General features: G+C 34.2%; 6 protein-coding genes and 1 long non-coding RNA gene across 12 annotated transcripts in view; 2 read left to right on the top strand and 5 right to left on the bottom strand.

Moving 5' to 3' along the window:
- Positions 1 to 1293, bottom strand: part of LOC145101076 (disease resistance protein RUN1-like) — a 12705-nt gene extending 11412 nt beyond the window's left edge. Inside the window, exons 1-2 of the mRNA XM_079038243.1 lie at positions 1103 to 1293; positions 1 to 199 (exon numbers count right to left, since the gene is read on the bottom strand). The exon at positions 1 to 199 is cut by the window's left edge and continues 421 nt beyond it. Coding sequence (XP_078894369.1) covers positions 1 to 112 — 112 coding nt within the window. The 5' untranslated portion in view covers positions 113 to 199; positions 1103 to 1293. The remainder of the gene's footprint in view (positions 200 to 1102) is intronic.
- Positions 1294 to 17872: 16579 nt separating this feature from the next.
- Positions 17873 to 23702, bottom strand: LOC145101118 (disease resistance protein RUN1-like). Of its 2 annotated transcripts, none has more exons than XM_079038283.1 (6): positions 23475 to 23702; positions 21780 to 22435; positions 19878 to 21006; positions 19462 to 19785; positions 18471 to 19385; positions 17873 to 18393 (listed from the first exon to the last, which is right to left on the bottom strand). In XM_079038283.1, exons 2-6 carry the CDS (start codon positions 22316 to 22318, stop codon positions 18121 to 18123), a joined length of 3180 nt encoding a protein of 1059 aa, XP_078894409.1. In that variant the 5' UTR covers positions 22319 to 22435; positions 23475 to 23702; the 3' UTR covers positions 17873 to 18120. The 2 variants fall into 2 exon arrangements, with proteins under 2 accessions (XP_078894409.1, XP_078894416.1); XM_079038290.1 differs by having other exon boundaries at positions 18471 to 19382.
- A 4057-nt stretch (positions 23703 to 27759) lies between these two features.
- Positions 27760 to 29117, top strand: LOC145063870 (uncharacterized). Its single transcript, XM_079011442.1, has 2 exons — positions 27760 to 28341; positions 28419 to 29117. Exons 1-2 carry the CDS (start codon positions 27760 to 27762, stop codon positions 29115 to 29117), a joined length of 1281 nt encoding a protein of 426 aa, XP_078867568.1.
- A 236-nt stretch (positions 29118 to 29353) lies between these two features.
- LOC145072152 (uncharacterized) lies at positions 29354 to 31315 on the top strand. Its single transcript, XR_013690938.1, has 4 exons — positions 29354 to 29441; positions 30371 to 30483; positions 30800 to 30850; positions 31068 to 31315. It is a non-coding gene; the product is annotated as an uncharacterized LOC145072152 (long non-coding RNA).
- Positions 31316 to 36763: 5448 nt separating this feature from the next.
- On the bottom strand, positions 36764 to 37881 carry LOC145063860 (cytochrome b5 domain-containing protein RLF-like). The gene is made up of 4 exons (XM_079011436.1): positions 37874 to 37881; positions 37589 to 37722; positions 37232 to 37282; positions 36764 to 37038 (listed from the first exon to the last, which is right to left on the bottom strand). The coding sequence occupies exons 1-4, from the start codon at positions 37879 to 37881 to the stop codon at positions 36959 to 36961; spliced, it is 273 nt and encodes a 90-aa protein (XP_078867562.1). The 3' UTR covers positions 36764 to 36958.
- Positions 37590 to 44505, bottom strand: LOC145101103 (disease resistance protein RUN1-like). 2 transcript variants are annotated; one of them, XM_079038269.1, is made up of 9 exons: positions 44305 to 44505; positions 42940 to 43534; positions 41124 to 42252; positions 40706 to 41029; positions 39715 to 40629; positions 39046 to 39637; positions 38853 to 38903; positions 38688 to 38754; positions 37590 to 37722 (listed from the first exon to the last, which is right to left on the bottom strand). In XM_079038269.1, the coding sequence occupies exons 2-8, from the start codon at positions 43470 to 43472 to the stop codon at positions 38738 to 38740; spliced, it is 3561 nt and encodes a 1186-aa protein (XP_078894395.1). In that variant the 5' UTR covers positions 43473 to 43534; positions 44305 to 44505; the 3' UTR covers positions 37590 to 37722; positions 38688 to 38737. The 2 variants fall into 2 exon arrangements, with proteins under 2 accessions (XP_078894395.1, XP_078894402.1); XM_079038276.1 differs by having other exon boundaries at positions 39715 to 40626.
- Positions 44506 to 49600: 5095 nt separating this feature from the next.
- Positions 49601 to 56247, bottom strand: RLF (reduced lateral root formation). Of its 4 annotated transcripts, none has more exons than XM_079038309.1 (6): positions 56109 to 56247; positions 55323 to 55406; positions 53807 to 54167; positions 50838 to 50972; positions 50112 to 50162; positions 49601 to 49861 (listed from the first exon to the last, which is right to left on the bottom strand). In XM_079038309.1, the coding sequence occupies exons 2-6, from the start codon at positions 55362 to 55364 to the stop codon at positions 49782 to 49784; spliced, it is 669 nt and encodes a 222-aa protein (XP_078894435.1). In that variant the 5' UTR covers positions 55365 to 55406; positions 56109 to 56247; the 3' UTR covers positions 49601 to 49781. The 4 variants fall into 4 exon arrangements, with proteins under 4 accessions (XP_078894435.1, XP_078894427.1, XP_078894447.1 ...); XM_079038301.1 differs by having other exon boundaries at positions 55323 to 55392; positions 56109 to 56241; XM_079038321.1 differs by having other exon boundaries at positions 55323 to 55392; positions 56100 to 56224.
- Between the last annotated feature and the right edge of the window lie 15842 nt (positions 56248 to 72089).

The raw sequence follows: 72089 nt of genomic DNA, 5'->3' as shown, positions 1-72089 counted from the left end.
TGAAACTATGACGAGTGTCAACACCTCTAAAACTCAAAAATACATCGTATCCACGACAATGAGTTGATGAAGAAGATGAAGCTTCTTCAGAAATTTCATGGAGCTCAACCATTATGAGTTATGGATTGATTCTTGTTTCTCCCAATAAAGTAGTATTGCCTTTTGAAGCTTTTGAATTCAACCTCTTCCTCACTTGTGCCTACAGAAAATCAATAGTTATATTCTACAAAATTAGATAAAAAAAAAATGAAGTGTTTAAATAACATTACATATGCACCTCCGAATGTTAGCATGTGAATTTAATCTGCTTCAAAATTAAGTATTGATATAAAATCACCACAACATTTAGATGTGAATTAATTATAAATTGAATTGAATACTCAGTTAATTAGATTGGTTAACCTGTTTTTCTACCCCTAGAACAGGACTTGAAGTTAACCAAATCCTACGTGTAATTAACACACCCATGCAGAACGAATGTCAATGAAATGAACCCAAACACACAAATGAGAAAGTGGCTAAAAGTAATCGCATGCCAATGAAGGTTTGATTATGTGAAAAAGGTGAGTTTAGTGATGAGTACATAAACTTTGTTGACCAATGTTTGTCGTTGTGATATCTACAAAGAAATCCCTTATCAAATTGCAGCTCAAAGAAAACCTAATTCAGCTTATCTGTGAAAAAGCAGAGCATTACTTGATTGATGATGATGATGATATAGGATCTCTGAACTAGCAAAATCCTAATTTCGATTCAAGGAATCTAACACCCGAAAGTACTTCACAAAAACCGAGATTTTTTTTTTTTTTTTTTTTTGAAAGAAGGGGAACATAAACATCACCAGAAAATTAAACATTATCGTTCAGGTTCAAAAGGATTCAAATGTAAAAAAATCGTGTTTGTGAATTGGAAAATTAGAGGAATTAAAGAAATACATGTTGGACTCTGTACAATCCTGATTGAAAAAAAAAAAAGTAATTTAGATTATCGAATCAGCAATCACCTGAACAAACTGATTATTATAATTTGATTTATGATTGATGAGATAAAATTGTGTAACAACATGTGAAAGTAAATGGTAAAAATCTGCTTTCATAGTTACCTGTCTACAGAGCAACAACAAGACCTGAAACGGCGAGAATAGCGGATGAAGAACGACGACGCGACACAGAAGGATAACGACAGAAAACTACAGAGCGAATGGCGAGAAGTCGGCCGGTAAACGGCGAGTCAACGAGGAAGGAAGGGAGACGTGAGAGAGATCGAGACAGAATGTTGGGTTGGAGGACTTAGATAATAGTAAATGGTGGAAAAGTTATAATAATAATAATAATAATAATAATAATAATAATAGTTGGGTTGGAGGACTTAAATAATAGTAAATGGTAGAAAAGTTATAATAATAATAATAATAATAATAATAATAATAATAGTAAGTCCTTTTCTTTCCTTAGGCATTAAGAGTGTGTTTGGTTCGTCCGAATTGAATGGAATTTGAGAGAAAATGAATCCAATTCCTTTGGAATCCGGTGTTTGGTTCAACATTAAGGAAAGGAGGAAAAGGATTCTAAATGAGCAAACATTCTATCAAATGGAGGAAAATACTTTCCTTCAAAGAAAGAAAGGAATTAATTTCATACCATTTTAATTTCACAAAACCATTTATTTTGTATTAACAGCAACATTTGTCAAAATTGATTGTGATGTTTTAGATTTACTTGCTGGAAAGAGATGCACCATAACATACACAACCTTTTTCTTTTGAACTTTTTTTTGACATATATGTTTTTGTTTTTAAATTTTCTGGTAAGTCAATATGTCGATCCTCACCATCATTTATGATTTGCAATTATAGCTTTAAGTATGATTTGCAGATTTGAACCTACGTAAACTAGAAAAACAATTGTTACCTATGAAAATTATTGATTTTCAAAAGATATATTTATGAGAAATATGGTTTCCGTGATTTTTTTTTTTTTTTAGATATTCACTGGTCAACACCAATGAAAAGAATGGTTTTCTTATTAATTTTCGTAGGTAAGCACCTGCGAAAATCTAGGTGTCATGTGAATTTTTTTATTATTTTTTTTATTTTTTATTTTTACATGTTATATTTGTAATTAGTAGAACTAAAATGATATGATGAGTTTTAAAGGTCACCTTTATGATTTGTAGAGCCTATGTGGCATTCTATTTTTTACTTTTTATTTTATGGATTTGGTCTTTATCACATATAAAAAAAAAAACTATATTACCGCTATTTTTTTGGGTCTATTTACTTATAAAATAGATTATTTAATAACTTTAACATGAGGGTTATTCCTAAACACTACCCATTCATCCATAGTCTCTTTCCTGTTACCATCACCATCATCTCATCTACAAATAACCTTACAACATCGTTGTCATCCATTTCTTGCATATCTGCATTGCCAGCATCACCTCGCCTCTTCTTTCCATTCCAAATAAACCTGCTACTAGAATCATTTATGTTCATCCTTGTTAGCTTCCAAAAACGAAGACCTATATGCAACTTGACAATAAAAAATGAGTAGCCATATTCAAAGACGGATGAAGTGTCGATGATTTTAGTGTCATTGGACATTTTGTGTAATTGAATCTAACATGTGAGCTAAAAGAATTATTATTTGTACTCTATATTACATGTTTGGTGAATGTGGAGTGCGTGCATATATAAGATTGAATTATAAGTCAGTACGACAGAATGGCGGGGGTCAAGCCCCCCCCCCCCCTCTCCCGCAAGGTCGTAGGGTTAGCGCCCCTAGCGAGGTCCATGGAGCAGAGCCCCTAGCGGTAAGATTGACAAATCTTGTTAGTTTTGAAAACGATTGATTATGTCATTAGTTTCGAGATTCTCCTAACTAATTTAAAAGATAACAACCCTAATCTGTCATTGTCAGGTATATATACGACTCCTTCTCTGAGCCGTAGAGAACCCACTTAACTCTTATTTCTTTTGAACGGACTTAGAATTCTTTGGGGATTTGGTTTGTGTTTCTATGACTAGATACACAAGTCCTTTTGGACTATCTTGGACTAGATTTCTTGTAACCCAAACATATGGTGGAAATATCAATTCAGAAAGTGAACTTACATGATCCACAAGAAATCTGGTTCTCCGCCATCACCTACTTATATTACTCCCCAACATGAAGTTCACTAGAGCCACCATCACCATTTATAACCATTTCAGCTTAAGAGATTACCACTTTTAGAACATTAGATCGCATTATTGTTTTTGTTTTTTTGTAACATCCAAGATTTCAGGTATTATTCTTATCATTTATTTTGGGAGTCTAAGAGGGAGAGACTCGACGAGTTGATGCCTAGACTCGTCGAGTAGGGTCGCGTGGTGATGACTGGATTAATGAGTGGACTCGACGAGTCGGTGAGGGGACTCGATGAGTCCGTACTAACGACTAAAACCCTAATTTCCCGGGTCTGAGCCCTATTTAAAGGACCTTATAACCCTTCATTGCGGCTACCTTCATCCTTGAGAGCACCAGAGCATCTGAGAGTCCTTGTGAGTGAGAAAAGAGGCCATTGTTCATCATCCTTGTGTGTTTTACACAAGAAGGGAAGGGGAAGGTCAAGCTAGGAGAGTTGGAGAGCTTGGATCTACTTTCATTTGGGCAGAGGAAGCTATTTGAGGTATTATTCAGAGCTTATTCTCGTGTTTTTGTTGATATAGTCAAATCTAGGGTTTCTTCATGCCTTGTTTAGCTTGGTTTTGGGGTGTGAGAGGTCCCATGGGGAATTGGTACCTAGATCTAGACTTTAGAAGGTCCAGAGAGTCCCAAATGCTTTGCTTTATGCTTTTCCTTTTGAGTTGTGGACTTAGGTTACCATTTTAGAGGTCATTTCACCAAAAGAAGCCTTGTAAGCGTTGCATGGGTGCCAAGATGTAACCTTTACGTGATTATCATGCTTGGGAAGGTCAGATCTATAGATTAGAGAAGCAGATGTGACCTCAAAAGGCCATTTGAGTTCGAGCATGGAATGAACTCGCCGAGTCCATGAGCAAACTCGATGAGTCGGACCGGGTTGCCCCTGGGTCTGACTCCAGTTGTGACCCGGTGAGTTGAGGGATGACTCAATGAGTCGAGTAAGGCTTAGATAGGAAAGAGTCTGTGGGGGACGATGGAACTCGCCGAGTCATCGTATGCACTCGGCGAGTCTGGTCAATATGGTCAGTTGGCTTTCATTGACTTTTAGGGTTTCAGTCAACATTTGGACTCTTGGAACAAGGAGGGTTAAAATGGTCTTTTACCCTTCTGAGGGATCATATAAGGGGATTTAATCTAGCCTTTGAGAGCCATTATTAATTAGAGTAATTATTTACGTGATTAGGCGAAAGCTAGTGCAGTATTTCAAAGTTCGAGAGTTGCCGAGTTACCTGAGGTGAGTCTTCTCACTATACTTTACCTAGAGTGGTAATTAGAGTTATGTGACAAAGTATTTTGTATGCTTTTGCATGATGTGATTTCTATGTGATTTATGCTATGTATGTTCAGAGTTAGGACCGGAAGGTCCACAGAGTTAGGGTCTGAGGGCTCGCAGAGTGATGGGACTAGAGGGTCCCACTGAGACACATTGACCTAAGGGTCAAACAGAGTTATAGCCTCGAATGGCTAATATGTGTTGTGTGTGGTATTTTGGGGAACTCACTAAGCATTTATGTTTATAGTGTTGTGTTATGTGTTTCAGGTACCAGTGAGGATCGCGGGAAGACGCTGGCTTGATCAGTACACACATGAGGAGCTTTTACATATTATGGTCTTGGGATGTCATGTTATGAATTTTTTATGTGATACAATCATATTTTATAACCATTATTAATGGAAGTATGTTTTTAAAAAAGTGAAAAATTATTTGAAAATTTGGGTGTTACAAGTTGGTATCAGAGCCTTGGTTTGAGGGATTCGGGTGCACTTTCGGGCGTATCTAAACTCAAACTGAGGATTTGAGAGGTTTTCAAAATAAAAATTCACAAAATTTTTCTCAAGAGTAAAAAGTTTTGAAAGAACAGAGCAGTGCGGTGTGTACGATCAGCCAGCGCCCAAACGGTGATTTCCTAAAATACCCTTTCATTATGAGTTAAGAGATATGTTATGATATGATATGCATGCTAGAGTAGGCTAGGTACTCTTATTAGGACTAGAGTGGCCTGATTTGTAATGCCTTAGCCTAGGGATTTTGCTGCTAGGAAATGCTTAAGAGTGAACGGGTAGCAGCGAGGAGCTTATGAGGGATCTGCTAGAGAGTAGACTATGTATAGAGAGAGTAGAGTACTTGGGACTTGGGATCCAGGAGGAGGACTTGGGGTGAATACTGATGCGGTGAGGACGGTAGTATTGGGCCCGTACTACCGAAGGCACCGTATCAGTGTGCAGCTCAAGTAAGAATCCTTGGGGTACCACGAATCAAGTAGGAGTGGGATATCGAGTGTGTGTACACTCGAGCGAGTCTTTTATATCTTGTGTTGTATTTCAGAGGGACGTCATGGTTGGGACACGCTAGAGGCTAGGGACTAGCGAGGGTGGTGATAGCGATGAGGAGATTCACAGGTTGATTCACAAGGAGGTGGTTGCTGCCATCCGCGCTGAGATTCCAGAGATGTTCGGGTCTATCAAGACCACACTGATTGAGACTTTCGATGAGCGGTATGCTGCTCTTACTGATGTTGCTATTGTTGTAGCCACTGCAGCCGTTGCTGCTGCCAGGCCACAAGGGGTGAATCGTTGCTGTATCGGGAGTTTAGCAACACGAAGCCACCAGAGTTTGATGGGACGCAGGATCCGATTGCTGCAATGAGATGGATATCTGATATTGAGGGATGCTTCTACACATGTCCGTGTCTAGAGCATCTGAGGGTTCGGTTTGCACTGAACTAGCTTCGCTTGGGAGCGAAGGATTGGTGGAAATTTGTGACGGTGCATCTTACTCCTGCAGATATCTCAGCAGTGACTTGGGAGAGGTTCACCACTATGTTCAGAGATGAGTACGTTCCTCCGGTGGAAAGGGAACGATTGGCCCATGAGTTCTTGACCCTCAAGCAGGGTACTGAGTCAGTTACTATCATCACCAGGAAGTTTCATGAGAGGGCGATGTTCTGCCCTGAGCACGTGTCGTCTGAGCAGGCGCGCATGAGTCGGTATTTAAGCATTCTGAGGAAGGACATTTGGGAGTTCGTATCGAACTCGACATACCGGACATTTGCTGAGCTTCAGGCAAATGCCCGGAAGAAGGAGATTGAGCTAGAGACTCTACCAAGGAGGAGGCGGAGTCTCAAGGGAGGGATCGGCGACCGACACAGTCCCAGCCGGCTGCCAAGCGGGCTAAGCCCGCCGATTTGAGATTAGGGAACCAGAAGGGTCGCACTTGTGGCAAGTGCGGCAAGAGTGATGAGGGGGTGTGCCAAGCAGGGTCTTGCGACAAGTGTGGCAAGGAGGGGCACATGGACAAGGATTACCCCAAGGGGTTTGCAGTTTGTTTCCACTGCAACCAGACCGGACACCGGAAGGCCGAGTGTCGGCAATTATGAGGATCAGTTCAAGGAGTTTCTCAGGGACATGTCCCTGCTACTGTCCGAGCTACGGAGAGTCGGCCGATGAAGGCAGAGGCGCCAAAGGCTCGCGGGAGAGCCTTCCAGTTGACAGCGGAGGAGGTCCGCGCAGCGCCTGATGTCGTGGCTGGTATGTATTCTATCATTTATTTATGTTGGGTTTAATATATTGTGCTTATTTAATGTTATGCGTAGGTACTTTTCTTGTGAGTTCTGTACCTGCTTTGGTATTATTTGCCTCGGGTGCGAGTCGGTCTTTTGTGTCGCTAGCGTTTTGTCAGCACATCAGTGTCCAGCGGGAGGCGTTGAGTCGACCTCTACGAGTTTCCATAGCTGACGAGCGAGCGGTATATGCTACGGAGGTGATTCGAGGATGTGTACTCGAGATCTTCGGGGTTGAGTTTCCGATTGATCTAGTTCCGATTGCGATGGGGGATGTGTGTGTGTGTTATAGTGGGTATGGATTGGTTGAGCCGTTTTGGGGCAGTTATAGACTGTGAGTGACAATTGGTGACGATACAAGACCCTAGTGGGGGAGTTCTTAAGGTGTACGGTGAGGGTACCCGTCCAGGGTCAGCATTTTGTTCGGCTGCTAGAGCGAGGCAGAGTCTACAGTAGGGTTGTAGCGGGTTTGTGGCTTATGTGGTGGATACAAGAATAGGTGCAGAGAGTCCAAGGTCAGTCGAGGAGGTCCCGATAGTGCGTGAGTTCCCGGATGTTTTCCCCGAGGAGTTGTCGGGCGTGCCTCCCGAGAGGCAGGTGGAGTTCCGTATCGATTTGATTCCGGGAGCAGCACCTATCGCCAAGGCGCCCTATCGCCTTGCGCCTCCAAAGATGCAAGAGTTATCCTCGTAGCTTCAGGAGCTGTTGGGAAAGGGGTTTATTGATGGGTTATGAGCAAAACATCATTCCTATGGTGTACATGCAAACCCTAATAACTTTTGGATCTAGTTTGTCTAATGAACATGCAATTGAATATCCAAATCTATAAACCCTAGATCTAGCATACAATTAATCATATTAACATAAGATTGAGGTTTAGATTTTACCTTGATTGTTATGTAGCAATAACAATCTCAAATCCTCCTTTGTAATGGCTTTAGAAAGCTTAGAGTCATAAGTGTCACTCCTCTAATGGCTCACAAACACCAAGAGTAAGAGGATGAAGAATGATAAGAGAGGAGGCACCCAAAAACGTGTAGAAACCCTAAGGAATTAGTTGGCCACGTTTTTGGTCCCCTAGGGGTCCTTAAATAGTGAGGCTATTAGGGTTATCTAACAAGGAAACCCTAATTTGACTGCTTAGGCCCTAAGCAACCCATGGACTCCCTCCTTAGAGGCCTTGGACGATTTCTAATGAGTTTCCCCATAGAATTCGTCCACTCCATCCTCTATGGAGTCCATTAGCCCAATATTCAACTATCACACAATTGACAGTTCTAGTCCCCATTATTTAATTAATGTCTTTTAGCCACAAAATTAATTCTTATTAATTCTTGACTAATATTAATTAAACAATATGATTTCTCCTTTAATATATTATTCTCATAATATATTAATAAATCATAATTACTCATCTCTCTTCATAATTACTCATCTCTCTTCATAATTCATCCTATCAAGTTGCTTTGGTGAAGGCAACCCAAAAGGACCATGCACAATCGAGTCAAGTAAATACCAAAATAGTTATGGACTTAGACACTAATCCAACAGTTTCCCACTTGGATAAGCCTAATAACTATTCTGCGTATGACTTCAGATCCTGATCTGCAATCATAGCTTTCAAAAGTCGTTGTTAACTCTGATCTTATCAGATATGCGTGTCCTTTAGATGAGGGATCATATATTCCTCCATTCTAGACATCGTATAGACATAAGACATGGATTTTAATCATTCTCTCTATATTGTTTCCCGATTTCCGATTTATGATGACTAACAACAAACTACAATTGAACGCATCAAATTGGTCCCGGCTTGGCCAAGCGCTTAGGTGTCATCACTAAATCATCGAGGGGCCCACAAATATCGCTTTCATCCCACTTTGGATAAAAGGAGCGGATAAAATTTGATTCAATGCTTGCTTGCACTCACTCACCAAATCACACACAATAATATGTTTTATGACATCAACTTACTAGTGCGTTTACATATTATCAATGTGTAACTGACTCGCAAGATACAACTCACACATCTCGGTTTCAAGAATATAAGATATTATCGTCTCACCAATCACTCGTGATAAAATCCATGAAGTGATCCAAGTGAGCGTGGGTTTAATCCAATGCTCAAATCATATTCATAAGCACTCATGAACGTTGCAGCAAATATTTGCTTATGTCTAATACACTTTAGACAATCCACATACCAATTCACGACAATCTTCATTCATACCTACTTCCAACATATGAACGAATGTGGTCTGTTCGAATAATTTGATTGTTCTGAACCAATTTAATTATTCAGGAAGTCAAAACATGCAAAGTGAAACACAAGAATAATACTAATCCCATATGGCCCCAAACTCTGGGTATAAATAAAACAGTTTATTTAATCACCATATTGATTACCCATTATTTGTTGTTTCGGGTCTCAACTTCTTACTTGAATTATTACTACACTTGTCCCATGCTCTCAGCATGCACACAATGTTTACCTACGGTCCTTACTTTGTGAAATAAATCAAATGAACACATTTCCAATCATACTCATTTCACAACTCCCAATCCTTATCATAAGTATAATAATATCAAATTCTTGTTACTTATGCTAGATTCTAACATTTTATGTAATGATTCTTTCGTAAAGTCATAGCTCAAAATCATCAAGACTTGGCCAATCTCTACTAGAAACAATTCTATAGATATGATGTCTCTCACTCAAAGTACAATCCTTTGAACATCCTTCTTGCATAAAAGTTTCTAATCTAGACATAGATTCTCAATATCCAACTCCCAATATGGAAACATTTCCATACTTGTCATATGACAACTCATTCTTAATAGAATCTTATCTATTCATAATAATGTCGATATGATCCATCCAATACCATACTTCCAACTACTCACAAGCGACCAATCCTTGGCGAGCTTTGGATCGTCCTTTAATAGTTGTTTAATTATTTTAGTCAAAACCGATTCTAGTCCTTTTTCCCTCTAAATGCGTTGGACATTTGGAAAATTTTATAATGGTCAAATATAATAGCACTGGCAATCAATCCTATACCCGAAGCGTATGGGACACGATGCATAATGTCTTACATAAAGATCTGATACTTTATCAATCTTCTTCCATAATATTTTATGTGCAACGTTCTCACAATTCGAACTATGAAGAGGGATGCCATAATCATAATCGAAATTTGAGAACATACTATGTATCATTGACTAAATTTATTAACATCCCACAACCTAAGCCTTTAGATTTGAAATGAAGCATAATATTCTCTCCCTTAATTATAGCAAAACAACTATTCAACCCTTACGACTTTGCAAAGTATAACTCTTGTTTTCTATAATTAATATTGCTAACTTGCAATACTTTCCTTAATAATCATACAAGCACAACATTTATGCTTCCACTATCATGATGATTATTATCATATAAGCATAACACTTATGCTCCCACTAGCTTTGACATGTATTCAGAAAACAACTTAACTTCCAGAAAACAATACCTATTGAATTTCTTAAGTTCATATTTCTAATACCTAATGCTTTGATAATCATTTATCTAATCTTCTTAAACTTATACACCTTTGCCTTAGATAGCTCATATGTGTGTCTACACAATTCAGACTAATTGCCAAATCTCACAATTCGAATTATGGGAAGGGATACCGTAACCATAATCGAATTCGAGAATACAATTTTCACAATCACTATCTTCTTAAAATCTCTCTTAGTGAAAGCATTTCCTCACAGTCATTTTCATAAAGGAGGGAATCTTATGACACTTAGATTTTAATGGTGTATGTGTTCCTCTCCATGCGAATTTGTCAAAACCAAAGTTTGCGACAAATCCAAACTCATATGGACCGAACTTTCTGAATCTTGATTTCTTGCCTTATGGTAACACAAGTGACCACCATGTCTTCCAAGTAGTTAATCAGCTCACCTTCAATGTACTTTTCATTGATCAAGGTGCTTGCCTTTTATGTGTTCAAATGAGAACTCATAGAACTCACATGCATAATTAACTCAATTGGAACGGCACAGAAACAAGATAATGTCAACACGATAGGTTGTAAACCTCAAGTCGTGTGCTAGTGATGATCGATAAGGTTTATTCTTGATTAGTTCTTGAAACTTTTCAAGACCATTAAGACTCCCACTGAATCCTTGACATATAAGATTCTTTTGTCAATAACCATTTCTCGACAAACAAATATTCAAGAGTTAGTGTAGCTTTTATCAAGACAAAACACTTCACAAAATTGGTCCTAGTTGGTCTTTGTCTTATCCAAGACATCCCAACTTTCCAATTTCAAATGTACAAGAATAATAAAACCTTTTCCAAATTCCACATTTGATGAATGTTATAAACCTTCTAGAGACTTGTCACTCAATTCACAATCTTAACTCTAAGACTTGTTTTGGAACGAAGTATGATTGACTTCTTGATTTAACCATTTCTTCAATTCTTGATTCCTCTTCTCAAACATACAATTGCACTAAGACTCACTTAGAGGATCAATTGAGATATGGCTCTTAATCATTAAGACTATCATAAAACATAATAAAAGGTACTCTCCATTCTTCTTAGAATAGATAAACTTTTATCTTTCTGCCTACTTGATTCTTCTTATTTGTTCTGCTATTAATTGAAACTCTTTCAATCAACTCAGAATTACACTTAATCTTATAAGTATAATCATATTTACTAAACCTTTAGTAAATCATAACGAATATCTTTGTCACTCTTGCAGTGGACTTGATCAACACACAACTTTGTGTACTCGATCTCTTAGTCCTTCGCTTGACATTTTGTCAACGAATTAGTCTAATTTCCAAATATGAAATTTCTCATTCATCATGCAATTTATTCTAACTCCAAGTAGTAGCTCAAAATCAATCTTCAAGCAATGCAATCGAAATCCATTTCTTCACGATTAGATTCAGCCCACTTCTTCCCTTAAGCTTCCTTTCTTTTCTTCGATCCTACAAAACATCGAAATGTAATCTTATCACATCATGTATTAAGAATCTAGAATAGGAACTTAAAAGACTTAGTTAATGAATTTTACCTAAATTAGAGCCATACGTTTTGACTCTCCCATCTCTTAGATCTCTTAGGTAAATAGGGCAGCTTCGTCTCCAATGCCCCTTCTCTTGGCAATAAAAGCAAATTGACTCTTTTGGAACAGCACACAGAACTACTTCTGACTTTGCCTTTCTCTTATGATCAAACTTTTCGATCATCGAATGCCTTTCGTTGCCATTGCCTATATCCATAGAGGTCTGGAAGGCAGATCCACCAATCAACTTTGCTTTTCCAGTGCGCCAAATCATTGCTGATTCAGCAGCAATAAGCATATAGGTGAGATCGATGAGGGTTACGTCGTGGTTCATCATATAGTACTCTCTTACGAACTCACTATATGAGTCAGGAAGTGACTGAAGAACCTAGTTAACAGCCAGCTCCTCACAGACAACAGATCCCAACATTCTTAACCTATCAATGTGTGACTTCATCTCTAGGACGTGTGCACACACTGACTTTCCTTCTTCATGTTTACTTGCCAAAAGGGCTTGAGTGAGTTTCAACTTTTCAATCTTTTGAACTTGCGGGTTAGGGAGAACAATAGGAGGAGGTGGAGGAAGTGAAGCATGATCTCGTGTTCCTCGATCGAATCGTGGAATATCATCTTCATGTGAAAAGCTTGTTCCACGGGATTTGGGAAGACCATAGTTGTCATACTTTGACATCTACAAAACGGGAGAAAAATTCAAGTTAGTTGATTAATTGAGTCCTTAATAAATCACCCAAATGAGATATTAAGGCTAGGACCCAACACAATACTATACAACTTGGGAGAGGGATGCCGTAACCCAAATTGCAGAACATTTGAAGGTAAGTGAATGACGATTCACTAATTTCCACCATGAAAAACGAAAAAGAAATTTAAGTTTTAAATCTATTGAAAATTCCTAGATCTTTAGAGATTCATTGAACTTTTCAATGGCATGTTTAAATCTCAATATGCCCCTCGGTTTGTGACTGGGATGTCGAGGATCACAAAACAGGGTGTGAATAACCATGCAAACTTACATGGTGCCCTCAATGTTACAATCACCTATTCGATGTGCCGGTTAACCACACACGCTCCACCAAACTATGACAAACAATGAGTCACCCTTTGCTACCTTTGCTTAGAACCATTTAGTGTGTCGGTTAACCACACACGCTCCACTAACGTCTTCGCAAGGGCACAAAGTGTAATTTCATGGAATTGCATCAATTCACTTTTGCCTAAAGTAACTAAGATTGGGAATTTTGTAAAGGCATTTAGTTACTTTTGTACTTCATTATACTTATAATGGAAGGTTTCTGTCCTATCCTACCCGTTCGGCTAATGACCCTCCACTAGTCAAGAGTGCGGTGGGTAAGAGTGGATACCCATTCAATTGCCATTTTATAGGCAATTTCCTTAAACACCCCTTATAGACCAGCTTTGTGAATGAGGCCTACTAACGGTAAGACTGACTGTTTACTCATACATATATAATACTAGACTGTTAATGTTATATATAGTATAGGATGTATTTTACACTTTTAAAATACTAGGTGTCTAATTTAATAAATTATACTTTTTAATTTAATTAAATGTAAACCAAAACTTTATGGGTTTATTAAATCTCCTTTAATTATACACCTTAATTAATTAATAAAACCATAAGGGTGTGATTTGAACTTTTCAAAACAATACTAGGGTTTTAGAATTTAACATTTCTAAATTAAACTTTTAATCAACTTTTAAATTCCAAAACTTGAGGGCAAGTTTTTGAAACATTTCAAAACATTAGGGTTTAACTATTTAAATTTCAAAAACAAAACTTTTAAGTTCAAATTTAAACTATAAAACCTAAAGGGATTAATTTGAAACTTTTCCAAACTTTATCAAGAATATTCTAGATCACAAAATTCAAATAAGGCAATTAACAATTAATTGGTGGTTATTTAATCTGACCTAGTCCAAACTCTTGCAAGATAATTCACCAAATAATTCAAATAATTAAATCTAATCATATAAGGAAATAATTATTTAACTAATATGAAGTTATCTTTAATTTTGGCAAAGATAATCACCCAATATCATAAAAATCTTATTTATATCAATAAAAAAACGTTTTGGTAACTATCCCACAGCCAAAAGAGCACAAAATCCCGACTTTCCCTCTTTCTGACCAGCTAACTCGTCGAGTCAGATATGAACTCGGCGAGTTCATCTATGGACTCGGTGAGTTCATCTATGGACTCGGCGAGTTCAGCCCCCAGAAACCCTAAATTTCGAAGCAAGGATAATTCACAATAGCATTAAATACATCAAACAAATAGCCATGTCTCTGATACCACTGATGGGTTATGAGCAAAACATCATTCCTATGGTGTACATGCAAACCCTAATAGCTTTTGGATCTAGTTTGTCAAATGAACATGCAATTGAATATCCAAAGCTATAAACCCTAGATCTAGCATACAATTAATCATATTAAAATAAGATTGGGGTTTAGATCTTACCTTGATTGTTATGTAGCAATAACAATCTCAAATCCTCCTTTGTAATGGCTTTAGAAAGCTTAGAGTCACAAGTGTCACTCCTCTAATGGCTCACAAACACCAAGAGCAAGAGGATGAAGAATGATAAGAGAGGAGGCACCCAAAAACGTGTAAAAACCCTAAGGAATTAGTTGGCCACGTTTTTGGTGCCCTCGGGGTCCTTAAATAATGAGGCTATTAGGGTTATCTAACAAGGAAACCCTAATTTGACTGCATAGACCCTAAGCAACCCATGGACTCCCTCCTTAGAGGCCTTGGACGATTTCTAATGAGTTTCCCCATAGAATTCGTCCATTCCATCCTCTATGGAGTCCATTAGCCCAATATTCAACTATCACACAATTGACAGTTCTAGTCCCCTTTATTTAATTAATGTCTTTTAGCCACAAAATTAATTCTTATTAATTCTTGACTAATATTAATTAAACAATATGATTTCTCCTTTAGTATATTATTCTCATAATATATTAATAAATCATAATTACTCATCTCTCTTCATAATTCATCCTATCAAGTTGCTTTGGTGAAGGCAACCCAAAAGGACCATGCAACAATCGGGTCAAGTACATACCAAAATAGTTATGGACTTAGACACTAATCCAACATTTATACGGCCGAGTAGCTCGCCGTGGGGAGCACCGATCCTTTTTGTCAAGAAAAAGGATGGTTCACACCGGATGTGCATTGATTACCAGGAGTTGAACAAGTTAACGGTCAAGAACCGTTACCCACTGCCAAGGATTGATGATCTGTTTGATCGGTTACATGGAGCGTCTTGGTTCTCCAAGATTGATCTGAGGACTGGATATCATCAGATGAGGGTGCGAGATGAGGATATCCAGAAGACATCGTTCAGGACTCGTTATGGGCATTACGAGTTCGTGGTGATGCCTTTCGGGCTCACCAATGCACCAGCAGCGTTCATGGATCTCATGAACAGGGTGTGTAGACTGATGTTGGATCGATGGGTGATAGTGTTCATCGATGACATATTGGTGTATTCTAGATCCAGAGAGCAACATGAAGAGCATTTGAGGGAGATCCTTGAAGTCCCGAGATCGGAGAAGCTTCACGCCACATTCTCCAAGTGTGAATCCTGGGACATCTCGTTAATCAGAATGAGATATTGTTCGATTCGGCCAAGATCGAGGCGGTGATGATTTGGGCAGTGCCGAGAACCCCCACCGAGATTAGGAGTTTTCTGGGATTGGCCGGCTACTATCGAAGAATTATCAGAGATTTCTCCAAGATCGTCGTGCCTCTCACCAGGTTGACCCGAAAGGGTGTTTCTTTTACGTGGGGTCCAGAGCAGCAGACCTCGTTTGAGACACTTTGCCAGAGATTATGCGAAGCCCCTATATTAGCCCTCCCAGATGGAATGGAGAAATTTGTGGTGTATTGTGACGCATCGATATCAGGGTGGGGTGCGGTGCTTATGCAGAGATGGCATGTGATAGCATATGCATCGAGGCAGCTGAGGCCTCATGAGACGAGGTATCCCACCCACGATCTGCAATTAGGGGCAGTGGTGTTTTCCGGAACGTCAAGCGAAGGCCGGAGTTCACTTGGGAGTGCGAGGACCAACCGAATAGGAAGTACCCTCATCTCTCTACCCGATTGTTCATGCCTACTTCCTTGCCTAAACCCTAATTTCGGGAAGAAATTCCCTCTAACGGGGGGATGATGTGACAACCCGAATATTTCATATATATATATATATATATATATATATATATATATATATATAATTTCTACAGTCAAACACTTCATTTGGAAGTCAAATTCATTTCCGCCATCTTCTAACAAATTTAAAATTCGTTTTAGTATTCCGAGCTTTTCATGCTTAATGATCAAGTCTTAGAATGTAACCACTAAAGCCCTAACACCAAAAATCATGCCATAAACCTCATAAGATGGAGTTTTCGGGCGATAAACCCGGGCGGTAAACTCTGGGGTAGTAAACTAACCCTATATAAGGGTGAGTGAACCTCATTTACACTCTTTCCACTCTCTCTCTCTACCCTCTCTCTTCAAGACCCGATTTCTCCCAAGAATCTTCAAGTTTTCGTCCCCAAACTTTAAGTTCTCTTACCCTAGGCTGTGTTAAGGCTTATTACATGTCCATATACCATTGAAATCATCCAAAAATAGCATGAACAAGGTGTTTACGGCCCAAGAACTTCTTAGGCATTAAACCCTTAAAAAGGGTGCCAAAATGCCCCTAACTCCTTCCTTGTGCTTAGAGGCTAGCTTAGATCATAACCTTGAAGTGTTGTGGACCTTAAACATTAGGTTTTGGAGGGTTGAATGAGAGTTTACGGCCCTGGATCTTCTTAGGCCGTAAACTCCCTCAAATGTTGCAAAATGTGCCCTAATCACCTCACCTAGCCTTGGACATTAACCTAGAATTATACCTCAATGAGTTAGGGACTTGAATCAACGATTTGGCACTTCATGCCATGAGTTTACGACCGTAAACTCATGGGGAAGTGGTCCCCAGGCCGTAAACTCCACACAAGACCATTTTTGGACCTTAAACTCACCCAATCTTTTGTTTAGGCCTTGAGGCACTTAACCACTTAAGTTATAGTAGTTTTAAGACTTGTTTGGAGACCCAACTGAGAGTTTACGGCTAGGAGTAAACTCCCCTGGGCCGTAAACTCCAACAAGCATGGTCATTTGACCATACACTTCCGTATAAAGCCATACACTCCTTTTATTGCAACCCAATAGCCTCCTAGCACTTGACTAAAGTGTTTTCTTCGCATTAGGATGTTTATACGTGTTTAATTAGTGTTATAATCACTAATTATATGTAAACATATGTCTTCATATGTTACTAGGGTCATTAAGTGCGTTCAAGTCTTCACTTGACACCGAGCACTCAACCGACACTTCCATCCGATCCACTCGCTGCAGGTGAGTTCATACCCCTGAATTAACCTTTTAAATGTTTATAAATGCTTTTATGGGGGGGGGGGGGGGGGGAATACAAGTTGAAACATGCTAGTTATCATATCAATCATATGTGATTAATAACCCGCATGCAAAAGGATTTACCATACTTTCATCTGTTTTACCAAGTATATTACTTCATATGGTTTTCCAAGACGTTGTTACTTGTTTAGATCCTTCTCAAACTATCTTTCGTGCTGTATGTTTTCCTTTAAAACCTGTTACAGCAGTGTTTCAAACAAGGGTTTTCTTCACTTAAACTGTTTTATCAAATCATTTTCAAAGCTTGTTTTACAAAATGATATCAAGTCGTAAATTCTTATTTGTAAAGATTTTCCAAAGGTTTTACCAAAGTTTTCTTCTATGCTTTTATTTCGTTAAAATGCATGCCTATATTTGTATAGTTATATAAATAATGTTTAAAGGACTTAGAACGGCTAGTTCGCCCAATTTCCTTTTCCTCGTTGGGATGTGGTCTGGCGGGTATCGGTTATCCGTCCGAAGGTCGTTTAAATATTAGTTATATATCATGTATACCTATATAGACATAAAGGTTTCCAACAACCATTTCATTTCCCTTGGGTAGTAAGGGCATCCTTCCATTCATCATTCATATAACTGAAACATTAGTAACTATTATAGGAATAGTTAGGAGATTCTATTTTCTCTCTCTCTCTCTCTCTCTCTCACTATCTCTCTCTCTACTATGAAGATTTACTCAGGAGTCAGTGCACTTGCGAGTCTATACTAATATTATAATACTTTAGATAGAATGTGACACACTATTTCCCTCTATGACGCCTCATAGCGTCATCGCCGTGTAACCAGAGTCTCCGGGAAGGAGAGAGAACATCATATGTATAGATCTATACGTGATCGACACTCCCACACCCTGACTGCTAGCTACAGTCCGCGCCGGTAAGGTCCATGGGTGACAAAAATTCAATCCTCTAAGCTTGTTAGGAGATGATGGGATGGTAAATGATATTGATGGCCCCTTGTTTCTATCCGTAATCCAATTCGGTATCTCTTCACCACTATAAAATGTGCTGAATATTCCAAATTCATAATACATCTGCCAAATACAACCACCTTCATTAATCACCACATTAATTACATATACATAAACACATATAGTTAACCAGAGCAAACCTGGATTTCAGATTCCTCTAATTCTCTAGAATATAATCCCTTTTCCATGAGCTTTTCCTTGGGAAAGTCTATCTTACTCCATCCCAAACTGCGTAATACCTTTTCCTCAACACCTACCATTGGTTGGATTTTGAACAAGCCTTCAACTTCAAACGACGAAGGTGCAAATGTAGTCCAATTTAAAAAGAGCTCAAGTGGGAACATTTGTGGATCAAACACAAGTTTTTGTAGCAAAGGCTTATTAGAATACAGGTTCAAATATGTAAGTGTATGTGGAGCATGCTCGACTGACGTTAGCATATTACAATTTTCCATACTAAGTGTCTCAAGCCTATGAAGGCTTCTAACACAAGTGGGCATGGAAACGATAGGATTTCCATCTAAATATAAACGCTTTAACATGGTTAGGCAACTGAAATCAAAGGGAAAGGATTCAGTGGACAAATTAGTATTCACAAGTGACAAGGTTACTAAAGATCTCGGTAACGAAATCTCAAAGAACTTTGAAGACCTTGGTACAACCTCCAGAACGGTAGACAAAGATGTTATTGTGTTTATGCGAATGTTGTTACCCTTAATCATTTCGAGTGAATCCATATCCCTAGATTTGATTCGAGATTCACCAAGATAACAACCGTTTAGCAATAGTGTTTCAACTTTCTTTAACTTGCCTATGATTCGCCGAAGTTTTTGAAGCTTGCTGCAGGAGCTCAAATCAACAAGAACAAGTTTTACACATTGCTCTATCGATTCACAAACCTCAAGCAAACCAATGCAACCTTCAAGTATCAACATCTCAAGTTTAGGGAAGTGGTCAAACCCACCAAGGCTACGAAGTTGTTCACAAAAACTTAAATTAAGAATTTTCAATGATCCAAGCAAGCTTTTGCCTTTTGAATAAGATCCCATCAACTGCTGAAAAGGAGATAAGTTAAAATACTAGTGATTCTATCAGCTTGAACAGGAAGAAGGATAAATATAGATAAGTTACCATTAGCCTGCTTTCACATCGTTGTGGATTATTATAACAAATGGAAAATGATTCAATGTTGCTATATGACATGTCAAGAGCAACCAAATTCTCCATCGGTAAGTCTGAAGGTATAGACTTCATAGGAAACCCATGCATACACAACCATCTTAATTCTTCTGGAAACTTCTCGTAAGAGCCATTGATCTGCACATAATTGAGTTGAAGCAGCATTAGATTATCCATCTTACTCAATGCGTCTGTTTTCAACTCAAGTGGTCCATGTAACTTCTCTTTCTCAATTATCTTCATGTCAAGGGTGAGGCCTAAAACATTTTCTGTACCCTGAGAAGAAAAGCATGCAAAAATACATTAAAATGTATAAACAGGCATATAGAAATACAAAATGCTTTAAACAAGTATACAAGAGCTCTTACCTTTTTCTGTTTCAACACTCTAAATGAGTCATGACCCCATAATCGACTTCGTTCCCATGGTTTGTGAAATGATTCTTCACGTACCACAAATCTTCCCATCTCTTGAACCAATTGATGCACTACCAATTCGTTACTCCATCCTATACTAAGAAAGCATCTGTCGATGAGATTCGTAATTCCAGTTCTTGTTTCTATATCACATGCTTCTAATATTGTTGTAGCAACATCTTTATCCATTCCAACAAATATACAAGCAATATGCTTAAACAACTCCTTATCATTTTCAGATGGCAAAGAGTCAAAGCTCATTCTCAAGACATTGTTTATAGGGGAATCATTTTCTTTCTTTAGTCTGTCTATGTATCCATCCCAATAAGTTACATCTCGATTGTGTAGATTCCTACCCAAAACTTTAAGAGCCAATGGATGTCCTTCACAATACTTCACTAGCTTTTTTGACACCTCTTCATAACCTGCCTTAGGATCATTGCACGTGAATGCATGAAAACACAAAAGCTTTTGTGATTCAATCTCAATTAAGCCTTTAAGAAAGTGCTTTTCATGCGTGAGTAATTTACCCTTCAATTTGAACAGTTCACAACTCTCTGTCAACCACACGTCCTTTGTTGTTACTATTATTTTGCTTTCTGGATGAAAACCTTTCCTTCCAAGTAAGGCATCTAATTGGTCAAGACTACCAATGTCATCAAGAACAAGAAACACCTTTTCATGGGCTACTGCATTCTCTATCATTGAAGTGTATGTAGAAACATCATGAACTTGAACTGAAGTTGGTTTTGAAATATCCTCATAGAGTTTCTTTTGTACATCAAGCATCCCATTATATTTTTCATCGCATCTCCTGTTGATATCTTCAATGAAGCTGCTTGTGTCGAATTCATGAGAATGTAACGTGTAGACATATTTGGCTAAAGACGTCTTCCCTATCCCACCCATACCCAAAATAGTAAGTATATCTATCTTATGTGAGGATGTATCTTTCAACCACGAACTGACAAATTTAATGGAATTGTCCATCCCAATAAGTTGTGGTAGTGGAAACCTTGAAGATGTGCGTAATCTACGAAAGATGTCCTTAACTATTCCATCAATAAGCTCCACCTCTAGCCTGCAATTTAATTTTTATAAGAACCACAAAACACAATCTAAAAAATAACATGCCATATTAGAGATTTAATTTTTCCAAAAATCCAAATCAAAATCACATCACAAACATTATTGTATTCGCACTTGTAACCATACAAGCATCTAATGTGAAAGGTCATAATTATTATTATCTATAATAAGACTAGAGCCCCAATGTAATACAAGATTTCATTAACCGGCAACAATGTTTCATTGTGTTTCTACAAAACCATCAAAGTTAAATATCACCTCAGTCTTTCTTGAACCTGGACAAAATATTAGTGAATAGTTTCAAGTTAACCTTTATGACTTACATGTGAGCATTAGAATATCATAACAAAAGATGATGTGATTTGAAGGTAAAATGATATAAAAACTTAGTAGCTGATTATAAACACTCAAAATTTGGTTTATTAGTAAAAAGCATAAAAAAAATCATTAATAGCATTTATCTAAATGAATTTACTTATCTTAAAATAAGAAATACATAGAAAATGTTTTAAAACTAGCATGATGGTTTAACCTGCCTATATGAATTAACTTATGAGATCACATAATTGTAAAAATTAGATTCAACTTTAAGCGTATTTGTATCCAAATTTAAATGCATCATAAATATGCCTATTTTTTTATTATAGAGAAACGTATTGAAATGCATACGCCATACAGAAAAGATGATATTTGACTGTTTGACTTCTCAAGCACTAATGAAACAATACTAAAGAAATATGGTAACATGAGTTATAAAGTGGTTACCTGCCATTTGCATCCATCCCTTTCAAATCTGCAACTTCTGTAAGCGCTTTAATCCATTGGTTCATCTTTTGAGCCCATTTGTTTCTTTTATTTGAATTTGTCTCTGCCTCCATCTTCAGTCTATGCTTAGCCATTGCATCTCCGAAGCTACTTTGTTGCTTCCTGACATCAGTGGGCTCAACATGATAAAATACAGGGAAAACAATATGTTTGGATGTCTTACGTTGCTCAAGGATCAACATCAATTCATCAAGACACCATGTTGAAGTAGCATAATTTGTAGACAACACGATAACAGAAGCTCTAGATGCTTTAATGGCACTCTCCAATTCTGGTTTCAGATCTTCTCCTGTTTCGATCTCTTCATCATCTAAGAATGTAGTGATATTGGCATGCATGAGGGCATTATAAAGGTGATTAGTGAAACTATGACGAGTGTCAACACCTCTGAAACTTAAAAATACATCATATTCATATCCATGATAATGACTTGATGAAGAAGATGAAGCTTCTTCAGAAATTTCTTGGAGCTCAACCATTATGAGTTATAGATTGATTCTTGTTTCTCCCGATAAGGAATTATTGTCTTCTGAAGCTTTTGAATCCCACGCTTTCCTCACTTGTGCCTCAATATCAAGATCCCATACATAATGTCTCTACAGAAAATCAAAATTATTAATAACTATACAACTTAAGTTTAATCAAACAATTTAAACCTGAATAGTCAGCCTTATATTCTAAAAAATAAAAAAAATAAAAATTGAAGTGTTTAAATAACAATACATATGCACCTCCCAATGTTACCATGTGAACTTAATATGCTTCAGAATTACGTATTGACATAGAATCACCATAACATTGAGATGGGAATTATTTAAAAGTTGATTACTCATTTATTTAGATTGGTTAACCTGTTTTTCTTCCGCTAGAAAACGACTTCAAGTTAACCAAATACTACTTGTAATTACCACAAAGTCCACACCCACACAGAAGGATTGTCAAAAAAAATGAACCCAAACACTCAAATGAGAAAGTGGCTAAAGTAATCGCATGTCAATGTAGATATTATCCTTCATCCATGTAAAACAACTAAAAGTAAAACTTGAACAAGGAGTTTTCCCTTCTGGAAGCAAATATAAGCATGCCAAAGAAGGCTTGATTATGTGACAAAGGTGAGTTTAGTGACAAGTGACATAAACTTTGTTGACCAATGTTTTTCGTTGTTATATCTACAAAGAAATCCCTTATCAAATTGCAGCTCAAAAAAAACTAATTCAGCTTATCTGTGAAAAAACAGAGCGATATTTGATTGATGATGATATAGGATCTCTGAACTAGCAAAATCCTAATATAAAGAATCTAACACCCTAAAGTACTTCACAAAAACCGAGATGTTTTTTTTTTTTTTTTTTGAAACAAGAGGAACATGAACATCATCATGAAATTTAACATTATCGTTCAGGTTCAAAAAGATTCACATGTAAAAAATCGTGTTTGTGAATTGGAAAATTTAGAGGAAGTAAAGAAGTTCAGGTCTCTGTAAGATGATCCTAATTGAAAAAAAAAAGTAATTTAGATTAGCGAATCGGCAATCACCTGAAGAAACTTATTATTATAATTTGATTTATGATTAATGAGATAAAATTGTGTAACAACATGAGAAACTAAATGGTAAAAATCTGCCTTCACAGTTACCTGTCTACAAAGCAACAAAGAGATCTGAAGCGGCGAGAATAGCGGATGAACTAACGACGACGCGACACAGAAGGATAACGAGTGAAAACTACAGAGCAAGTAGCAAACGGCAGGAAGTCAGCCGGTAAACGGCGGGTCAACGAAGGAAGGGACACGCGAGAGAGACGAGACAGAAAGTTGGGTTGGAGGACTTACACCTGTTCCGAGTGAAAGGAAAGGAAACGGTGGAAGAAAATAGAAAGAAAACCGTGTTCGGAAAAAGAAGAAAAATTAATACAAAATAGATATTTGACAAAATTGCAAAAATGGTCCTTTTAGTGTGTCAATTTCTTTTAATATGGTCCAAAAAAAGTTTTTTAGAAAAAAATGTTCTTAATAGTTTAGCTGTGGTTTTGGTCTCTATTTTGTTAACTTTAACATTTGGTTGTTAACTTTTTTAAAATGACAATTTTACCCTCAGGTTTTACAGTTATCTCTTTTTACCAAATTACAAGGACCATTTCTGTAATTCTTTTTTTTAATTTATTGAATTATTATATATTAATTCTTTTTTATTTTTAAATTTATTGAACTATTATACATTAATTCTTTTTTTAATTTTATTTTTATTGGATTAATTTTTTATCTGGTTATTATATATCAGTTAATTATATTTTTAATATATAGTATTTATATATTAATAAATATTATATTATTATATTATTAATTTCTTTTAACTACTTTTTTTAATTTTTTTATTGGATTATTACATTTAATTTATTATATTCTATATATAATAAATAATATTTTAGTGGATCATTAATTTTTTTAAATGTATATTATTAATTCTTTTTAATTTATTGGTTCTACACAAAGTTTTCGGAATACGCAAATGCACCGCATCCCATTGTCGAAAATCGCCAGGACCACCGCTAATCACCTTCATCGATGGTCTGATGGAAACACTACCAACTTGTTTCACCTAACGCCGCTATCAGTAGCCACCTGCGACAACCTCTTCACAATCCATCAGAATCCTTTATATTTGTCACTAAGTCGATCGTTTTCCACTAGAACCATCACTATTTGAACCACCAAGAAGTCCAATCCAAACACCCCTGTCAGTTCCTCCATTTGTTGCATTTTCCCAGCTTACGCCACAAAATCATACTACCTGGTCAATTCCTAAATTCGTTGCCTTCCACAAACCCATGCGCAGTCTTATAACCTCAAAGCTTTAAGCCTACACTACTTGAAAAGATTTAGCGGTGGATCTGGTGGTTTGAAAAACCTAATATCTAACATTGTCGCCATTGACGACAGTGTAGGTAGTCAATCGGTGTATTTTTGGTTAAGAATGACGGATTGTAGGGAAGGATCGACAATTTCCAACAAGATGATGTGGCGGCGCAAGTTAGTAGAAAGCAACGAATGAAGGAACTAGCCTGGGGTGTTTGGATCGGACCTCCTTAACACAGTATTGATTGTAACACAAAAACGACCAACTTAGTGGCAACCAATAATGTGTTAAGTCGGATGTTTTCTGTTACAACCAATACTGTGTTAACCACCAGGAGTTCTGATCCAAACACTCGTGGTCAGTTCCTCCATTCGTTGCTTTCTACCACCTTGCGCCGCCACATCATCTTGTCGGAAATCGTCTATCGTTGCCTACAATCCGTCATTCTCAGCCAAAACTACACCAATTAACTACCCACACTGTCATCAATGGCGACAATGTTAGATATAGGGTTTTTAAACCACCAGATCCACCGCTAGATCTTTTCAGGTAGTGCAGGCTTGAAGCTTCGATGTTATAAGGTTGTGCATGAGTTCTGGAAGGCAACGAATGGAGGAATGGACCAGGTAGTTCTGGCGTAAGCTGGTAAAACGAAACAAATGGAGGAACTGACAAGGGTGTTTGTGTAACACCCAAAGTTTGGAAGGCCAAGAAAGGAAAGAAAACTCTAATTTTAAGGGGCAACTCGGCGAGTCCAAGCGGGATCCGGGTCAAGGAGTAAGTGACCGACTCAGCGAGTCGGCCAAAGGGACTCGGCGAGTCTGGTCTGTGCGAGGAAAACCCTAAATTCGGGACTTGGAGCCTATTTAAGCGCCTCATTCTCTTCCCTAGGGTTCCTTTACTGCCTCTTTCACCCAGAACATCAAACCCTAAGCCCCATTGTTTCCCATTCAAGCTTCCAAGCCATTTTTGAGTGATTTGAAGGAAGAAGAAGAAGGGGGAATCATTAAAGCTTCAAGGATTGGCCTTGGATCTGAAGATTGGGGAAACTTTTTGAGTTATTGAAGGTATTAAGTCGTTTTCCTCCTTTAGATCTATTTTGGTTACGAGTTTTGGGGGCTTTTTAGCCATGATTAGCTACCCCTTTTGAGTTAGAAGCCAGATCTGAAGTTGCTACTTCGGATCTAAGCATATTATGGTCTTGAGAAGCATAAAGTATCTGCCCTTGAGTTGATTATGGAGCCTCTTTGCCTTAAACCCTAGTTTATGGTGTATTTTGCCTAGATCTCCTTCTCTACACGTAAAGTTTGCAACTTTACGTGAGGAATAGGCTTGGGAAGGGTAGATCTACAGTTTGAAGTCCATGCATGACTCAAAAGTCCTCTGCATGTATGGCGATCTGAATGGACTCGGCGAGTCCTTTGAGTGGACTCGGTGAGTAGCATGAAGATTTGGAGGAACTCGACGAGTGGGATGAACAGCTCGTCGAGTCAGATGAAGTTGGGCAGGAACTTAGCGAGTTGGAAGAACAACTCGGCGAGTCTGTTGAAGATTGTCTTGGACTCGGCGAGTGTGTTCTTGGACTCAGTGAGTCAGGTCGCGAAACCCCCAAACCCATCGAGTTAAGACTCGAATCAGTGAGTTGGATGGAGACTCGGTGAGTTGGACAGGTCAGGACTCGGAAATCGGTAGACTCGGCGAGTCGAGTCGCGAATGGAAGGACTCTGAACATATGAACTCGGCGAGTAGGGTTGACCTGGAAGGTTGACTTTGACCAGGACTTTGACTTTGACCAGAGTCGACTTGGTTGTCTTTCGGGGGTCAGTTAGACTCAGTGTTGCTTTGATATTGGTAGCTCGGGGAGCGAGTGGAGCAGGAGTTCAGAGAGTTTTCGGGCAGCAGCTAGTGGGTTCATCAGCAAGTTCAGCCAGTGCAGGTGAGTTTCCCTTTGTGTGAATGGGTCTACGACCATAATGTCGGCCCATGTAGTTATGAGTAGAAGACTCGGGGGTTAGCCCTAGGCACAATATGCTAGTATGATATTCAGGACGAGGTCCAATGATAGCGGGCGGGTGCCCAAGAAATGGTTTATGTAATTGTTTATACTTGTTGTCTGTGTGATACTTGTATGTGCCTGATAGGGAGGTGAGTGTGGGCGAGGTCATGTAACTCACTAATAGCAGAGTGTGGATGATGTTCCACATCTCATTAGCAACAGATCAGGGGCGAGGCCCGAGATTAGAAAGAGAGTGAGTGTGGGTCGGGCCCGTATCTCACAATCAGTAGGAGCATGAACGGGGTCCATGACTCATCAGTAGCAGGACAAGGGCGAGGCCTTAGGACAAGATTCGTTAGTATGTGTTTAGCTTATGTGATGTGATATGTTTATGTGCTATTATATGTTAGCGGGCGAGGCCCTGTGACGGGCGAGGCCTAAGTGAAACAGATATGTATCCGAGCGGGGCTCGAAGCCAGGCGGGGCCTGGAGCGGCGGGGCCGTTGTAGCGGGCGAGGCCCGATGTAGGGGGCGAGGCCCAGGATAGCGGGCATGGCCCAGTATGTGCAGTATGTGGTTATGCATGGTATGTGGTAGGGTGGGGAACTCACTAAGCTTCGTGCTTATGTTTTTCAGTTTTGGTTTCAAGTACTTCCGGTAGCGGAGGAAAGAGCTTGGGGTGATCGCATGGCACACACCATAGATTAGACAGCCTGGGAATGTTTTACTCTGATAATGAACACGTGTTTTGGAAATTAATACTCTGATTATGTTTGGATTGATGATTTTGATTTAAGTAATGTTTTATTAAAATAAAATTTTTAGTCTTGAATTTTGGGACGTTACAGTTTGGGTTGGACTTCTTGGTGGTTCAAATAGTAATGGTTCTAGTGGAAAACAATCGGCTTAGTGGCAAATATAAAGGATTATGACGGATTGTGAAGAGGTTTTCTCAGGTGGCTATTGGATAGCGAATCATAGGCAAGTTAAAGAAAGTTGAAACACTATTGCTAAACGGTTGTTATCTCGGTGAATCTCGAATCGAAATTAGGGATATGGATTCAGCCGAAATGGTGAAGGGTAACAACATTTCCATAAACACAATAACCTCTTTCTCTGCCATTCCGGAGGCTGTACCAAGTTCTTCAAAGTTCTTTGGGATTTCGTTACCGAGATCTTTAGTAAGCTTGTCCCTTGTGAATAATAATTTGTCCACTGAATCCTTTCCCGTTGATTTCAGTTGCCTAACCATGTTAAAGCATTTATATTTAAATGAAAATCCTATCGTTTCCATGCCCAGTTGTGTTAGAAGCCTTCATAGGCTTGAGACACTTAGTATGGGAAATTGTAATATGCTAACGTCAGTTGAGCATGCTCCACATACACTCAAATATTTGAGCCTGTATTCTCGTAAGCCTTCGCTACAAAAAGTTGTGTTTGATCCACAAATGTTCCCACTTAAGTTGATTATACTTTGGACTACATTAGCACCTTCATTGTTTGAATTTGAAGGCTTGATCAAAATCCAACCAATGGTAGGTGTTGAGGAAAAGGTATTACGCAGTTTGGGATGGAGTAAGATAGACTTTCTCAAGGAAAAGCTCATGGAAAAGGGATTATATTCTAGAGAATTAGAGGAATCTGAAATCCAGGTTTGCTCTGGTTAACTATATGTGTTTATGTATATGTAATTAATGTGGTGATTAATGAAGGTGGTTGTATTTGGCAGATGTATTATGAATTTGGAATATTCAGCACATTTTATAGTGGTGAAGAGATACCGAATTGGATTACGGATAGAAACAAGGGGCCATCAATATCATTTACCATCCCATCATCTCCTAACAAGCTTAGAGGATTGAATTTTTGTTGGGTAGTTTCATCTCCAGTTTTTAATGGGAGACAACGATCTAGCTCTGAATTTCTGCTTGATTTGCGAATGAATATTTTCCATTATTTGCCAGTGATCATAATTAGAAATATAACAAAGAACCTCATCTGGATATACCACCACTACCTTGAAACTCTCAATCTCAGTAGAAGTGGTTTGATGTTGTTAAGTCATTGGATGTTTGGGATGAATGAGATGGAATGTGGTGACCACGTTATTGTTACTGTGAGGTGGGCAACAGATGATATTGGTGATGCAGTTAGCAAGGAGTGTGGGGTGAGTTTTGTGTATGATGATGGAGAAAAAGAAGAAGAAGATGTGTTGGGTTATTACAAGTCATGGAATCACATCATTGGTGGAGATCTCGCTAGTTTTCAGTCAACAACAGGAGAATACATCCTAAGCGAAGATCTGTGTGGTGATCGAATTCTGCTGTCTCCCTTTGATATTGATGAACTAGGTTATGGTGATCTGTGTGGAGAAAGCGCACGCTTTAAAGGTAGAAGTCATTCTTATGCATATATAATTTTTATCTAAAGCTGCATGATAATAACTAAATGATAGCCTTTTAAGTATTAAATAATTCATGTTTTGATTTTATGCAATCATTGTCAAATCTTTAATCTATTTCTTTTTATTAGATAAATTGAAGTTTAGAGCTTTATCTCAAAGGAAGACCGGTAATACTGGAGGTAGGCACCCAAGCTACTTTTTTTTATATCACAAAAACCTTTTTTTTCATCACATAAGCTTTTTTCTAATATGTTTTTCTACATAAATAAATATCTTTCCAGGTGGATCTCAAGGCTAAGCTTTGTCACTCAACAAACTTAAACTTGTGACTTTTGTTCATCTCCACAGGTCTGCAATTCTTATAATCGGTCCATGAAATTTTCATCCTCACTTTCAAGAAATTATTTATGAATATACAAAACTAAATTAAAAAAGTAAATACCACGCAATCTCGAAATCGATGTATAATAATTCTTTTACTTGTTTTTAGAATTAAAAAAGAATATTATAATTAATGTTTTGATAGTTTGATAAGGTCAAATTCCATGAAACTACTTTAGTTTGGATTTTTATGTCTCTTAAACCAGCAGAAGAATATTTTTCTGATTTAATCACTAAGACTTTGATTTTGTGTTCATAAAATCCACTTCATAAAACTTTGAATTTTATAAAATCCGCTGTAGTTAAGAGTATTTTTTTATAGAAACAACTCTAACCAAAAAAAATAATCTTCCTATGGTGTTTTGCAATTCATTACCAAGAAACCCTTATAGTGGTTTGTATAGAAAAAAACAAACTTTCAGTGGTAAAATTGAATCAGAAAAAAAAAATGGTGGTTAAACCATAAAGACCAAACTATCGTGGTTTTTATGGATTTTTTTCCTTTTATTAATAGTTTTGATGTTAATGAAGATTGAATAAATATAAGTAAAGTCTGTAAATTTATTGTATCATTCCATTCCATCATGGAATTGAAAACAGAAACATCCAAGGAATCACATTCTTAGGAATCTTCCATTCCATTCCAATGTATTAAACAAAAATGAACTTTTTTTTTTTTTTTTTTTCCATTTCAACTATTTTAATTTGCACATTATATTCAAATTTACACATCATGTCTCTCTATAATAGAAAGAAATGAAAGTAAGATTTTATATTAAACAAATCAATGAAAGTATATTGCTATTTCTTGCATTTACTCTTGTTATTTTTTCATCAACATTTTAAATGTATATGATTTATTTCTGAAATTGTTGAAATTTATGATTTTTTTTCAGGATTAAAGGGGCAGTCAAACAAGAGAGTTATATCTTTAATTGAAGTCAAACAACATCAAACAGAAGACTCCATGTTTACAACATCACTCCATACATGAAATTTCATCTTGGAGGTACAGTTTTTTTTTTTTTTTTTTTTTTGAAATGCAAATTATTAATTTTCATAGACTGTTTTTTTTTTAATCTCATTAAGTGGTGTTCGGATAAAGTAGGGTATGGATATATGATGTTTAAAAAATATTTGAGAAATTCTGAAAGAGCGAATATTTGTAAAAAAGTTATTTAACCATGTTTTAACCAGTTAAACGGGTTACAGGTAGGTAAAATGTTGCATAAAGTTTCTCATAAAACTATTTTTTTTCTTATTTTTTAAATATTTTTATTTTGAAAAATTGGATTTGTACAAATTGCTTGCTATTTCTTTTGCAGGTGTTGATATGTTGATGAAGGCGGTTGGAAAAGATTGTACAGCTTTATTTAGTATCCTTTTATTATTTTTCAGACCATCAAACATATTTTATTTTTTATTATATTAAAATAATATTTTGACATGACAAAACAAGTTTTACTGTGCGTTTGACAGACACAGAACCAAAACCTCAGAACTATGATATCAGGGAGACAAAAAAACATATCTATTTTCTTGTCTGTAAAAAAAGACGTAAATGCCGTTCTTCTCCTTAATATGTTTATTCAGATAAATACCATGCTTGGGTGAATGCGGAGTTTATGTTGGGGAAATGTCTTAGTATTTTGGAAGAAAGCCGGCAATGATTTAATATTATAAATATTTATGAGGACCGAAAGAAGTGAAATTTTTATAGAAGGTATACAAAAACATTGTAATATTTGACATGTGAAAGAACAATAGTATTTGAGTTAAAAGCTGTAGCGAAATTGGATGTAAATTTATGATTATCATGTCGTATACTGCTATTACATATATTCTTCCAAATAGAATTTAAATTCAAAACCTGAGCATAAAATTACCCAGAAAAATTTACCTTGGGGTGATAACATATGACTTATGCCTAACCTGAGCATTAAAGTTACCTTGAGGTGGCATATGACTTGCGTCTAACTTGAGCATAGTCGTTATAAATCTTGGATGATATATTCTAGTAAATGATGGAGAAATGATAATAATATAGTAATCTCTTTTTTTCCCTAACATTTTTTTATAAAATAGTACAAAGGAATATAAAATGTTTAAAATACTTAAATTAATTATTTTTCACAATATAAGTATGTGAGAAATATGGTGGCCGTGATTTATTAGTAGAAAAAAAGTGTTTTAAGGAAAACCTAAATGATATGATGACTCTTGTGATTCAGAGAGCTCATATAATATTCCATTTTTTTTAAATTTTTTATGGTTTTGATCTCTATCAAAAAAAGAAAAATAATAATAATATATAAAAAAACTATATTACCATTAATTATTATTTTTTTGGTTTATTTATTTATAAAATAAAGACAAAATTGTAAAAATGGTCCTTGTGGTATGCATTTTTTGGGGGTTTTAGTCCAAACCACGACTTTTTGGCTTGATGGTCCTTTTGAGCTAGTTTCGTTGCATTTTTGGTCTCTCGAAAAACTGAAAATACTAAAATGCCCTTCTGATACATTTTTTTTATGGTTTTTGCTATTTAATTTAAAATTTTATTAATAAAAATTATGAGGCCCACCTCTCTCTCTCTCTCTCTCTCTCTCTCTCTCTCTCTCTCTCTCTCTCAAACCCCACCTGCAATCGAAGAACAAATTTATATCGATTTTTTCTGTATAACTTCGGTTGTGAAATCGAACATAGAACACACACATGCAAATCTGATAACTCTAACTCTAATCATCATCCCTAATCATCCTGGTGACTCTACCTCTGATCCCCCCTCCCCCTGTGAATTTCTTCTTTATCATAATACTCATAAGAACCCAATGTGTGGAGACCAAAAGGACCCACAAAATACAAGTAGAATTACAAAGAGAATGTATCACATTCTGGATCGAAATGCACATGTGTATGATCTGCTCAGTGTTGTTGCCTGTAGATCACCATCTCTCATCAGAAATCGCTAACATAGTTAGGGTTTATACTCAAAATAAGTGTGTGTGTGTGTGTGTGTGTTTATCTACTAAACTCTTCCTCTACGTCTTCTTTATGGTTTCCAGTCAACCACATGAACTCATATCATCTATCATAATCATTTATCGCATAAGAAATCTGATTTCTCCCTTTTCAAACAGTTGATTCCTGCGCCTTAGATTAACCCAAACACTTCAAAATCATGTCATTATGATGACTCACCGGGTGAATAGATACACCATCAAAAATTAAAATCAAATTTCTCAAACTTAAAGGGTACACCCAAAACCTACGACTCATGGTGCAGCTGCAATCACCATTACTGCAACACTTTCACTGGCAATGGAAACATATAAGATGGAAGAATTAGTGATACACAGGAGGAGACGAGATCGGCTGGGGAACTCACCGAGTTTGCAACATGAACGACAACGGCTGGTGGAGCTGTCGTAGGCTTGTAGTCGGAGCTATCGAGGCGGCGACGATTGACAAATGTGAGCGGCATTCCAGATCTGTGAGAAAGTGGCGGTGAGGAGCTGATGGTCAGCTTTTGATATATATTTGATTTGAGAATCAGCAAGGATAATTGCACAAACCTTGATTTCTGATCGTGGTGTTGGTGGTTGATTTTTGGTGGCTAGAAGGAGAGATGGTGGTGAGGAGTTGGGGTTTGAAGAAGACGAGGGTCGTGAAGAAGATGGTGGATTGTATCTTTGGGTATTGAGAGAGAGAAAGAGAGAGAGTGTGTCACAACTAGGAAATTTTGATGCCTTGTAACTACAACAATTATGTTAACTATCTTAAACCTAGAACACTCAAATGGGCCCTAATTGGACCCATATGCATGAAACTTAATACGTTGGACCATATTAGGCCTATAATGAAATAAAATACCCTAATGGACCTTATTGGGCCATAACTAACCTAATTAGCTCTAATGGACTATGAACCCATCATTCTTGACAAATTGGGTTGTAAACCTTCATAGGAGCCCAATGGGCCGGAAATCATCAAAATGGGCCCATGATATGGAATTAAGCACCAAAGGCCCAAAACTCTTTTCTTTCTTTCCTTTTTCTTGGCCCAAATAAGTAAATAAATAAATAAATAAATAAATAAATAAAAAGAGAATGGAAGAAAGAGGGATTAAAGCATGACAACTCATGATTATCTAACATGTATTTAGGCAATCTCATGCATCTAGAACACTATTATCCATCATGCAAAATTCTTTGATCTTTTCCCCTCTCTCTTGACTTATGGCCAAGAGCCATTTCCCCACCACCACACTCCATCATTTTTCAACACCTTATACTCTCAAATATTGTTCTTCTTCTTCCTCCAAACTCTCGAAAATATTCTTGGTTTCAAAAGGATTCTCATAAGAAAATCATCATTCTTTGGTAAGTTTTTACATGTCTAAGTTATATAACTCTATTCTCTTGCAAGATCACTTCTTCTAAACAAGCTTTTGGTGATCATACTCCTAGAAAACTCCTTAAGCTCGAAATTTACAACAAGGTGTTGCTAGGGCCGAAAATAGCATCAAATTTCTTTCCTTTCTTCTTCAAATCGAAATCATCAAGCAAAGGTGAGTTTCATACCCCTCTATTTTCGGTTTTCATATGTTTTATGGGGGATAATACAAGAAAATGTGTAGATCTATGTGTATGTGTATGCTATGTGTGATTTTATGCATGTATGTGTGTGATGTTATGTGTTTTTGTGATAAATATGTCACAAAAGGGGTGATAATTCTATATCTATGGCATGAGGAAGGAAACAAACATAATCTAAGTTATTTTACACTAATCAAGTCAAGAAAAATAGCTTACAAGGTTATAAGGAACAAACTTTAACATAAAACTCATTTAGGGCTTAAAATGTTAAAAATACAAAACTTGGGGTAAAAACTGCCAAGTTTGAAGGTCAAATGAGTCAAAAAAAAGTTTTTATAGTCCCTTTCCTGAATATTAAAATTTTCAAAGGACTTAAAATGCAAAAATTTGAGTTATTGGGCTAAGTATGGGCTTTTCGGCCCAACAAGCCCAAAATTGCGAAAATTGGAGTTTTTAAGGGGCTGAATTGTAATATTCTGTAAAACAGGGGACATGAAGTGAAATAAAACTATTTCTAAGGTCAAAAATGCTTTTAAACTCCAAAAATGATCAAAAATGTAAACTTTTTGTATTTTGGGCCAAAACTGTAAAAATTGCGAAATATGGGGTTCTAACCGAGAAACACCATTCTGGAAGGGTAAAATTGTTTACTAAATATAATTTGGGTTAAAAATGTCTTTTCAACAAGTTTATGATACAAAAGTGTCAAGAAAATGTTTTAAAGGACTAAAAATGAAATTATTTTATATAAAGGACTAAAAGTGTTATTTTTATAAAAGAAAGGTAGTGAAAAAGGTTAAAGTCATACTTCTAAACAAATTAATTCATTAAGACAAAATATAAGATATCCGGCTAGCGACAAAACGAAAAACAAATACACCTTCAATACCAAATATCGTTATAAACGAATTGATTCGGTCTCGAATCAATACAAAACAACAAACGTTAATTCAAAACACTTCAATAGATACGTGATGACTACAATGAGTAAATCTACAAACTTTGGGCTTATGAGTTTCAAATTATGCTTGTTGGGCCTTGCAAGCCCACCAACATGATCTTTGGGCCCGAAGGGATAACGCTTATATATTATTGGGCCTTCAATGACCCAATATTTTATAAAAGGATTTTCAATAGTTTTATGTGCTAGTGGGCCAAAGTGTCCCGTTAGAAAAGCTAGTAAGGTCACAGTAATCAAGTGCGAGTTGGACCATCGTGTCTTTCGCATCCACGACAGCCTAAGGTACTTACGATAGTAGTGGGACATATTACTCCCCTTCTCTTCGTTTGTTAAGGCTTACGAGAAATCAAAGTAGACAAGATTAGGACTATATATAATATGGATTAATCAATATTCATTCGTTAAGACAATACAAAAATCAGTAATCACGAATACATTTCAATATTGGAAAACATCGGGTTTTCCGGGGGAGTTCAATACTACTCGTTCGAAATCTTATAACTATAATACAAAATGCCCTTCATATATATATATATATATATATATATATATATATATATATATATATATATGTGTGTGTGTGTGTGTGTGTGTGTGTGTGTGTTTTTAAAATCATTTATGCATCAACTTATGGATCTCACACTTTGATAAACAAAAGTCTTTTTAGAAAATATCGGATTTTTTGGGTTTTACAAAAATACACAAATCATTTTATCACAACATTGCTTATGAACTCACCAACATTTCATATGTTGACGTTTTTCCAAAATAACTTGTATTCTCAGGTAACAGGTAAGCGGAAGAGTTATAAGAAGTAATGTTAGATGTTATGTTGATAAATGTACTCAAACTATTTAGGTTATGAATGTGTAGTGTTAAAACAATGTACTTGATATGAACAATTCCAGTTGTAATATATTGATGCATGGTGACGTTTATGTTATGATTCATGTATATTCATTGTGACGATATTCAATTTAAGTCACGCGAGCCCTCGGACGTTTCCGCCGTCTGGTTCGGGGGTGTGACAGAGAGAGGTGGGCACCTTCTTATTTTTTTAATTATTAAAATAAATAAATTAATATTAGATTTAAAAAAAATAAAGAAAAATGGAAAATAAATACCCCAAGGGTATTACAGTCATTTCACTATTCGGAAGAACCAAAAACCCAACGAAACTAACTCAAAAGGACCATCAATCCAAAAAAGTTGTGGTTTGGACTAAAACCCAAAAAATTTACATACCACAAGAACCATTTTTGCAATTTTGTCTAAAATAAATTATTTAATAATTTTAGCACGAGTGATTATTAAAAAATAAATATTTAATAATTTTGTCATTAAAAGTGTATGTTTTTGCTTTAATGATTATGTAATCGGACCAAGGGTTACTCACTCTCAACCTGGACAGCCCTTGACACAAGTGGCCCGCGGTCCCCCTCTATTTGGCTTAATGGGCTTGGGCTTGCTCTTGGGCCTAATGATTATGCAAAAATACTGTATGCATACAATTTGTTTTATAGCACGAAATTTTTATAATAAAGATAAAATATATAAAAAAATCACTCTAAATTTAAGTAATCCCATGACACCATCCAAGATGTATAACGACTATGCTCAAGTTAGACGCAAGTCATATGCCACCCCAAGGTAAATTTATTGCTCAGATTAGACATAAGTCATATGTCGTCACCCCAAGGTAAATTTTTCTGGGTAATTTTATGCTCAAGTTTTGAATTTAAATCCTATTAGGAAGAATAATAATATGTAGCAGATATGACAATGATCATAAATTTACATCCAGTTTCGCTACAGCTTTTAACTCAAACATTATTGTTCTTTCACATGTCAAATATTACAATGTTTTTGTGTTCCTTCTATAAAAATTTCACTTCTTTCGGTCCTCATAGAATTATAATATTAAATCATTGCCAGCTTTCTTCCAAAATACCAACAAGACATTTCTCCAACATAAACTCTGCATTCACCCAAGCATGGTATTTATCTGAATAAACACATTAAGGAGAAGAAGGGCATTTACGTCTTTTTTTACAGACAAGAAAATAGATATGTTTTTTTGTCTCACTGAAATCATAGTTCTGAGGTTTTGGTTCTGTGTCAGTCCAACGCACAAATAATATTTTAATATAATAAAAAATAAAATATGTTTGATGGTCTGAAAAATAATAAAAGGATACTAAATAAAGCTGTACAATCTTTTCCAACCGCCTTCATCAACATATCAACACCTGCAAAAGAAATAGCAAGCAATTTGTACAAATCCAATTTTTCAAAATAAAAATATTTAAAAAATAAGAAAAAAAATAGTTTTATGAGAAACTTTATGCAACATTTTACCTACCTGTAACCCGTTTAACTGGTTAAAACATGGTTAAATAACTTTTTTACAAATATTCGCTCTTTCAGAATTTCTCAAATATTTTTTAAACATCATATATCCATACCCTACTTTATCCGAACACCACTTAATGAGATTAAAAAAAAAACAGTCTATGAAAATTAATAATTTGCATTAAAAAAAATAAAAATTGTACCTCCAGGGTGAAATTTCATGTATGGAGTGATGTTGTAAACACGGCCTTTAAGAACAGTCCACATTGAGTCTTCTGTTTGGTGTTGTTTGACTTCACTTAAAGATATAACTCTCTTGTTTGACTGCCCTTCAATCCTTGAAAATAATAAATTTCAACAATTTCAGAAATAAATCAATATACATTTAAAAAGTTGATGAAAACATTACAAGAGTAAATGCAAGAAGTAGCAATGTACTTTTATTGATTTGTTTAATACAACATCTTACTTTCATTTCTTTCTATTACAGAGACATGATGTGTAAATTTGAATATAATGTGCAAATTAAAATAGTTGAAAAAAAAAGTTCATTTTTGTTTACTACATTGGAATGGAGTGGAACATTCCTAAGAATGTGATTCCTTGGCATATATCGATCTTCATTCTATTGGGGAGGGATGTTTCTTTTTCCAATTCCATGATGGAATGGAATGATACAATAAACTTACAGACTTTACTTATATTTATACAATATTCATTAACATCAAAATTATTAATAAAAGGCAAAATTCCATAAAAACCACGATAGTTTGGTCTTTATGGTTTAACCACCATTTTTTTTCTGATTCAATTTTACCACTGAAAGTTTGTTTTTTTCTATAAAAACCACTGTAAGGGTTTCTTGGTAATGAATTGCAAAACACCATAGGAAGATTATTTTTCTGGTTAGAGTTGTTTAATTTTAATTCAAATTTAATGGTTACATTATAAAAAAAAATACTCTTAACTACAGCGGTTTTTATAAAATTCAAAGTTTTATGAAGTGGGTTTTATGAACACAAAATCAAAGTCTTCGTGTTTAAATCACAAAAATATTCTTCTGCTGGTTTAAGAGACATAAAAATCCAAACTACAGTAGTTTCATGGAATTTCACCTTATCAAAATATCAAAACATCAATTATAATATTCTTTCTTAATTCTGAAAACAAGTAAAAGAAAGATTATACATCGATTTCGAGATTGTGTGGTATTTATTTTTTTAATTTAGTTTTCTATTTTCATAAACAATTTCTTGAAAGTGAGGATGCAAATTTCATGGACCGATTATAAGAATTGCAGACCTGTGGAGATGAGCAAAAGTCACAAGTTTATGTTTGTTGAGTGGCAAAGCTTAGCCTTGAGTGCCACCTGGAAAGATATTTATTTATGTGAAAATACATTAGAAAAAAGCTTATGTGATAAAAAAGGAGTTTTTGTGATATAAAAAAAGTAGCTTGGGTGTCTACCTCCAGTATTGCCGGACTTCCTTTGAGATAAAGCTCTAAACTTCAATTTCTCTAATGAAAAAAAAAATAGGTTAAAGATTTGACAATGATTGCAAAAAATCAAAACATGAATTATTTATTATTTAAAACGCTATCATTTAGTTATATTATCATGCAGCTTTAGATAAAAGTTACGCATAAGAATGACATCTACCTTTAAAGCAGGCACTTTCTCCACACAGATAACCATAACCTAGTTCATCAATATCAAACGTAAACAGCAGAATTCGCCTTTTGCTTAGGATATATTCTCCGGTTGTTAATTGAAATCCAGTGAGATCTCCACCAATGATGTGATTCCATGACTTGTAATAACCCAACACATCTTCTTCTTCTTCTTCTCCATCATCATACACAAAACTCACCCCACACTCCTTGCTAACTGCATCACCAATATCATCTGGTGCCCACCACACAGTAACAATAACGTGGTCACCACATTCCATCTCATTCATCCCAAACATCCAATGACTTAACAAAGTCAAACAATTTCTACCAAGATAGAGATTTTGAAGGTAGTGGTGGTATATCCAGATGAGGTTCTTTGTTATATTTCTAATTATGATCACTGGCAAATAATGGAAAAATAGAGATGCAACTACGCAACAGAAATTCAATCCTCTAAGCTTGTTAGGAGATGATGGGATGGTAAATGATATTGATGGCCCCTTGTTTCTATCCGTAATCCAATTCGGTATCTCTTCACCACTATAAAATGTGCTGAATATTCCAAATTCATAATACATCTGCCAAATACAACCACCTTCATTAATCACCACATTAATTACATATACATAAACACATATAGTTAACCAGAGCAAACCTGGATTTCAGATTCCTTTCTTGGTCTAGAATAGAATGGAGTTCCCATGAGCTTTTCCTTGGGAAAGTCTATCTTACTCCATCCCAAACTGCATAATACCTTTTCCTCAACACCTACCATTGGTTGGATTTTGACCAAGCCTTCAAATTCAAACGATGAAGGTGCTAATGTAGTCCAAGGTATAAGCAACTTGAGTGGGAACATTTGTGGATCAAACACAACTTTTTGTAGTGAAGGGTTACTAGAATACAGGCTCAAATATGTGAGTGTATGTGGAGCATGCTCGACTGACGTTAGCATTTTACAATGTTCCATACTAAGTGTCTCAAGCCTATGAAGGCTTCTAACACAAGTGGGCATGGAAACGATAGGATTTCCATCTAAATATAAATGCTTTAACATGGTTAGGCAACTGAAATCAAAGGGAAAGGATTCAGTGGACAAACTAGTATTCACAAGTGACAAGGTTACTAAAGATCTCGGTAACGAAATCTCAAAGAACTTTGAAGACCTTGGTACAACCTCCAGAACGGTAGACAAAGATGTTATTGTGTTTATGCGAATGTTGTTACCCTTAATCATTTCGAGTGAATCCATATCCCTAGATTTGATTCGAGATTCACCAAGATAACAACCGTTTAGCAATAGTGTTTCAACTTTCTTTAACTTGCCTATGATTCGCCGAAGTTTTTGAAGCTTGCTGCAGGAGCTCAAATCAACAAGAACAAGTTTTACACATTGCTCTATCGATTCACAAACCTCAAGCAAACCAATGCAACCTTCAAGTATCAACATCTCAAGTTTAGGGAAGTGGTCAAACCCACCAAGGCTACGAAGTTGTTCACAAAAACTTAAATTAAGAATCTTCAATGATCCAAGCAGCCTTTTGCGTTTTGAACAAGATCCCATCAACTGCTGAAATGGAGATAAGTTAAAATACTAGTGAATCTATCAGCTTGAGCCGGAAGAAGGATAAATATAGATAAGTTACCATTTGCCTGCTTTCACATCGTTGCGGATTATTATAACAAATGGAAAATGATTCAATGTTGCTATATGACATGTCAAGAACAACCAAATTCTCCATCCGTAAGTCTGAAGGTATAGACTTCAAAGGAAACCCACGCATACACAACCATCTTAATTCTTCCGGAAAGTTCTCGTAAGAGCCATTGATCTGCACATAATTGAGTTGTAGCAGCATTAGATTATCCATCTTACTCAATGCGTCTGTTTTCAACTCAAGTGATCCATGTAACTTCTCTTTCTTAATTATCTTCATGTCAAGGGTAAGGCCTAAAACATTTTCCGTACCCTGAGATGAAAAAGCATGCAAAAATACATTAAAATGTATAAACAAGCAAATACAAATACAAAATACTTTAAACAAAGTATACAGTGCCTCTTACCTTTTTCTGTTTCAACACTCTAAATGAGTCATGACCCCATAATCGACTTCGTTCCCATGGTTTGTGAAATGATTCTTCACGTACCACAAATCTTCCCATCTCTTGAACCAATTGATGCATTATCAATTTGTTATACCATCCTATACTAAGAAAGCATCTGTCGATGAGATTCGTAATTCCAGTTCTTGTTTCTATATCACATGCTTCTAATATTGTTATAGCAACATCTTTATCCATTCCAACAAATATACAAGCAATATGCTTAAGCAACTGTTTATCATTTTCAGATGGCAAAGAGTCAAAGCTCATTCTCAAGACATTATTTATAGGGGAATCATTTTCTTTTTTTAGCCTGTCTATGTACCCATCCCAATAAGTTACATCTCGATTATGTAGATTCCTACCCAAAACTTTAAGAGCCATTGGATGTCCTTCACAATACTTCACTAGCTTTTCTGACACCTCTTCATAACCTGCCTTAGGATCATTGCACATGAATGCATGAAAACAGAAAAGCTTTTGTGATTCGATCTCAAATAAGCCTTTAAGAAAGTGCTTTTCATGCGTGAGTGATTTACCCTTCAATTTGAACAGTTCACAGCTCTCTGTCAACCACGCGTCCTTTGTAGTTATTATGATTTTGCTTCCTGGATGAAAACCTTTCCTTCCAAGTAATGCATCTAATTGGTCGAGACTACCAATGTCATCAAGAACAAGAAACACCTTGTTACGGGCTACTGCATTCTCTATCATTGAAGTGTACGTAGAAACATCATGAACTTGAACTGAAGTTGGTTTTGAAATATCCTCATAGAGTTTCTTTTGTACATCAAGCATCCCATTATATTTTTCATCGCATCTCCTGTTGATATCTTCAATGAAGCTGCTTGTGTCGAATTCATGAGAATGTAACGTGTAGACATATTTGGCTAAAGACGTCTTCCCTATCCCACCCATACCCAAAATAGTGAGTATATGTGTTTTTTGGGAGGATGTATCTTTCAACCACGAACCTACAAATTTAATGGAATTTTCCACCCCAATAAGCTGCGGCAGTGGAAACCTTGAGGATGTATGTAATCTACGAAAGATGTCCTTAACTATTCCATCAATAAGCTCCACCTCTAGCCTGCAATTTGATTTTATAAGAACCACAAAACACAATCTAAAAAAATAACACGACATATTGGAGATTCAAATTTTCTTGATGACATTGAAAAGGTGTATTTGCACTTTTAACCATACAACCATCTAATGTGCATGGTCATAATTATTATATATAATAAGGCCAGAGTCTAATGTAATACAAGATTTTATTAACAGGCAACGATATTTCATTTTGTTTCTACAAAACCATCAAACTTAAATATCAACTTGGTTTTTCTTGAACCTGAACAAAATATTAGTGAATAGTTTCAAGTTAACCTTTCCGACTTACATGTGAGCATTAGAATATCATAATAAAAGATGATGTGATTTGAAGGTAAAATGATATAAAAACTTAGTAGCGGATTATAACCATTCAAATTTTGATTTATTAGTAAAATGCATAAAAAAATCATTAATAACATTTATCTAAATGAATTTACTTATGTTAAAATAAGAAATACATAGCAAATGTTTTAAAACTAGCATGATGGTTTAACCTACCTATATGAATTAACTTATGAGATCACATAATTGCAAAAACTAGATTCAAATTTATGCGTATTTGTATCCAAATTTAAATGCATCATAAATATGCCTATTTTATGATTATAGAGAAACATATTGAAATGCATACGCCATATGAAAATATAGGAACAAAAATGGTTACCCGCCATTTGCATCCATCCCCTTCAAATCAGCGACCTCTGTAAGCGCTCTATTCCAACGTTCTATCTTTTGAGCCCATTGACATTTTTTACTTGAGTTTGTCTCTGCTTCCATCTTCTGTCTATGCTTAGCCATTGCATCTCCGAAGCAACTTTGTTGCTTCCTGACATCGGTGGGCTCAACATGATAAAACACAGGGAAGACAATATGTTTGGATACCTTACGCTGCTCAAGGATCAACACCAATTCATCAAGACACCATGTTGAAGTAGCATAATTTGTAGACAAAACGATAACAAAAGCCCTAGATGCTTTAATTGCACTCTCCAATTCAGGTTTCAGATCTTCCCCTGTTTCGATTTCTTCATCATCTAAGAAGGTAGTGATATTGGCATGCATGAGGGCATTATAAAGGTGATTAGTGAAACTATGACGAGTGTCAACACCTCTAAAACTTAAAAATACGTCATATCCACGACAATGAGTTGTTGAAGAGGATGAAGCTTCTTCAGATATTTCATGGAGCTCAACCATTATGAGTTATGGATTGACTCTTGTTTATCCCACTTTGAATCCAACGTTTTCGTCACTTGTGCCTACAGAAAATCAGTAGTTATATTCTACAAAATTAGAAAAAAAAAATGAAGTGTTTAAATAACAATACATATGCACCTCCGAGTGTTAGCATGTGAATTTAATCTGATTCAGAATTAAGTATTGATATAAAATCACCATAACATTCAGATGTGAATTAATTATAAATTGAATACTCAGTTAATTAGATTCGTTAACCTGTTTTTCTACCCCTAGAACAGGACTTGACGTTAACCAAATCCTACGTGTAATTAACACACCCATGCAGAACGAATGTCAGTGAAATGAACCCAAACACACAAATGAGAAAGTGGCTAAAAGTAATCGCATGCCAATGAAGGTTTGATTATGTGAAAAAGGTGAGTTTAGTGATGAGTGACCTAAACTTTGTTGACCAATGTGTCGTTGTGATATCTACAAAGAAATCCCTTATCAAATTGCAGCTCAAAGAAAACCTAATTCAGCTTATCTGTGAAAGCCGAGATTTTTTTTTTTTTTTTTGAAAGAAGGGGAACATAAACATCACCAGAAAATTAAACATTATCGTTCAGGTTCAAAAGGATTCAAATGTAAAAAATCGTGTTTGTGAATTGGAAAATTAGAGGAGTTAAAGAAGTACATGTTGGATCTGTACAACCCTAATTGAAAAAAAAAAAAAAAAAGTAATTTAGATTATCGAATCGGTAATCACCTGAAGAAACTGATTATTATAATTTGATTAATGAGATAAAATTGTGTAAACTAAATGGTAAAAATCTGCCTTCATAGTTACCTGTCTACAGAGCAACAACAAGACCTGAAACGGCGAGAATAGCGGATGAAGAACGACGACGCGACGCAGAAGGATAACGACAGAAAACTACAGAGCGAACGGCGAGAAGTCGCCCGGTAAACGGCGAGTCAACGAGGAAGGAAGGGAGACGTGAGAGAGATCGAGACAGAATGTTGGGTTGGAGGACTTAAATGATATAATAGTAAATGGAATGGTAGATAAGTCCTTTTCTTTCCTTAGTCATTAAGATTTTTGCAGACTTGGACTTATGTAAACTAAAAAAAAAAAAACAAAAAAAAAACAACTGTTACCTATGAAAATTATTGATTTTCAGAAGATATATTTATGAGAAATATGGTTTCCGTGAATTTTTTCTATTTGTTAGATATTCACTGGTCACACCAATGAAAAGAATGGTTTTCTTATTAATTTTCGTAGGTAATCACCTGCGAAAATCTAGGTGTCATGTGAATTTTTTTCTTTTTTTTTTTTTTTTTTACATGTTATATTTGTAATTAATGGAACTAAAATGATATGATGAGTTTTAAAGGTCACCTTTGTGATTTGTAGAATTGTAGAGCCTATGTGGCATTCTATTTTTTTTTATTTTGTGGATTGATCTTTATCACATATAAAAAAAACTATATTCCTGCTTTTTTTTTGGGTTTATTTATTTATAAAATATATTATTTAATAGTATTAACATGAGGGTTATTCCTAAACACTATCCATTCATCCCTCCTCCGTTTCCTTTTGTCATTTGCATGATAACACATCGTAAATCTTCTCTCTTCTTTTGACTACCTCTTTGCTTGTCATCTCAACTCCATTGAACACATCTACGTTGGCATACCAGATAACCTTATACCATCACCACCATCTCATCTACAAATAACCTTACAACATCGTTGTCATCCATTTCTTGCATATCTACATTGTCGTCGTCACCTTGCCACTTCTCTCCATTCCAAATAAACCTGCTACTAGAATCATTTATGTTCATCCTTTTTAGCTTCCAAAAACGAAGACCTATATGCAACTTGACAATAAAAAATGACTACCCATATTCAAAGACGGATGAAGTGTTAGTGATTTAGTGTCATTGGACATTTTTTTTAATTGGATATAACATTTGAGCTAAAAGGATTATTATTTGTACTCTATATTATATGTTTGGTGAATGTGAAGTGCATGCATATATAAGATCGAATTATAAGTAAGTACGTGAAAGACCCCAACTTTCGTATTTATGAAAGACTCAAACTTTCATACTATTCCAACATTATTCTTAAGTTACTTCCTCAACACATGCTACATGCATATTTATAAAACAATATTTTATATTGATAAAGTGATTACAAATGATTGGATACAAACCGACTAAGTTTTATTACATTTCATATCTACTCAGGAATCTATTATTCATATACATACTTGAACATTAGAATACAGAGAAATAGTATTAACTATTCTAAATCTTTCAGCAGTATAAAACTAAATTGGATACTCATCACCTGCAATTGTTAAACATTGAGAGGGATAAGCGATAACGCTTAGTGAATTCAATAAATAGATACAATATAATCTTATGCCTTATATATACCAATATGACAGAAGCAAAAAGGAACAAGAACAACAATAGCATATGTGTATCATATGTCACGCTTTCAATATCAACTCAAGATTTGATTCAAAGATTTACGATCAATGAGACATAACAATTTCAATACTTGATATGCATCAATAAAGCTTTTGGCCCAAACGGCACAGAAGATATACAACTTCGGATTAACATTTTGGTAGATTTCAGGCTTAAAGCCCTGTCTAACCATTTGTCAATACCATAGAATAGAGTTCATTCTCTTACGGAGTCATGCTCTACATGGTCAGAGGCTACATACCAGTCCTATCTAACCTTCTGCCAATGTCATAGAATAGAAGTCATTCTCTTACGAGACATGTTCTACATGGACAGAGGCTACATATCAGTACCACCGTGAATCTAAGTCCTTTCACTGATCACAAGGTCAAAGGTATATCTTTGCTTATTAAAAATAGCGAATAAAAATAACACGGGAAAATAACCCGGAATAATAACACTGAAAAGCACATAGCACGTATAACGCATAACATACAATTGTTCCTATATATTGAACTCACCTTAAAATAATCGGGGGTTAAAATAGTAATTTGAGCAGCATATCGGCTCTAAATATGGCTTTATTTGTTGAAAACTGGGAGAATTAGCTAAAAACCGGACTCTAAAAAGGTAGAGCTTCAAAACCGAAAAAATAAAATTTCGGGCTTCACGACACTTCGGGGCGTGTTTCGGGTGTTAAGATTAACACTGGGGCTTCGGGGGATGTCAAAATAGTCAAAATACGAAAAAGGGGGCCAAAAATGGCAATTTTCTAAAATTCCTCGGCAGATCTCCCAGGCTTCTATTTATAGGGCAAGGGGCTCGGATCCGAGGGCTGAGAAGGCTGCACGCGGCAGCAGATGCGAAGGTCGGCCAAGAAGGGTGAGTCAGCGAAGGCAGGTGGCAGCGAGGGAGGAGGGACACACGTCTCAAGCGAAGCTCGGACACCGGCATACACACGCGTTGGCTTCGGATTGGTCCAGCGCCTTGTATGCGAGGAGTCACCTGGGCACGCGTCGGACCGCGGTTGGACCTACACTTTGGATGCGAGGGTTGCGACACGCCTCACCAGCTGGCCTCGATGACTCAGCAGTTCGAACACGTGGCACGCGTAGAGCGAAGGTGACGTGGCCGAAGTATGACTATGCGAATTTTCTCGGTTTTTGTGCAAAAACTTCTAAAATCCATAACTTTCGCATACGGGCTCCGTTTTTGACGTTCTTTATATGCACGTGTAGCTAAAATTATGCTCTACAACTTTCGTTTAGACTTTGTCGGCTAGTTTTGAATTTAATTTTAATATTATTATTTTTAACAGACTGGGACAGGAAAATCCGTTAAAAATTCATAACTTCTTCATCCGACGTCCGTTTTCATCAGACTTTTTACCGTTTTACTACAAATGACGAGACCTTCAATTCTCGTTTAGGTTGTGTCGGCTAAAAATCACTCGATCTAAAATTCGGGTTTTTAGTTGTCTACTACTAAGCTAAAACTTCGAAAAATCATAACTTCCTCATACGAAGTCAGATTCAAATGGTCTTTATATGAAAGTTGATTATTTTCAAAAGTTCTACAACTTTCATTTACATCACTAAGGCTAAAAATTAGTTTATCGAAAACTAAATTTTTACGCGACAAAGTATTTTCCGGATTTATCACGAATCTTCATTTGGTCATAACTTCTTCGTTATAACTCGGATTTCGATGAGGTTTTCGCCTAAATGTTTCTAACGAGATTATCTATAACTTTCAATAATAAAATTTTACTTATTCCAAATTTTATATTTTCGCTGTATTTCACTATTTGGCTTTTAATTGGAATCTCATAAAACTTCCAATACTTTCTGAATGATTCTAAGCATAGTTTTACGTCAATTCTAGTAAAAACTATCTGTTAGAACTCAACATTCAAATTCACATAATATTTCATAATATTATTTGCTTAAAACACGTTTTCAAAACGTGTATGTTACAGTACGGCACAATGGCGGGGGTCAAGAGGTCCCCTCCTCCTGCAAGGTCCTAGGGGTAGCGCCCCTAGCGGGGTCCATGGAGCAGTTAGCAGTAAAATTGACAAATCTTGTTAGTTTTGGAAACCATTGATTATGTCATTAGTTTCGAGATTCTCCCAACGAATTTAAAAGATAACAACCCTAATCCGTCATCTGTCAGGTATATATACGGCTCCTTCTCTGAGCCGTAGAAAACTCTTCTTAACTCTTCTTTCTTTTGAACGAACATAGAATCCTTTGGCGATTTGGCTTGTGTTTCTGTGTCTAGATACACAATTCCTTTTGGACTATTTTGGACTAGATTTCGTGTAACCCAAACATATGATGGAAATATCAGTTCGGAAAGTGAGCTTACATGATCCATAAGAAATCCGGTTCTTTGCCATTACCCTACTTATATTACTCCCCAACATGAAGTTCATTAGAGCCACCATCACCATTTATTCGATTTCTGTAACCATTTCAGCTTAAGAGATTACCACTTTTAGAACATTAGATTGCATTATTGTTTTTGTTTCTTTTATTGTTCGTGAATGTGTTCTTCATTTTCTAAGGAATAAAAAACAATTAATGGTTCGGATTTGTCTTGCAACATTTTGATGATTTTAACGTTTTTTATTTTAGAAAGAATTAATAAAATGGTTTTAATCAATGTTTCCATTGAAGTCGTTTCTAAATAGGATTGCTTATGTTGCTCTCTTTGAAAATTAGATTGGATGTTGTTGAATGTGTTTTTGGTTGTTTTTCTTGTTTTTTTTCGTTAGAAATGTATGTTTTTGCTTTAATGATTATAGAAAAAGTGTTGTGATTAAAATTAGAGATTGCATTTTATATGTTTGGTTGTATCAATTGTAATTTGGTTTGAGATGGAAATCTGGCAACAAAGATGGACCAATTGAACCAAATACCCAAGTTAATCACTCTCAGGCTAGACATCCGTTGACACAAGTCAGCTTCGTTGGGTTTTGTCTTTTACCCAAATAAATAAGGTTGGCCCACTCACACTCCCAAACATCCTCTCTCTCTCTCTCTCTCTCTCTCTCTAACCAACGAGAAATGATACACGTGTTCGAGGAAAAATTTTCACAAACATTTTTTGAGAGCGATCGGTGTGAGCAACGGCCAAAGCCGTTTTGCTGAGTTGGGAGCACCACAACGTTAGTATAACGCCACCACCCCCCCCCCCCCCCCCCCCCCCCCCCGTTTCCTGTTGCTTCCCCTTGCGAAGGTAACATTCCTAAACGTTTGTTCTGCTTTCTTCCTTACTATTTTTTTCTACTTTTCTTCTTCCTCAATGCCATTTCAAAAAAATAACACCATCCCTTATAGAGATGCTATGGAGAGAAGATGATGATGTGGCAGCAATAACATAGGTATGAGTGTAACCCATAGCAGTCTAAGGCATTCCTTTAAATTATTAATGGGCGGTTATTTAACTTATTTTTGCAAATTATTCCTTAGTGGCTCAAGAAATATGTTTTGCTTGCTATAACTTAATTTATTTTTGAAAAAAAAAAAGTTTTAGTTGAAAGAGCTTTTTCAAAACTTAATCTGAAATGATTTGAAATTTTAAAATCTTTTCAAAACTAAAGAGGTGTCGTAAAAAATATTATATGCATGCAGTTTGTTTTATAGCACCAAATTTGGAAGAATAATATATGTAGTAGCATATGATATGGTGATCATAAATTTACATCCAATTTCGCTACAGCTTTTAACTCAAATATTATTGTTCTTTCACATGTCAAATATTACAATATTTTTGTGTTCCTTGTATAAAAATTTCACTTCTTTCGGTCCTCATAGAATTTTATAATATTAAATCATTGCCGGCTTTCTTCCAAAATACCAACAAGACATTTCTCCAACATAAACTCCGCATTCACCCAAGCATGGTATTTATCTGAATAAACGCATTAAGGAGAAGAAGGGCATTTACGTCTTTTTTACAAACAAGAAAATCAAGAGCAAGTCCCTTTCAACAAAAACTATCATTATTGTTTCACATGAGTTTAGTTCTCCGGTTCCGGTCCTATGTCAGTATGTCAATCAAACGCACGCACAGTAAAACTTGTTGTGTCATGTCAAAATATTATTTTAATATAATAAAAAATAAAATATGTTTGATGGTCTGGAAAATAATAAAAGGATACTAAATAAAGCTGTACAATCTTTTCCAACCGCCTTCATCAACATATCAACACCTGCAAAAGAAAAATAGTAAGAGATTCATCTATTTCTGGTTTATAAACATAATTGTTTTTTTTTAAAAGTTGTTTTATGACAAAATATGCAACATTTTACCTTCCAATTTATTAACATAAATTTTTTTGAAAAAATAAGTAGTTTTATGACATATTATGCAACATTTTATCTTCCAATATATAAACCTGAAACAAATTTTTTTTTTTTTTTTTTTTTTTTAAAAGTAATTTTATGACAATATGCAACATTTTACCTTCCAATTTATAAACATAATTTTTTAACAAAAAAAGTAGTTTTATGACATATTATGCAACATTTTATCTTCCAATTTATAAACATGAAACAAATTAGAAAAAAAAATTGTTTTATGACCATATGCAACATTTTACCTTCCAACTTATAAACATAATTTTTCGAAACAAAAGTGGTTTTATGACAAAATATGCAACATTTTACTTGTAACCTGTTTAACCGGTTAAAACATCATTACATAACTTTTTACAAGGTTGCCCTCATTCAAACCATTTCCCCAAGTACACTGTTATTTCTTAAATATTTTTTAAACATCATTTATCCATACACTACTTTATCCGAACACCACTTAATGAGATTAAAAAAAATAAAAATTACTTGATGAAAATTGATAATTTTGCATTAAAAAAAAAAAATTGTACCTCCAGGATGAAATTTCATGTATGGAGTGATGTTGTAAACACGTCCTTTAAGAACAGTCCACATGGAGTCCTCTGATTGGTGTTGTTTGACTTCACTTAAAGATATAACTCTCTTGTTTGACTGCCCCTTCAATCCTTAAAAATCATAAATTTCAAAAAATTTAGAAATAAATCAGTACATTTGACAAGTTAAATGAAAAATTACAAGGGTAAATGCAAGAAATAACAATGTACTTTCATTTCTTTCTATTACAAAGATATGATGTGTAAAGTTGCATATAATGTGCAAATTAAAATAGTTGAAATGGAAAAAAAAAAAAAAAAAAAAAATCATTTTTGTTTACTACATTGGAATGGAATGGAAAATTCTTAACTATAGTGGTTTTTATAGAATTCAAAATTTTTATGCAGTAAGGGAAATCTCCAGAAAAGTCCTAATATTTTGGGAAAATTTTTAATAAAATCCTAAATTTTATTTTTTGAACAAAAAAATCCTCACTTTTTAACTTTTTGAATAGAAAAACCCAAGAAACCGGCTATTTTACTCAGTTTAGCCCTTTTTGACCTGTTCAGCAAGCCATGGGACCAAATTGTAAAATTTTCGAAAATAATAGGACATTTTTGCCGATTTCGTCAAAATTTGTATATAATGTATAAACATATTTTTTGCATATTTTTATCTATTTTTACATATTTGTGTATTTTTTAAGTTTTTATATGTATATATTTATGTGTTTTAAATGTATAAACATATTTTTTTACTTATTTATATGTATTCTTAACAATTTTACATAACTTTTTATGTATTTTTATGTATTAAGTATTTATATGTATTTTTTCATATTTATGTATTTTTTTAGCTTTTTTATATAGATGTTTATGTATTTTAAATGTATAAACGTATTTTTTACATGTTTATATATATTTCTAAGTATTTTACATAATTTTTATGTGTTTTCTATGTATTATGTATTTACGTATTTTTTTTTTTTTATGTTTTTGTATAGATGTTTACATATATTTATGTATTTTAAATGTATAAACGTATTGTTTTATGTATTTATATGTACTTTTTTTTAAGTATTTTACATATTTTATGTATTATGTATTTATATGTATTTTTGCGTATTTATATATATTTTAGTTTTTTTATATAGATGTTTATGTATATTTTAAGTTTTTCCCATTCGATGTTTAATTTCAAGATAAGCAAATCGGAAAAGCTTAAAATATGTGGGCATGTAGGAAAGCCATCTAAACATACTCGAAAAAGTTGTACAAATTAGATGAAATGGTGAACACAACTTAAAATAAAAAATACATAAATACGTAAAAAAAAATACAATTATACCTTTAAAATACATAAACATCTATATAAAAAGCTTTAAAAAAAATACATATAAATACGTAATACATAAAAAACACATCAAAATACATAAAAATATATAAAATACTTTCAAATACATATAAATATGTAAAAAATATGTTATACATTTAAAATACATAAACATCTATATAAAAAACTTTAAAAAAATACATAAATACATAATACATAAAAAAAAATAACACATAAAAATAAATAGAAAATATATAAAACAATTAAAAATGCATATAGATACGTCAAAAAATACGTTTATAAATTTAAAATACATAAACAACGTAAACATATACATATAAAAACTCACAAAAAGACATAAATACGTAAAAATATATATAAATACATAATACATAAAAAATACACATAAAAAACTGTGTAAAATACTTAAAAAATATATATATGTAAAAAAGTACATTTATACATTTAAAATACATAAAAATACGTAAACATATACATATTAAAACTGAAAAAATACAAAAATACATAAAAATATATATAAATACGTAAAAAATACATTTTTATATATAAGTTTTGACGCAATCTATAGAAAAGTCTCATTATTTTGTAAAATTAACGATTTTGGTCCTATGACCTGCTAAACAGGTCAAAAGGGGTTAAAATGAATAAATTAACCGGTTTCTTGGGCTTTTCTATTCAAAAAGTTAAAAGGTCAGGACTTTTCTATTCAAAAAATAAATTTTAGGACTTCATTAAAAAAATTTCCAAAATATTGGGACTTTTTTGTAGATTTCCCTTTTTTAAACACAAAATCAAAATCTTAGTGATTAAATCAGAAAATATTCTTCTAGTGGTTAAACAGAAATAAAAATCCAAACTACAGTAGTTTTTATGGAATTTGGCGCTAATAATATGTCCAAACTTTAATAAAAATATATTATTTTAAATCTGAAAATTATTTTAAAAAAAAAAAAATTATAATACGTTGATTTCGAGATTGAGTGGTATTTAGTTTTCTATTTTTGTAAGCAATTTCTTCAAAGTGATAAATAACAATTTTATCGACTACTTGGTAAATATAAAAAGTATATTTTCTAAACAAATAAAAAAAAATCAGTGATATATCTTAACTTGATTGAAGTTTACTTTTATAAAAATGAAAATTTGTCTTTATTTATTAATTTAATTTCATTCAGTTGTTTATTTCTGCATAACAAACAACATTGGTTGGATATAATAGAACGAGTTTTCATATGATTTATTTATATGATATGTAGTTACAGTTATACAGTATATAATTTTATTTCAACTTTATTATTTAATATAAATCACTGGATTTTTATTAATAACAATTAAAATTAGACATCATAAAAGCCAATTAAAACCTCAAACAAGACTAGTGAAGAACTAACTTTAAGGTTACATTTTACAAAATAAAAAATTAGTTCCATTTAAGTTTTGAAAAAATTTGGAAATATTTATGTTATTGAAGCTTACATAACCAAAAAAAAAGGTTATATTATATTTACAGGAATGTAAATGCAAAAACAAAAAAAGGGTATATTTTATTTATGGTGTTTTTGTTTGCATTATAAAGTCAAACATTATTTTAAAAGTCAAACAATTGAATTACCTGCTAAATCAGGATGTGTCCTAGTAACCTTGAGCCAATCCATATGACTATACCCAATTTGATAAGGAACTTTTGCCCTTGAAACTGGCTTCTTTCCAACACTTTTTGGTTTTTGTGATGCATTATTTGAACTTTCCACATCTACCCCTGCTGTTTGTTTGGAAGGTTCCGTTGACTTTCTTTGTGAAGATGCATCAATAACCTTAAAAGTCAAGGATCCAACTTTCTCCTGTTTTGCCACATCAGCATTACTATTGGAATTATCACCCCAAATAGTTCCACTATTTTTGTTTTTGTCTTCTATACTCATACTGCTGACATCTGGAAGACCTTTTGGTTCATTTTTCTTCTCATCACCAACCTATATGGGAATCAGAAACCAATAGTTAGGTAGTATTTGGTATGATGGAACAAGGGCAGGAATGGAATTGTTCATTCCATAGGAATTGATACCATTACCATGTTTTTGATTTGTCTGATGGAATGGAGTGGACTAGAAGGAATGTGCTTCTTGCCATTTTGTTAATTTTCATTTCTTAGTCTGAGGGTGTTTTTGTTTCATTTCATCATGGAATGGAATAAAGAATTACAATATAACTCAATTTTGATTAAGTAATTCTAAGTGACACTAAATTTTGATTTGTTTATCATTTTTAAGGCTATGTTTGGTATAGTAGCTGAAAAGCTAGCTGATAAAAAATAATGTTTGGTAAAACTAGCTGAAAGATATTAAATGACATAAAAAGACATTTAAAAGAATATGTTTTCTATAATTAATTAAGGGGTATATTTGGGAAGCTTTAAAAAAGCTCCTGAAAAGCTAGTCTAAGGCTATGTTGGGCGTACTAGCTAAAAAAACTAATTGTTAGTTGATAGCTGAAAAGCTAGCTGTTAAATAAAAAGCTAGCTGATAAAAAATGATATTTGGTAAAACTAGTTTAAATATATAAAATTACATAAAACGGCATTTAAGAGAATGTGTTTTTATAATTAACTAAGGGGTATATTTGGAAAATTTTAAAAAGCACCTAAAAAGCTAGTCTAAGTAGCTTTTTAAAAAGCTAGCTTATAAGCTACTTTTTGGTTTGCCAAAACATGACAATTTTAAAAAGCTCAAAAAATAACCTAGCTTATCTGCTAGCTGTGGCATGCCAAACACAGCCTAAGTAACGAAAGAATATTATCTTTATTATAACTTATTTGAGGTTTAATATGATGTTATCATTTTTTTTTTTTTTGTAAATTATAACTAAAATAATGTATAGAGTATAGACTTGAGTTAAAATTATAAATTGTATTTCCATATAGAATAAGAAATTCATTCCATTTCTACAAGGCAAGCAAACATGATAATGGAATGTAATGGCTCATTCCATTGCATTGCTTATTCATTCTATTACCTCGTTCATTCCATTCCATTTTACAAAACAAACCCTTAATGAATCCTCTAAATATATCACAAGAAAAGATTGATATGAAGCTCATAGCTAATTCAGACGAATTGGAAAGAACTTACCTGCCAAAAGGTAAAATCATCACTATTTTTTGTCTCATCCATAATGGTGTCCAGAAGATTACTGTATAGCCTGGAAAGATAACTCTGTATGATCAAAGAAACTAATGTATCTATGAATGATCAATCTCAGATCAATGCATGAATCTATGAACCCTAATATAAACATATACATATTCTTTTTTATGTAAAACATCAGAATTAAAAATTTCCCATAAAACCCATAGCTCTTATATGACAATCAAACAAAAGCATGAAGCTTACAGGCTACTAATTAAATGATACAACAAATAAAATAAATCCTTAAACATAATTTATAAGAAAACAAATTGAAAACAATCAATGCACATTCAATTCTGAGTTGGCATGAACAAGAGAGGAAGATTACACTGCTTTAACTTAGTTTCTTATACCCACGACCCTAAGGAAGAAAGCTGTATACAATTGTTTTTAATACCCTGGACGAGATAAGAATTTTATGATTTTATCAACTTACACAATCTAACTCCTACGATTGAAAAAAAGAAAAGAAGAAAGCATAACAAATTTTCAATTTCCACAATGAACATGCCGATTCGTATGACAGATGAATCATGATCACACACAAGACAAACCTAGGAATCAAAAATCTAACATATGTAAAGAAATGAGAGGTCAAATAAAGACAGCTGAAAAATAGAATCAATCCGCCATATTTGAACAAAAATTGATTCTTAAATAAATAAAAACAATGTAGATTTTTAGGTATACATACATACACGCAATCAAAGAGATACATACAGGGTGTACCTGGTTGGAAAACCGAGACCTTGCTGGATGATGAAGAGAAATCGAAGAACACCAGGAATTTAGCACAAGGATGCGTAGAAAGGCTTGAGACGATGGTTGGTGATATGGAAATTGGAAATTATTGAAGGATCTTTGAACCAATTTGGGAATCGAATAAGATATTTCCAGAAATATCCCTTAATTTTAAGTATGGTATCTATTTACCCCTAGGCTATGAAAGACTATCCCTGATAGCCCTTGGATGGCGGGATTTCGCAAATTAGACCATTTTACTTCAGGGAAATCTTCAAAGAAGTCTCAATATTTACGGAAAAGTTAAATTTTAGTCCCAAGATTTTTTTTTGAACAAAAAAGTCTTGAAAACCGGCAAAAATTTGTAGTTTGACCCTTTTTAACCGGTTGAAACCGGTACCAAATTAATTTGGGATTATTTCGTAAACTAACCCAAAATATTGAGACTTTTCTGTAAACAAAAAGTATTAGGACTTTTCTATAAACAAAAATATTAGGATTTTTCTACAAACAAAATCCTTATTATTATTATTATTATTATTATTATTGTTATTATTATTATTATTATTATTATTATTATTATTATTAAAAATATAAATAAAAATATTATTTTTGTACCTGTTATTATTAATATTGTTACTAATATATATAAATGCATTTAAATGAAAAAATAATATTAATGACATTGTTTAAAGGTAGAGGTGGAGGAGATGATGATGCTTTTAGCATTAAAATCGTGAATGTCTGCTTGTATATTTTTATTTTGTATATGACCATTTCATATTTGTTATTATTGTTTTCAATTCAAAATATTAATACTTAAGAATTTAAAAGAAGTTGTATATTTGTAAAATTGTTTATAAATAGTTTAAGGTAGATGGGTTTCTCACTTTGTATATAAAATTGTTTAAGGTAGAAGAATTACTTTCAAAATCCAACAAATCCACTACAAACATTTACATAGTTAACCCATATCAAAATTTAAAAGTATTAATTACAATATCTTGTTTAATAAAAAATAATAGGAATAATTTAAAAGTATTAATCAAAATTCAAAAGTATTAATCCAAAAAACATGTCCTATTACTTTTTATTAAACAAGATATTATAATTTATTACTTTTGAATTTTGATATGGGCTACCTATGTAGATGTTTATAGTGGATTTGTTGGACTTGGAAAATATTTCTTCTACTTTAAACAATTTTATATACAAAAGGAGAAACATATCTACCTTAAACTATTTATAAACAATTTTACAAATATGCAACTTCTTTTAAATTGTTAATTATTATTATTTTGAATTGAAAACAATAATAACAAATGTGAAATGACCATATACAAAGTAAAAATATACAAGCAAATACTCATGATTTCAATTCTAAAGCATCACCATCTCCTCCACCTCCACCCTTAAATAATGTCATTAATATTATTTTTTTCATTTAAATGCATTTAAATGTATTAGTAACAATATTAATAATAATAAGTTCAAAAAATAGTATTCTTATTTATATTTGTAATAATAATAATAATAATAATAATAATAATAATAATAATAATAATAAGGGTTTTGTTTGTAGAAAAGTCCTAATATTTTTGTTTACAGAAAAATCATAATATTTTTTGTTTATAGAAAAGTCTCAATATATTGGGTTAATTTACGAAATAGTCTCAAATTAATTTGGTACCGGTTTCAACCGGTCAAAAAGGGTCAAACTGTAAAATTTTGCCGGTTTTCAAGACTTTTTCGTTCAAAAAAAATATCTTGGGACTAAAGTGTAACTTTTCTGTAAATATTAGGACTTTTCTGAAGATTTTCCTTTTACTTCATATTTTTTTTTTTAAATGCTAGCTTACACATTCATTCTTTTTTTAATCATCATTAATTTTTAGCTGGCATCAATCCGACAAAATTAAAGATTTGTTTATCATTTTACGAAAATATTTGTTTCTATCTTAATTTCATATACGTTTGTATAAAAAGTTTATTGGCTCATTTAGTGGTACTATCATCTTGTAAAAAGTTGATTTGAATAATTCATGAAGATTTTATTTTTTAAAACTCTTTTTAAAATATATAATCTAACTATTCAACCATCTCCAAATAATATTGACGGACAGTTTGTCCTATAACCCGATATCGATCTATATGGGATCATGGGAAAGCAAATCAGAATATTCATATATAGTGTCTTGATTTTAAGGGTCACATACAAAAAAAAGAGCCACCAAATATATATATATATATATATATATATATATATATATATATATATATATATATATATATATATATAATAACATGGTTGTTGATGAGTTTCATGAGAACATTCAAATTTTGATCGACCCATGTCTTTAAATATATCAATAAGAACACAGTGCATACGTTAATTTATACATAATCCAAATATTGTAATAACCGTTTCAGATATCTAAATAGATATCTAGAGAGATTGATTGATTGAAAATGAAAACGGTTCATTAATACAGCTAATTGTAGATTTAACTAGGCGTAACCCCGCGCGTTGCGCAAGAATACATTTAATTGGTTAAAATAATTATGAGAAAATATGTTGAAATTTACGTTTTTAGTCACGTTTTGGGCATTTACCGGATTATCAAATAATATAAAAATTCATCAACTTGTATTTTGATACTATCTAATATAGTCCATACTTTATAAACTTAATTTTACTTTTATAATATCCAATATATATTATAAGTTTTTGTATAACATTAATATAATCTATTTTTCTTATGTCCGATAATATTTTTTGGATAAAATAAGAAATAAGTTGTTTTGAATGAGCTATTAATAAACAATATTGAACTATGTTGAAAGATATCTTTATATACAAACTTATCATTTGTACTTAAATGTTATATTTGTTGTTTTCCATTAGTATAGGGGTGTTTGTGTATTTTTTAAGATTGCAGGTAAAGAAGGCATGCGGGTCATTTAACCCGATTTGGGTCTATGGGTAGTCCGTGGGTTTGTGTTGCTCCGACTATATATTGTGAAGACTGAGTTCATTGCAGTAGTTTTTAGATAGATATTTTTTAGCTCTTCTCTTTCGTTTATCCTCTCCAGATTAGGGTTCATACCAAAAAGTATCAGTTTATTTTGTTTTACAAAATAGATTAGGTTTCATATATGTCTGAGAGATGAGTGTGGTTGTAGTAAGATTTTCCTTTGTATTTGTTCGATGTAACCAACTGTTTCATAGTGAATGAAATGTTGATGTTGGGAAAATCTTGAGTTTATACTTTCATACATGGTATCAGAGCATCCGTGTGGAGATATTTGAGGTTCTTGTTGATTTGAAGAAGATTCATACAGGTTAGACTGATCTTCTTCCTTTTTTGTTGTTTGTTCATTTCATTAATACTTGAAATCGATTGTTTCTTGATCATTCGTTGATCGATTATTTCTTTGGAAACTGTTGATGTTCTGTATTTTTTTTACTTGTTAGAATCAAGTTACTGAGATTGTGTGTTTCACTTTGCAGATTTGGTGGTTATCGTCCGATCCTTCACGATCTGTGGTTTATACTTGGAGAAAAACTTCTCATCATCTGGTCTGCTCACCCAATCCCAGTGTTACGGGTCAAAGTAACTCTGTCAGGGAACGGACGCTTGTCTGAAATAACTCTGACAGGGAACAACCCTAAGGGAGGTGAGCGGTCATTCTGAACTGCAAATCTTGCTTCGGACCGCTGTGAGCGTTTCTTGTTCCCTTCTCAACTCTTTAGTAGAATAGATGTAGGAGATCCTGATGTCTTGAGTACATCAATTACATTTTTTGTGCATTTTCCTTGTTTACTCTGTTGTCTTGGTTGATCTGTATTAGCTGTCTTGGGCCCCAACATACGTGGTGACCATCTGGACGTCAATATAGTGACTGATTGTTATTGTTCTTGATTGTTGGCTTTATCTGTTTGTTTTTTTTCATTCTTTCCTATTTTATGGCTGGTTCTAATGATCCTCCTGAAGGGAGTGGGAAGGATGATTCAGTTAACTTTGATGATCCTCTCTATGTTCATCCTTCTGATAATGCCACTACAACTATTGTTACTGTTAAACTAACTGGAAATGAAAACTTTCGTATTTGGAGAAGTTCTATGTCTAGGGCCCTTAAGGCTAGAAACAAACTAGGGTTTGCAGATGGTACTTTTAAAAAGAATTCGGTTGAGAAAACTAAAGAGTCTAAGTGGGAAAGGGCTAATGCAGTTGTGTGTTCCTGGTTGTTGTCTTCAATCAGTGATTCGATTTATGCTAGTCATGCTTATTCTGATAATGCACAAGAATTTTGGGACAATTTGTTTGAAACCTATAATAAAGCAGATGGGTCTGTAATCTTTAATATTCATCAAAGGATCAATTCTTTAAAACAAAGTGGTATGACTGTGTCGGATTATTTTAATAAACTGGACGCTTTATGGAAAGAATTTGATGGTTTAATCAGTCTTACAGAATGTACTTGTGAGGCTGCTATTAAACTAAATGATCATTCTAAGCTAATGAAGCTCATGCAATTTCTTACTGGTCTTGATGAAACGTATAACTAGGTTAAGAGTCATATTCTACTCACGGATCCACTTCCTAGTGTCAAAACTGCTTTTTCAATAATTTCTCGTGAAGAATCTCTTCAAAGGAATGGATCTCTTTCTAGTGATTCTCAATCTGTGTCTAAAAATCAGACGAGTGCTTTTAATAGTAAATTTAATAATAATTTTTTTGGTAATAAAAGTAAAGGACAGGTTGTTCAGTGTAAAAATCGTGGCATTAAAGGACACATTGTTGAGAAATGCTATAAACTGATTGGGTATCCTAAAGATTTTAAACCTAGAAGTGAGTCTAATCAAAATAGTCAAGGTAAAAACTTCAATGTAAATTCATCTGTTGGTGGGACTGGATCGTCTGAACCTGAAGAGTCTGTGTTTTGTCAACTTACTAAAGATCAGTATGCTAAGTTCCTTAGTCTAATTGGTGAAAAACACAGTAATGAGGAGGCATCTGTCAATGCTAATATGGCAGGTACTTGCTTGTTTAATGTTTGTAATTCAACTTTTAACAGTAATAAGGGGATTGTTGATTCTGGAGCTAATCAACATATGATAGTATCAGAATCACTTATGATAGTATCAGAATCACTTTTGTATGATACAGTAGATGTGTCTAAGCTTAATCTTCTTGTTAGTCATCCTAATGGGACTAGTGCTAAAATTGAAAAAATTGGAAACTTAAATATTTCAAATTCCTTAACTCTTTTTGATGTATTTGCAGTTCCTGAGTTTAATGTAAATCTGTTATCTGTTCACAAAGTTTGTAAAGATAATAAGTGTGAGGTTGTGTTTAATGAACATAGTTGTAAAATTCAGGATTTACACTCAAAGGAGATGGTGGGGAATGGTAGTGAATCTGGAGGTCTCTATTATGTTGATAGTGTACCTTCAGGTAATCATTTTAGTTCTAATACTGTTGTGTGTTATATTTCTAAATTGACATGGCATAATAGACTTGGTCATCCTTCTGACCAAGCTTTAAATTCCTTAAAGTCTCAACTTAATTTTGGAAATGAGACTTTGCCACCTTGTGATGTCTGTCACAAAGCTAAACAGACAAGGAATTCCTTTCCAACTAGTCAACATGTTACTTCTTGCTTAGGTGAACTTATTCATCTAGACGTTTGGGGACCTTATAGAGTGGTCACTTCAGAAGGGTTTAAGTTCTTTCTTACTATAGTGGATGATTTCACTAGGGCAACTTGGATTTATTTGCTAAAATCTAAAAGTGAAGTTTTTTCATGTGTTACTGCATTCTTTAATATTTTACATAATCAGTTTGGTGTTAAAATTAAAAAGGTTAGGTCTGATAATGGTACTGAGTTTTTAAATGATAACATGAAAATGTTTTTTGAAAGTAAAGGTGTTGTTCATCAAACATCCTGTGTTTACACACCTCAACAAAATGGGGTGGTTGAAAGGAAACATAGACATATCTTAAATGTTGCTAGGTCTTTACTGTTTCAGTCATGATTGCCTTTATGTTTCTGGGGTGATGCTGTTTTAACTTCAGTTTTTTTGATTAATAGAACTCCAACTTCAGTTTTAAATGGAGCCTCTCCTTATGAACTTGTTTATAAATATGTTCCCAGTTTTGAAAAACTTCGTGTTTTTGGGTGTCTTTGCTTTGCAACAAAATTAAATAATTTGGATAAATTTTCTGAACGTGCTGATAAATGTGTTTTACTTGGTTATTCTTTGGAACAAAAGGGATATAAAGTTTTGAGTCTTGATACAAATTTTGTTTTTGTTTCCAGGGATGTGAAATTTTATGAATCTGTGTTTCCATTCAAGCTTAAATCTTCAAATGATGATAAGTCTAATTTTTTGAATAATCCAAGTGACCCATTTTCCTATGATGAGCCTTTGTTGTCTAGTTCTCTTCAAGAAAACAGTAGTTTAGATGATTTGGGAGTAACCCTTCAATCTGATGGTGCTGGAGCAGTCAATGGTCTGGATGAGACCCATGTCAGTGTGGTCAGCAACCAGAGTGACGAGGCACGTGTGCCTCAGGTTGTTGAGGATGTTCCCAGTTCATCTACTTTGGCTGAGGATTGTATTTTAGGACAAAATAACCCTTCTGATGATCACTTATTAGGTGTGACTAGGTCTGGTAGAAATGTTCGTTTGCCAGCAAGATTTGATGATTTTGTTGTTGAGAGTTCTCATAAATATGGCTTGGAAAAATCTGTGAATTATTCTTGTTTAAATAATGAAAGTAAGTGCTTTGTGTCTAACTTGAATAAAACTTTCGAACCAAAAACTTATTCTGAAGCTTCTTCTGATCCTAATTGGATCAAATCTATGAATGAGGAAATGGAAGCATTATATAGGAATCATACTTGGGATATTGTAGATCTTCCCAAAAATAGAAAAAATATTGGTTGTCGTTGGATATATAAAGTTAAATACAAATCAAATGGTGAGGTAGAGAGATATAAAGCTAGACTTGTTGCTAAAGGATATAACCAAAGGGAAGGAATAGATTATGAAGAGACTTTTTCACCTGTTGCTAAGATTGTTACAGTAAGAATTGTTATATGTGTTGTTGTTAATAACTCTTGGCCTCTTTTCCAACTAGATGTTAATAATGCATTTTTATATCGTGACTTAATTGAAGATGTTTATATGACTCTTCCTGAAGGGTATCACACTAAAAATGACATTAGAGTTTGTAAGCTTGTTAAGTCTCTGTATGGGTTAAAACAGGCTCCACGAAAGTGGAATGAGAAATTGTGTTCTTCTTTATCTGATTTTGTTTTTGTTCAAAGTTTAAGTGATTATTCATTATTTGTTAGATCAAAGGATAACACCATTGTTATTTTGCTTATATATGTGGATGATATAATTTTGACAGGTAATAACAATGTAGAAATTGAAAATGTTAAACTGTTTCTTAAGTCTCAATTTAGAATAAAAGATTTAGGATTGTTGAAATATTTTTTGGGAATTGAAGTATTACCCACTGATAATGGAATTTGTCTAAATCAAAGAAAATATTGTTTGGAGCTTTTACATGAATTTGGAATGCTAGTTTGCAAGCCTGTTAAAACACCTTTGGAAGTTAACTTTGTTTTCAATAGGGACTGTGATGATAATTCAGATTTGATAAGTAATATTACCGAATTTCAAAAACTAATAGGGAAGTTGATTTATCTAACAGTAACAAGACCTGATATTAGTTATGCTGTTCAACTGTTAAGTCAGTTTATGCATAAGCCAAGAAAATCACATCTAAATGTTGCTTTTAGATTATTAAGATATTTAAAGGATTGTCCAGGAAAAGGTGTTGTTTTTTCTAAAACTAATAATTTAGATGTTGTTGGGTATGTGGATGCTGATTGGGCAAAGTGTTTGTCAACAAGAAGATCAGTGTCAGGATATCTGGTATATTTGGGTAGTTCACTTGTTTCATGGAAAAGTAAGAAACAAAGTACAGTGTCTAGATCTTCAACAGAGTCTGAGTATCGTGCTTCGGGTTCTGTTACTTGTGAAGTGTTGTGGATTTTGAAAATTTTAAGTGATCTTGGTTATTCTGATTTAACTCCTGTTAAACTTTTTTGTGATAATGAATCTGCTATTAAGTTAGCATTAAATCCTGTTTTTCATGAGAAGACAAAACACTTTGAGATAGATGTTCATTTTATTTGAGAGAAAATTGAAAATGGTATTTTAAAATTAGTTAAAATTGATTCCTCAAATCAAAATACAGATACTTTGACTAAGATGCTGTTTTTTTAAGCCAAAATGTCTGCAGTCTGCGGAGCACATCTGCAAGCCTCTGCGGCAGAAGAGGTGGACCAAATGTCTGCGGTCTGCAATAAGAAGACTGTTTGTTTTTAACGTCTGCAGCCGTTGAAATAAATTAATTTTTCAATCTTAATTTCATGTCATAAAGATTAAAAATGCATTTTCAGCAAAAAGAGAAAGAAAAAAAACGGGTGGTCTTTTTTTTTGGGTTAAAATGAGGTCTGAAGACCTTTGAAGACAGTGGCCCATGTTTGCGCCAGGAAGACCTCGCAGACGTTTGGTCTGCGCACTTCCAAAAACACAAACACTCTGTGAGGGCATATGTTTGCGCGTTGTCTACGCGGCGCAGACAAAAGTGGTTGCGCAGCTCTTCACAAAAAAAACAAACAACCCCTAAATCTTTAACTGGTTTTCGACATGAGTTTTTATCAAAAAGACTAGGTCTTTTAAATTTGTTTTCAGGACATAATATTACTAAATGATAAGTTTGAGAGGGGGTGTTGAAAGATATCTTTATATACAAACTTATCATTTGTAGTTAAATGTTTTTTTATATTTGTTGTTTTCCATTAGTATAGGGGTGTTTGTGTATTTTTCAAGATTGCAGGTAAAGAAGGCACGCGGGTCATTTAACCCGATTTGGGTCTATGGGTAGTCCGTGGGTTTGTGTTGCTCCGACTATATATTGTGAAGACTGAGTTCATTGCAGTAGTTTTTAGATAGATATTTTCTAGCTCTTCTCTTTCGTTTATCCTCTCCAGATTAGGGTTCATATCAAAAAGTATTAGTTTATTTTGTTTTACAAAATAGATTAGGTTTCATATATGTCTGAGAGATGAGTGTGATTGTAGTAAGATTTTCCTTTGTATTTGTTCGATGTAACAAAATGTTTCATAGTGAATGAAATGTTGATGTTGGGAAAATCTTGAGTTTATACTTTCGTACAAACTAATAAACTTTGTATTACACTATTTATATTACACCAAAACATCCAAGGTTTCATATATTAACTTTCAAATATTAAACATTGAAATTAAGAATGAAGTTATACAAAATATATCATTATACATAAACTGCATCAATAGTTTTAAACTAAGTCGATTAGTAAATATGATATTTAATTTTAATTACATATTTTGCAAGGCGTACGTTTGACTTTATGTTGGTGCGTCGAGAATCATCTTCCTTAATTTGTACCTAAAAAATTAAGGTGAATAGGAATATAAAAATAGATATTACTAAACATTAATATAAATAATTAAAAAGGGTATGTAGATCTCCTATCACCGGTTAAAGACAACATACCTCTCTAGTGGTATCGATTCCTATATGAAATTGAAGTAGTCATTCTATGTACACATTGTTTTCTAATTACATAAACAAATATGAATAACAAAGCATAAAAATGTTATCTTTATGTAGGAAAAATATTTTATTTAACTAACAAATTAAATAATATAAGTTTAAGAGTTATGATTTTCAAAACATTAATATTTTTACTAATCAATCAATTAAATAACACATGTTGAAATTTTTACAATCATTATTAAAAGCATTTGAAATATTAGATTTTAAATGAATTTTGGTTGAAATGTTTTGACCTCTATTATATATATATATATATATATATATATATATATATATATATATATATATATATATATATATATATATATATGGAAAGTATAACATATATATGAGTTTTAATTAATTATCTTTTTGAAACGGTATAATTACAAAAAAAACATATTTAAAATATTTTCAACATTACCCTATATAACATATGATAAATATATTAACAATTAAACCACAATATACAACGACTGTATTACAATAATCCAAAAACGAAGAAAATATAAAAAAGAATTAGTATAACAAACTTACAAAATTAAAAGCTTTAATATAATAACATATCTCCAAAAGTGGTCATAAGACCTCAACCCAACACAAAAACCTTTAAGTTAGCATTTTTATAGTAAACTTTCCACTAAATGCTAATTAAACATAATATAAATTATAAAACTTTTGAGTATTAAATCATAATTAAGAAAACTTTTGAGTTGCATTAGTTAAAAAAAAAGGTTTCAAATGAATGTGGTTTGAGGAAGTTAAAAAAAATGGTTTCAAATACATGAGATTCAAGAAAAGATGCTAGCTTTATAAGTATGTATGATGTATTTTGAATTATTAAAATTTGAAATTTAAATAGATCAAATTTTGTTAAATATAAATGTTTTCTGTATTATTATTTTAGTTAGATTAATTATATCAAAAGTGCTATTATGTTTTTCGTTTAAATGATACTTGTATATTTCCATAATAAGACAAAATTGCAAAAATGGCCCTTGTGGTTTGCCGATTTCTTTGGGTAAGGTCAATAAAAAGTTTATTGGCAAAAAAGGTGCTTATTTGGTGGTTTAGCTGTGGTTTTGGTCCCTATTTCGTTAACTTTAACATTTGACTGTTAACTTTTTTAAAATGACAATTTTACCCTCAGGGACCATTTTTGCAGTTATCTTTTTTTACCAAATTATAATGACCATTTTTGTAATTCTTCTTTTAAATTTTATTGAATTATTATATATTAATTCTTTTTTCTTTTTAATTTTATTGAACTATTATACATTAATTCTTTTTTTAATTTTAATTTTATTGGATTATTTTTTTATCTGATTATTATATATCAGTTAATTTTATTTTTAAAATATAATATTTAAATATTAATAAATATTACATTATTATATTACTAATTTCTTTTAACTATTTTTTTAAAATTTTTTATTGGATTATTTAAAAAAATTATTAGATTTTTTTATTGCATTATTACATTTAATTTATTATATTCTATATATAATAAATAAATTTTAGTGGATCATTGATTTGTTTTAAATGTTTAATATTAATTCTTTTTAATTTATTGGTTCTACCACAAAGTCTTCAGAATACGCAAAAGCACCGCATCTCACTATCGAAAATCGTCGGGACCACCGCTAATCACTTTCATCAGAGGTCCGACAGAAACACTACCAACCTGTTTCACCCAACGTCGCTATCCAATAGCCACATGCATCAACCTCTTCACAATCCTTCAGAATCCTCTATATTTGTCACCAATCCGATCGTTTTCCTCCATTCGTTGGCTTCCACAACCCAGGCACAACCTTATGACATCGAAGCTTCAAGCCTGTACTACTTGAAAAGATCTAAGGGTGGATCTGGTGGTTTGAAAACCCTATATCTAACATTGTCGCCATTGACGACAGTGTGGGTAGTCAATTGGTGTAGTTTTGGTTGAGAATGATCAACGATCGGTGATTTCTAACAAGATGATGTGGCGGCGCAAGGTGGTAGAAAGCAACGAATGGAGGAACTGACCAGGGGTGTTTGGATCAGACCTCCTGGTGGTTAACACAATATTGGTTGTTGTTGGGCTATATAGTGTTGTGTCAATTTTGTATTGTATTATTATAGAAGTCCATTAGTAACGGGTTGGGCCTATCCACCCGGTTTCTTTATTGTGCTAGGGTTAGGGTATTTATAGTGCATGTATACAACATGTTTTTATCGATCTTCTTGTAACCCTACATTGCCTTTACAGTAGCAGTTCTTAGTCGAGCTCTTCTAAGGCAGTGCAACTTAATCATTCAACACAACTTTGATCTCCATTATTCGTGTTTGATTATTTCACCCGTTTGAATCTATCGATCTTATTAGTTTTAACTTATCAGTTCTAACAAAAAACGACCGACTTAGTGGCAAATCAAGAGGATTCCGACAAAATGTGAAGAGGTTGCTTCCGGTGGGTACTGGCAACGTTGGGTGGAACTGGATGGTAGTGTTTCCGTCAAAAATTCGATGAAGGTGATTGATGGTGGTCCTGACGATTTTCAACAACAGGGTACGACGCTTTTACACATTTTAATGATTTTGTGGTGGAATCAATAAAATTAAAAAGAATTAATATTACACATTAAAACTAAATTTATAATCCAATAAAAAAAATGAATGGCCTTTTTTTTATTTTTATGGTAAATTTAATCTAATAAAAAAGAAATTAAAAAAATAATCCAATAAAAAAATAAAAAATAACTAATTAAAATAAATTAATAATATAATAATATAATATTTATTTATATATAAATATTATATATTAAAAATAAAATTAATCAATATATAATAATCAATTAAAAATAATCCAATAAAAATGAAATTAAAAAAATTTAATGTATTATAATTTAATAAAATTAAAAAGAAAGAAGAATAAATGTATAATATTTCAATAAAATAAAAAGGAAAATTGCAAAAATGGTCATTGTAGTTTGGTAAAAAGAGACAACGGCAGAAATGATCCTCGAGGGTAAAATTGTCATTTTAAAAAGTTAACAGCAAAATGTTAAAGTTAACGAAATAGAGACCAAAAACACAGCTAAACCACCAAATAATGACCTTTTTTGCTAATAAATTTTTTTTGGACCTTACCCAAAGAAATCGACAAACGACCATTTTTGCAATTTTGACCCGTAACAATGACTCCATATTATTTAATTTTTAAACTAATCTAAGTATATCAAAAACGCAATTACTTAATGGAATAAATTCTTTAAAGGGCTGATAGATTCTAATTGATTGTAGCAGGTGAAGTGAAATTATTAAAAAAAAAAAGGAAATTGATTTAAAATAATGAGAAATTGATTAATTAAATTAAAGATATGAATTTAGGAAAATAAAGGGAGGTTAATTAGGAAACTATAGGACAAACTGATTAATGAAAAAAAACACAAAAATTGGAGTAGCATAGAGTCGAACACATGTAAAACAGATCACTTGGTCATGTGAACTAGAAAGCATTCATGTAACTTATTACATAAATTTCTTTATATATACAAAATCAAATATAACTTTTACTTAAAATTATATTTTTTTCGGATGTCTGTGTGGTCGCACACCTGACACCCTCTTAGGGTCGGGCCTATTTATGTATCAATGGAGGTCATATTTAGGTAAACTTCTAACCTATTTGTTGATTTTTATCTTTTTATATGATATTAAAAAAAGTACATTATATATTTAAAGTTCTCACGATATAAATGTACCTTTATCATGAAGTGACAAGTTATTCACAAAACATTAAGGTATTTATTTTTCTTATAAGTTCTTTTTAAGCTTTTTTTTTTGTGGCTTTGGCGGCACGTTTGGATTTGTAGCTCCTTTCCTTTTTGGACAGTCTTGCTTGAAGAGTCATTCTTCACCACACTTGAAGCGGAATTCTCTCTTGGTCATGCATTTGTTGGCATAGTGACCAGTATTCCCGCATTTGAAGTAGGTCACCTCTTTAGAACATTTCCCAATGTGTTTCCTTCTGCATTTATCACATCACTTTTCTTCATTACTATCCCCAGACCTCTTGTTGTTGGAGTCAGACTTCAGGAACCTATTTTTCTTGTCATATCTTGAAGACCCCTCAAACTTCCTCTTCTGCCCTACCTCAGCTCTTTCCATACCCTTTCCCTAAGTTGGGTCTCCACATTCTTGGCTGCTCTAACGGTTGTCTTCAAAGTAGTTGTCATTTTTAACGTTGCACCAAAGTACGTAGACAATCCATTAGCAAACCTATCTATGTTGGAGAGTTCAGTGGGCACCAAGTAGGGGAATAGCTTCATCTTCTCGGTGAATATGGTGGCGTACTCATCAATACTCGTCTTCCCCTTCTTTAGGTTATGAAACTCGTTGCTTAGGTCTATCAGATCTACCTCCGAGCAGTATCGCATTTTCAACTGCTCCAGGAATGTTTCCCAAGACATCCTCAAGGCTTCTCCTTGTGGCATTTTATCTACCAACAACTTCCACCAATTTAAAACCCTGGTCTTTTGTTGTCTGACTGCGAAGACGGTTTTCAGTTTATTGTTGTAGTTGTAGGTTTCAAATACATACTGTAACACCGTAAATTTTTAAACAAATTTTTTCATTTCAATATAAGTTATTTTCATTCAAACAAAGCATAAACATTTCAAGTGTCATATCAAAATACAAGTCATCTAAATCCCAAGATCACAAAACATCCTTCAGTGTGTACAGATCACGCCGGCGCCTTCCCACGGTCCTCGCTAATACCTGAAACGCATACATAACAACTGTAAGCATAAATGCTTAGTGAGTTCCCCAATATACAACTTACGCACATACGCCTTTCCAGGCCCTGACCTTCTGGTCCACGTGTCTCAGGGGACTTCCGTCCCTGCTGGGTAAACCTTCCGGTCCTACCCACGCCGACCTTCCGGTCCACAACACAACGCCTTCCAGCCCATAACATAAACGCCTTCCGGCCCATAACATATTGCCTTCCGGCCCATAACATATATAGCACGCATAACAATTAACTTATCACATATAGCACGTATATCATATATCATATCCGACCTTCCGGTCACACAGTCAAACCCTTCCGGGTACAGTATAGTGAGAAGACTCACCTCGTGAATGTCGAAAGCTAACAAATCCCGAAGTCCCTCGTACTCGATCCGCCGAGCTACAATCTCCCTATAACATCATACATCTCTTATTAACACTTTTATCTTCTAAGTTTGACTATCCCTAAGAGGTCAAACATAGGTCAACTCCGGTCAACGGTCAACTTGACCTGACTCGGCGAGTCTAGACGTCCTCACCAGTTCTCTAAGATCCCCTTCCCCACTCGTCGAGTACTCTCCTTGACTCGACGAGTTTCTCCTGGAAGAATCGCGGGGCCACCCCGACTCAACTCGCCGAGTCTGAAGAACAACTCGACGAGTCCCAGTTAATCTTCAAGCTACTCGCCGAGTCTGTTCATCGGACTCGGCGAGTCCATGCCATGCAACCGCTCAAACTGCTTTCCAAGGTCAGAACTGCTCCGACCATTCATAGGTCTGGCCTTCCTAGACTGGTTCATCACGTAAGGTCCTCATTTCGGTGCTCATAATACACCCCATGACTCATAATTTACATTTTGACCTAAGGCATAAGGATTCCAATCCAAAACCTCCATTGATTCCCGAAATGCTCAGGCATGGGACATTCTGGACTTCTAAGGATCCCAATACAGGGTTCCAATCGTTTGGGGGACTAAGGTAACACTCAACCTAGCCACAAAAGGGTTTAATAAACCCTAAATCCATATACACATCAACATAGAAGGATGCAACTCGAAATCTTACCTGAATAACGTGCTCTCTGTGTCCCCAATCCTCAGAACGTGGCTCCCCTTGCTGTTCCCTTAACCAAGCCTTCTCTTCCTTGCAAAACAACACTTCCAAAATCAACAATGGTCTTCAACCTTGCTCCAGATGCTCACAATCGAAATAGGGTTTCCCTCAGAGGACTAGGGTGAACAATGACGGCCATAAAGTCCCTTATATACGTCCCAAACCTGAACGGTTAGGGTTTTCGCTAAACAGCGCAGACTCGCCGAGTCCATATTCGGACTCGTCGAGTCCAGTCGCGAACCCGCGACCAGTTCTGCGATCCTACTCGGCGAGTCTAGGCTCCAACTCGCCGAGTCCCTTCTTAAAACACCCAAAATCGTAAATATAACAATACCTGAAATTCCGGGCTGTTACACATACGCCCATCCCTGTCAATCCCTTTGTCTGGGTCATTCCTCCTTACCACTCGGGGTT

This window comes from Lactuca serriola, chromosome 1, assembly GCF_051521515.1.
Source record: "Lactuca serriola cultivar US96UC23 chromosome 1, Lser_US96UC23_V15, whole genome shotgun sequence".
Classification (NCBI taxonomy): domain Eukaryota; kingdom Viridiplantae; phylum Streptophyta; class Magnoliopsida; order Asterales; family Asteraceae; genus Lactuca; species Lactuca serriola.
Note: the sequence above shows the minus strand (reverse complement) of the source record. Positions and strands in the feature narration are given on the sequence as shown.

Bases quoted from the DNA above. Each gene is read 5' to 3' on its own strand.
- LOC145101118 (XM_079038283.1), bottom strand. From the start codon at position 22,318: ATGGTTGAGCTCCAAGAAATTTCTGAAGAAGCTTCATCTTCTTCATCA. The intron at 21,007-21,779 runs GTAACCACTTTA...ATTAAATTGCAG, and splicing joins GGGATGGATGCAAATGGCAG to GCTAGAGGTGGAGCTTATTG. The intron at 18,394-18,470 runs GTTTGCTCTGGT...TGTATTTGGCAG, and splicing joins TAGAGGAATCTGAAATCCAG to ATGTATTATGAATTTGGAAT.
- LOC145063870 (XM_079011442.1), top strand. From the start codon at position 27,760: ATGGTGAAGGGTAACAACATTTCCATAAACACAATAACCTCTTTCTCT. The intron at 28,342-28,418 runs GTTTGCTCTGGT...TGTATTTGGCAG, and splicing joins TAGAGGAATCTGAAATCCAG to ATGTATTATGAATTTGGAAT.
- LOC145063860 (XM_079011436.1), bottom strand. The intron at 37,283-37,588 runs GTACAATTTTTA...TTTCTTTTGCAG, and splicing joins CATGAAATTTCACCCTGGAG to GTGTTGATATGTTGATGAAG. The intron at 37,039-37,231 runs GTATCCTTTTAT...GTGTTTATTCAG, and splicing joins AGATTGTACAGCTTTATTTA to ATAAATACCATGCTTGGGTG.
- LOC145101103 (XM_079038269.1), bottom strand. From the start codon at position 43,472: ATGGTTGAGCTCCATGAAATATCTGAAGAAGCTTCATCCTCTTCAACA. The intron at 42,253-42,939 runs GTAACCATTTTT...ATCAAATTGCAG, and splicing joins GGGATGGATGCAAATGGCGG to GCTAGAGGTGGAGCTTATTG. The intron at 41,030-41,123 runs GTAAGAGGCACT...TTTTCATCTCAG, and splicing joins GAGTGTTGAAACAGAAAAAG to GGTACGGAAAATGTTTTAGG.
- RLF (XM_079038309.1), bottom strand. From the start codon at position 55,364: ATGGATGAGACAAAAAATAGTGATGATTTTACCTTTTGGCAG. The intron at 50,973-53,806 runs GTAATTCAATTG...ATGATTTTTAAG, and splicing joins GACACATCCTGATTTAGCAG to GATTGAAGGGGCAGTCAAAC. The intron at 49,862-50,111 runs GTATCCTTTTAT...GCGTTTATTCAG, and splicing joins AGATTGTACAGCTTTATTTA to ATAAATACCATGCTTGGGTG.